The sequence below is a fragment of the Chiloscyllium punctatum genome, chromosome X (genome assembly GCF_047496795.1).
Source record: "Chiloscyllium punctatum isolate Juve2018m chromosome X, sChiPun1.3, whole genome shotgun sequence".
Taxonomy (NCBI): Eukaryota; Metazoa; Chordata; class Chondrichthyes; order Orectolobiformes; family Hemiscylliidae; genus Chiloscyllium; species Chiloscyllium punctatum.
The window spans coordinates 24,456,015-24,527,785 of record NC_092791.1 but is presented as its reverse complement, the minus strand read 5'-3'; the positions used below and the strand labels follow the sequence as shown (position 1 = coordinate 24,527,785).

Sequence of the window (71,771 nt, the reverse complement as noted above, 5' to 3'; positions counted from 1 at the left end):
GGGCGAGTGAAGGAGAGAAGGTGGGGTGGGGGAATGGAGGGGAGAAGGTGGTGCGGGGGAGTGAAGGGGAGAAGGTGGGGCAGGGGGAGTGAAGGGGAGAAGGTGGGGCAGGGGGAGTGAAGGGGAGAAGGTGGGGCAGGGGGAGTGTAGGGGAGAAGGTGGGGTGGGGGAATGGAGGGGAGAAGGTGGGGCAGGGGGAGTGAAGGGGAGAAGGTGGAGCAGGGGGAGTGAAGGGGAGAAGGTGGGGTGGGGGAATGGAGGGGAGAAGGTGGGGCGGGAGAATGGAGGGGAGAAGGTGGGGCGGGAGAATGGAGGGGAGAAGGTGGGCGGGGAAATGGAGGGGAGAAGGTGGGCGGGGAAATGGAGGGAGAAGGTGGGGCGGGGAGGAGTGAAGGGGAAAAGTGGGGCGGGGTGAGTGAAGGGGAGAAAGTGGGGCGGGAGGGGTGGAGGGGAGAAGGTGGGGCGGGAGGGGTGAAGGGGAGAAGGTGGGACAGGTGGAGTGACGGAGAGAAGGTGGGGCAGTGGGAATGAAGGGGAGAAGGTGGGGCAGGAGGAATGAAGGGGAGAAGGTGGGGCGGGGCAATGGAGGGGAGAAGGTGGGACGGGGGAATGGAGGGGAGAAAGTGGGATGGCGGGAGTGAAGGGGAGAAGGTGGGGTGGGGGGAGTGAAGGGGAGCAGGTGGGGCGGGGGGGAGTGAAGGGGAGAAGGTGGGGTGGGGGGAGTGAAGGGGAGAAGGTGGGGCGGGGGGGAGTGAAGGGGAGAAGGTGGGGTGGGGGGAGTGAAGGGGAGAAGGTGGGGCGGGGGGGAGTGAAGGGGAGAAGGTGGGGCAGGGGCAGTGAAGGGGAGAAGGTGGGGCGGGGGGCGAGTGAAGGAGAGAAGGTGGGGTGGGGGAATGGAGGGGAGAAGGTGGTGCGGGGGAGTGAAGGGGAGAAGGTGGGGCGGGGGAATGGAGGGGAGAAGGTGGGGCAGGGGAATGGAGGGGAGAAGGTGGGGCAGGGGAATGGAGGGGAGAAGGTGGGGTGTCGGGAATGAAGGTGAGAAGGTGGGGTTGGGGGAGTGAAGGGGAGATTGTGGGGAGGGGGAATGAAGGGAAGAAGGTGGGGGGGAGTGAAGGGGAGAATGGGGGGGGTGAAGGGGAGAAGGTAGGGAGGGGGGTGAAGGGGAGAAGGTAGGGAGGGGGGTGAAGGGGAGAAGGTAGGGAGGAGGGTGAAGGGGAGAAGGTGGGGCAGGGTGAGTGAAGGGGAGTAGGTGGGGAGGCGGAGTGAGGTGGAGAAGGTAGGGCGGGTGAGTGAAGAGGCGAGGCATGGCATGGGATGGGCATGGGATGAAGATGCTGGGTGATGGCAACAGTCTGGTGGCATTGTTGCTATTCAATCCTGAGTTTCTGGAGATGTTCTGGGGACCCAGGTTTAAATCCCTTCACGTCAAATGGTGGAATTTAAAATCAATCCAAATCTGGAAATTAAGAGTTTAACAATGACCATGAAACCATTGCTAAATGCCACAACAACCCATCTGGTTCATTAATGTCCTTCAGGGAAGGAAACTACCATCCTTAGCTGGTCTGGACTAGCTGTAAATCCAGACCTACAACAATGTGGTTGACTCGAAACCACCCTCTGGACAATTAGGGATGGACAATAAATGCCGGCCTCACCAGTGACACTCACATCCTGTGAATAAATTTACAAAACGGTGCTGAAATTTGGGGAGGGAAGTTGGGGAGGGAAAGGCTGCTGATGTCTCCAGGGTAGAAGTGGGACTTTGGAAGCAGTAATGGGGGAGGGGGCATACACATAAACGACCCAACTCACAATTCTGACACTACCAGCTTGCACCTCAACACCCTAAAGACTGCAAGATATATCCAAACAGAAACTTGCCGCTGTTCAGCCAATCACAGGAAGAAAGCCTGCAGGATCATAAGAAATCCTGGGACAGAACATGCCCTGAAAAGGCCCGATCTGGAATGAAAGGCCAGATTACAGGACTGTCCCATGGTCCTGCAAAGTCCAGGACTGTTGGTTACCTTGACCCCTGGGGTAGAGAATTCCAAAGATTCACAACCCTTTAATGAAGCAATTTCTCCTCTTCTCAGTCCAAAATGGCCACCCCCTTATCCTATGACTGTGCCCCTCCCCCTGTGTTCTAGATTCCCCAGCTAAGGGGAAACACCCTCTTACCATCAAACCTGTCAAAACCTTTCAGAGACTTGTCTGGTTCAATTAACTCATATCTCATTCTTCTAAATTCCACAGAATATAGCCCTAGCCTACTCAATCTTTTCCTCATAGGACAAATCCTCTTAATTCAGAAAGCAGTCATAGAGTCGAGTGCACAGTTTCACATCCATATGGCTTCTGTTCAATGAAATGCTTGGCACACATTGTGTTGATGGGAGCTTTGATTTGCAAAAAAATAGTTGACATTGGAACTCCAATACTCCAGTACCATGGGAGTTTGTGAACCTAGTCTAAATCATCTCTCGGCATGGAATGTGAAATAACTCCACAGAAGCTGATATCCTGTCACCCAGTCACTCTTCATTTACACGTAGAGAGACCTTGACACTGATCCAGCTCCCTCAGAGCAACAGAATCTCTAACCTTCCTGTCTTTCATTCCCATATTTTAAAGCATTTTTAATGTGGTGCAATGGATACATGTTGATTGAAGAGTGGGTTTGAGAAAATAAAAAATACAGTTGCATTAGCCCAGATCCTTTGGTTTCTGACTAGTTGCAAACTGAATATACCCATAATCGGATCATTCAGAGGTGCTGACTCTGTGGGAGTTACCCAGGAAGTTTAAACTTCCCCAGCTAGCTGGGATCCTTGAAAAGGTGATGGTGAGCCATATTCTTCAACCACAGCAGTCGACATGGTGTCGATACTTCCACTCTATTTATGATATATTACAAGGTTACTCCACAGTCAGACTAACTATTAGGTTTCAACTCCTAGTGTTACAGAGAACCCGCCTGTTTCTTTTTTTTCCCCCCCTCTTTTTTGTATACTGCCTAACTGCGGTAGTGCTTATTTTTTCCCCAGCGCCCATGGTGTGTGTGTGCAAGTGTGAGACACAGTGAGAGACACAAGGTGTACGAATGTTTATTCGATTTCCACCACCAGCTAGATAGGAAAACAGCCGAGTGGCCAGTGACAAGCAGTGCCCTTCACAAAAGGGCAATGCTGTGTGATCAAAACAGTGAAGGGGAGGGTAGGGAAGGGACTAAATCAAAACATAGTTGGAGAGGGAAATAATACACTCCACTCCCTGCGGCGCCCACCTCTCCCTGAACAACTCCAGGGTGTTGGTGGACACCGCGTGCTCCTTCTCCAAGGACACCCGGGCTCTGACGTAATCCCGGAAGAGGGACAGGCAGTCAGCCCTAACGACCCCCTCCACGGCCCACTGCCTGGACCTGTTGATGGCCAGTTTGGCCAGACCCAGGAGCAGACCCACGAGGAGGTCCTCGGACCTACCCTCCCTCCTCCGTACCGGGTGCCCGAAGATCAGGAGCGTGGGACTGAAGTGCAGCCAAAAGCAGAGAAGGTTTTTGAGAAAATCAAAAAGGGAGTGCAAACGCCCACACCCAATATATACATGGTCCACGGACTCCACGGCGCCACAGAACAAGCAGTTGGGCTGGGAGTCCGTGAACCACCGCAATCTGCGGTTGCAGGGGACTGCTGCGTGCAGCACCCTCCACCCCAGATCCCCGAGAGAAAGGGGGAGGACTCCCGCGTAGAGAGCCCTCCACTGGGGATCTCCACCGCCCGGTGGCAAATGGGCACGCCAAGGCGTGTCCGGACGGTGGATGAGGGAGAAGAGGTGGACGGTGTGCAGCAGCAGTCGATACAGGGCCTTCCTTTGTATATCCCTTAAGGGGACAAAATTAAAATTCCGGAGGCGGCTCAGGTTGTGGGGCACAGGCTCCCGCGGGAAGTACGGGACCTTGGGGCCAATGTGAAATTCCGTCCGGGCCGGGGTGAGCGCGGACGGGATCCCACCGCACACCTGAGCGTCCTCCAACTGGTGCACTACGTCGGGTCCGAGCACCGCCGTTTTAAGGCGTCGGATGGCGGTGGCCACGTACCGGACGTCTACCGCTGCCCTGCTAGCTATGTCCTGTGGCAGCGTCCAGCCCAGGCCCCCGGCACCCAGCACGTCCCCGACCCTGGTCGCCCTCGCCGCCACGGCCCTCCCCTCCGACAGCCACTCGAACCCGCGAGTACGGAGGTGCGGATTCCTGAGCAACGGCTCCCTGACGACAGCCGCTACTCCAGCCGGAGGGTAGGCGCGACGCGATTCGACCATGTTCCAAACAGTGATCAGGTCCTGGTAAAAGACAGGCAGCACCTTGAGGGCGACCTCCAAACCGTCGCGGTCGACGAACAGGAGCTGCGTGTCGTAGTTGAGGTTACGCACCTGGCGGAAAAAATACGTCGCCAGGGCGCACCACCTAGGAGGAGGCTCGACGTAAAGGTATCGCCGCAAGGTCTGAAGGCGGAACGTCACGACCTGGGTGCGGACGCACACCAGTGACTGACTGCCCTCCTCAATAGGGAGACTCAGAACCTGCGCGGCGACCCAGTGCATCTTTTTGTCCCAGAAGAAGTCGACCAACGTTCTCTGGATGTCAGCGACAAAGCCAGGAGGAGGGACCAAAGTGACCAGCCGGTACCACAGCATGGCGGCCACCAGCTGGTTTATGACCAGCACTCGACTCCTGTAAGATAGCACTCGGAGCAGTCCTGTCCAGCGGCCTAGGCGAGCCGAGACTTTGGCCTCCAGCTCCTGCCAGTTGGCCGGCCAGGATTCCTCAGCCGGGCTGAGGTAGACCCCCAGGTAGAGGAGATGGGTGGTACTCCAGCTGAACCCCCGTAACTCCTCCGGCAGAGAGTCCACCCGCCACGGACCGACCAGTAGTCCGGAACATTTGGCCCAGTTGATCCTGGCGGAAGACGCCGCAGAGTACACGGCCTGGCACTCGCGCATCCTCCCCAGGTCAGCCGGGTCGGTGAAAGCGAGGAGCACATCGTCGGTGTAGGCCGAGAGGACCACCCCAGTGCCCGCGCTGCGCAGAACCAGCCCCGACAACCTCCTCCGCAAGAGGCGCAGGAAAGGCTCCACGCACAGGGAATACAGCTGGCTGGACAGGGGGCAACCTTGATGCACTCCTCTCCCGAAGCGAAGGGGCGCTGTCAGGGACCCGTTAACTTTAACCAGACACTCTGCGGTGGCGTACAAAAGTCGGATCCGGGCGACGAACCGCGTCCCGAACCCGAATGCCCGCAGAGTCCCGAGCAGGTACTCGTGATCGACCCTGTCGAACGCCTTCTCCTGGTCGAGGGACAGGAAGGCGCTCGGCAGACCAGCCCGTCGACAGAAATGGATCAGGTCCCGGACCAGGTGGACGTTGTCGTGTATCCTCCGGCCCGGGACCGTGTAGGACTGGTCCGGGTGAATCATGTGGGCCAGCACGGAAGCCAGGCGAGAAGACAGCACCCTGGCGAAGATTTTGTAGTCCGTGCTGAGGAGGGAGACCGGACGCCAGTTCTTCAAAGAACGAAGGTCCCCCTTCTTTGGCAGCAGGACGATGACCGCCCTGCGCCAAGAAAGGGGCAGCTGTCCGGCATTTAGACACTCCCCCAGGACCTGTGCGTAGTCGTTCCCCAGGACGTCCCAGAACGCCCTGAAGAACTCCACAGTCAGCCCGTCCAGCCCCGGGGTTTTGCCCCTCGAGAGCGCCGGTCAGCTCCTCTAAAGTGACGGGAGCGTTGAGCCTTCCGGCGTCCTCCGGGCTGAGCTGTGGCAGGTCCTCCCACAGAACTCTGCGAGCATCCTCGCTGGATGGATCCGGAGAGAACAGAGCCTCGTAATAGTTTCGAACGTGGGCCCTGATGCCCTCCGAATCCAAGACGAGGGGCCCGTCGTCGGCCAGCAGCACAAGGAGCTGCTGACGGGTGCCATGCCTTTTTTCCAGCGAGTAGAAGAAGGGGGAGCCGCGGTCCAGGTCCTGGAGGAGCTGGATCCGCGACCTCACGTACGCGCCCCGACGAGCTGCAGGTCCCGGAGCACGGCCTTCTTCTCTTCGTACACCCCGCGCAGGGTCGGGTCCGCATCGGGCTGACCGAGGCGTGACTCCAGGTCGAGCATCTCCCTCTCCAACTCCCCGATCCTGGATTTCCGCCTCTTGGTCAACCCCCTCGCGTACTCCTGACAGAAGACGCGGACGTGAGCCATAGCCTCAGGGAGGGGAAGCTTCCCCACTTCCTTCTCCAGCCGGCCCAGAAATGACGAAACGAGTCCCGGAACTGCTCGTCCTCCAGCAGCAGGTTGTTAAAATGCCAGTACGCGGAGCCGAGCCTGGCGCCAAACGGAAGGAGTTCCGCCCACACCAGGTGATGGTCCGTACACGACACCTGCCGCGTGGAGGCCTTCGGAAAACAGGAGGCATACGCCTGCGAAACGCACAGGCGGTCGATTCTGGACGCTCCGACCCCAGGCCTCACGAAAGTGAAGGCGATGGAGTCGGGATGGAGATTCCGCCAGACGTCCACCAGGTCGAAGGACTTGACCAAGTCCCCCAACCTCTTCCCCGACGCACAGCCAGTGCGGGCACCGCCGTGGTCCCTGCCCTCAAGGACGCAGTTAAAATCTCCCCCGAGGATGACGCACTGGTTCTTGTCGATGGAACGAGATGAACAGACACTTCTTCAAAGATGCTCGCTTGCCTCGGCCCGGCCAGGGGAGCGTATACGTTCACCAAGTGAAGCACCGCGCCCCCCAGCCGAACCGTCAGGTGAAGCAAACGGCCTGGCACCGGCTCCCTGACCCCCAAGATCTCCGGCTGAAAATGCGGGGCCAACAGGATAGCCACCCCGCCAGATCTGCGGGTGAGGTGACTCATGTAGACCCCCCCCCCTCACCACTCCAGGAGCCAGGTGGCTTCGTCTCCCGGCGTAGTGTGGGTTTCTTGCAGGAAGCACACTGCATACCTCCCGTCCCGAAGGACCGAGAGGGTCTGGAATCTGCACTGTGACTCCCTGCTGCCGTTGATGTTGAGGCTGGTTATAGTCGTCTCCATGTCGGAAGCGTTGTGCTACCACCACCAGTACAGTTAAAACCCAATTACTGGGAGGATGAGGGAGGGGCACAGGAGTCCCTCACCCTCACCAGGAGTGCCCACAGGAAGTTCCTGACTCGCTTTCGCTCGTTGATGTCGAGCCCAGGTGCCTGGCGAGCAACGTGGACCGACCAATAAACTTTCTCGAAGGAGCTCCAGCGGTCGAGCGCCAGTTGGGCTCTATCCCGGCAACCTCAAGTTTCCTCGACAAATTCCCGGAGTTCCTCGAGGGGGATGAGGGGGAGATCGGCAGGGGGCACCTGGGACTCAAAAACATCGCTGCAGACAGAGTCCGCATCGTCCCCGGTGTCCGCCACCGATCCCGAACCCTCCTCCGGGAGGTCGCCCTCGGTCGCCGGCCCCTCCCCCACCGAGAGGATGGGGGCTGGTCCGGCACCACCAACCGGCCTCGAACCCCCGGCGACCCCACCCCCAGGGTCACCGGCGGTACCTTCCTCAGCGCGCCCCGTCCCGGAACACCCCGAGTTCGGGTCGTCGGGCGGCGGAGGCTCGGGGCCCCGCTCCTCTCCCGACACCGGGACGCCTGGCTCCTCGGGGAAAAGATCGTCCCCCAGGAAAAGGTCATCCCCCAGCGCCAAGGCCCCCAGAAAAAGTCTGGGAGGGAGGAGCGGGGATAACACCTTCCTCCCCTCCACCGCCCGGCGACCCAGTAAAGGGTCCTTTGTCGACGCCCGCACTGTGGCCCTCGTCGTTGTTAAAGGCCCCCCCAGGGGCCAGAGGAGTCAAGGTAGCAGGAAGCCCTGCTGTAGCCCCTGGGGGTTTGGGCAGGTCGGGATTGTTGGGGGGGAACTGTGGGCCCATTCCCTGGAGAGGGACAGCGCCACCGGCGCGCTGCAGGACTATCTCTCCCCTCCAAAGGCCAGCAACTCTTCCCCAGAGAGACAGGGGGGGATTTATGGGCCTTTCCCTCCCCGCCCGCCTTGGTGGTCATGGGTCCTGAGCCCCCCCCCCAGCCTTTCCCGGAGTACGATAGGCTGTGGGAAGACAGGGGGCGTGGCCGGGGTGGGGGGGGGGGGTCAGCGGTGTCGCTTCCTGCCCCACCCCTGGTTTATCAGGTGATGGTGATGGTGATGGTGATGGTGATGGTGATGGTGATGGTGGGCAGGGCAGGGCAGGGCAGGGCAGGGCAGGGCAGGGGCCCAGTTCCCTCTCCGGGGCCCGGAGACATGGTCGCTGCGGGAGGTTGGGTAGCGGTGGTCCTCCCGAGGTTAGTGCCAGGGCTCGGGCTCCCCTGGGCCAGGTGTTGCAGTGCCTGGGGCGGGCGTCGCAGCCCCAGGGGTTTCTCCATCAGGGTGGGGGGTAGATGTGGGGTCTGGGTCAGGGTTCCCGTGCTGGGGCGACGCTGGCACGGCCGCAGGGGCATTGTCGTGCCGGGGCGGGGCAGGTCGTGGGGTGGGTGTCGGGGAAGGGGATAGGATGGTCTCCCCGTGGGCTGGCCTGACGCGTCGCGTCTTCCTGAGCGCCTTCCGGCCGGCTGGACACTCACCCCCCTCCCTGCCGGAGGCTGGAGGATTGGAAGCCTCCGGCTTAGGCCCCGGTGCCGGGGCCTGTGGTGTTGGTTTTGGGGGAGGGGGAGTGGGTGCGGTGGCACCACCGTCAGACGTTGGCGCGGGCTGGGCAGCCTTCTGGGTGGGGCAGTTTTTTCTAATGTGCCCCACCTCGTGGCACAGGTGGCACCGCACGCCGTCCAGAAGGCGCGGTAGGCCGCACCCTCGTGGAGGAGGGTAAACGAGCCCTCGGTGACCTCCTCCCGGGCCAGGCAAATGAACACCTGGCGTCGGAAGGAGTATATGTGTCTGAGGGCAGGGTCCTTAAGACCGAGCAGGAGCGGTTGGATCCCTGACCGGATCTCCCCCAAGGTGGTGAGGTGGGGGAGAAGGAGCTCGCTGGCAATGAAGGGCGGGACGTTGGAGATCACGACCCTCTGGGCCGTAACCTCCAGAGGGTCGATGGGCAAATGTGTCCCGCCCACAGTGAGCCCCCTCTCCACGGCCAGGTGGACCGCCTGCTCGGTCTTTAGGAAAAATACGGCCTTCCTGTACATTCGCGCCGCAGCAACGATGGCCAGTGGGCCGACCACACTAGCCATGGCCTTGCTGCAGGCCTCGATGGTCATGTTGGGGTGGGGATAGCCCTTGACCCCCAGGCGTTTAGTGAGGTGCCGAAAGGGGGTTTGGTTTGCAGCCGGGGTCGGGACAGCCGAGCCTAAGGCAGCGGCTACCCCGGCGTAGGTGCGGCTGGGCCCCGCGACCTTCGGGCTCGCCATACTCTGCTGCTAGTGGTAGAGTCGGGCCTCTGGCAGCAGCAGTGGTGGAGGTTGCTGGGAGAGTCCCAAGCAGTGACGCGGAGACCTGCCTCAGGTGACAACGGCGGTGGAGGCAGGCCTCAGGCGAGTCCCAGGTAGGCCCTCGGTCGCAGTGGTGTGGGGCAGACCTGTTGGGGAGGGTCCCCAAGGCAAGTCCCAGGCAGCCCCAAAATTGAGTCCCAGGCAGCGGTGGTGGAGACAGGCCTCAGGCAACAGCAGCAGCAGTGGTGGAGGTTCTGGGGAGGGGCCCCAGGGCGGGTCCCAGGCAGCGAAGGTGGAGGCAGGCCTCGGGCAGCAGCAGCAGTGGAGGCAGGCCTCTCCTCAGGCAACAGCAGCAGCAGTGGTGGTGGAGGTCCTGGGGAGGGGCCCCAAGGCAAGTCCCAGGCAGCAGCAGTGAGGCAGGCCCCAAGCAGCAACAGGGAGAGTCCTTGCACGTATTCACACACAGAGTCACAGTCCCACACTGATCCAATTCTCCACACAATGGGGAAAAACACCCGAGTGGCCAGTGACAAGCACTGCCCTTCACATCAAAGGGCAATGCTGTGTGAACACTCCTGTTTCTTTTTTTATTATTAAGGAGCTGGTTGGGGAATGTGGGGATGGTTGAGTTGTTTGGGATCATGGGTGATTTTGTAATGAGGGGTTTGTTCCCTGTGCTAATGTTTTTTTTCTCCTGTTCATTTATTTTCTATTTTGACCCCCACACTACCGCCTAACTGCGGTAGTGCTTATTTTTTCCCCAGCACCCATGGTGTGTGTGTGTACAGCTGTGAGACACAGTGAAAGACACAAAGTGCACGAATCTTTATTCAATTTCCACCACCGGAAGATAGGAAAACACCCAAGTGGCCAGTGACAAGCACTGCCCTTCAAACCACAGGGCAATGCTATGTGATCAAAAAGGTGAAGGGGAGGGTAGGGACTAAATCAAAATAGACCCTCCTGTTTATTTTTTTTCTTTTTATTTATTCCCCACCACCCATGGTGTGTTTATTTTTTTTTTTTTTTTTTCCGGGCCAGACCCTCCTATTTATTTTTTTTTTTTTTTATTTTTAACCCCCACACTACCACCTAAGTGCGGTAGTGCTTATCTTTATCCCCAGCACCCATGGTGTGTGTGTGCAGGTGTGAGACACAGTGAAAGACACAAAGTGCACGAATCTTTATTCAGTTTCCACCACCAGGAAGATAGGAAAGACACCCAAGTGGCCAGTGACAAGCACTGCCCTTCAAACCACAGGGCAATGCTATGTGATCAAAAAGGTGAAGGGGAGGGTAGGGACTAAATCAAAATAGACCCTCCTGTTTATTTTTTTTCTTTTTATTTATTCCCCACCACCCATGGTGTGTTTATTTTTTTTTTAAAAAGTGAAGGGGGTCTCCTGATTGGACCAGATTAACAGTCCCAATCAGGGAACACATATTCCATAAGGTCCGTCTGACTGATCGTGTTACAATCACGACAGCCAGAGTTGATTGGCTCCTCATTGGAAAGGCTAGAAATCTAAAAGAGATCACATTAGAATCCTCCAGGATGGCTGTCTCACATCCCCTACAGACTAGCAACAGAATGGCATCATCAATTAGTCAATACCCCTCGTGATGACAGGTTGGTGAAACAACAGAGGAAAACAGAAGAAAATAGGAAAGGATCTTTTAACATGGTACTGGTGGAATATTATTTTACAGCTGCTTGAACTACCACATAGGTCTTCTTCCAATTCAAACTTTTGGATGATGCTTTGCTGTGAATCTTGCAAACCAGAAAATACAAGGCTGAGTCCACTGCTTTTCGTCATTTGGATGTGGGCATAAGAGGTAAGTTTGCAGTTGACACCAAAATTGGTGGTGTGGTGGACAGTGAAGAAGGTTACCTCAGATTGCTACGGGATCTTCACCAGATGGGCCAATGGGCTGAGAAGTGGCAGATGGAGTTTAATTCAGGTAAATGTGAGGTGCTGCAGTTTAGGAAAGCAAATCTTAGCAGGACTTGTAAGGTCCTAGGGAGTGTTGCTGAACAAAGAAACCTTGGAGTGCAGGTTCATAGCTCCTTGAAAGTGGAGTCGCAGGTAGATAGGATAGTGAAGAAGGCGTTTGGTATGCTTTCCTTTATTGGTCAGAGTATTGAGTACAGGAGTTGGGAGGTCATGTTGCGGCTGTACAGGACATTGGTTCGGCCACTGTTGAAATATTGCGTGCAATTCTGGTCTCCTTCCTATCGGAAGGATGTTGTGAAGCTTGAAAGGGTTCAGAAAAGATTTACAAGGATGTTGCCAGGGTTGGAGGATTTGAGCTACAGGGAGAGGCTGAACAGGCTGGGGCTGTTTTCCCTGGAGCGTCGGAGCCTGAGGGGTGACCTTATAGAGGTTTACAAAATCATGAGGGGCATGGATAGGATAAATAGACAAAGTCTCTTCCCAGAGTCCAGAACTAGAGGGCATAGGTTTAGGGCAAGAGGGGAAAAATATAAAAGAGACCTAAGGGGCAACTTTTTCACGCAGAGTGTGGTACGTGCATGGAATGAGCTGCCAGAGGAAGTGGTGGAGGCTGGTACAATTGCAACATTTAAAAGGCATTTGGATGGATATATAAATAGGAAGGGTTTGGAGGGATATGGGCCAGGTGCTGGCAAGTGGGACTATAATGTGTTGGGATATCTGGTCAGCATGGACGGGTTGGACTGAAGGGTCTGATTCTGTGCTGTCCATCTCTATGACTCTATGACAAGGGGTAAAAATTGGAGCTTATCCAAGTTCCCAGAAGCTACACATTCCACCATATTGAGTCCAGCATCATTTTCGTAATCGTCATGCTTCCCAACCAATGTAGAGCAGACAGATTTTAACCTGTTCAAAGACATCCCCCGTGATTGGTCAGAGAGTTCATTAAAACTGTGCAAGGAAAACTTGTGGCGCTATGCTATTTTTACATCTAGAATCTGCATGGAAGAAACAAAATGAGAGCTTTTGCTTCTGGGCTTGTCAAAACGTGCAAACTGCAGCTGCAGATCCAGAGTTGTGCCAGTAATTCGACCGTTTGCGATGAAACCAAAGTAAATCAAAAAGCTCCACGAACAAAAAAATCATAAGCAGAAATAGGTCATTCAGCCTTTCACACCTGCTTCACCATTCAATACGATCATAACGGAGTTGTTTGCACTTCAAATCCTACATTCCCAGCTACCCCTGATCATCTTTGATTCCCTGCCTAACAAGAATCTAACTACCTTCACCTTCAAACTATTTAATGACCCTGCCTCCACTGCCTTTTGAGGCAGAGATTTCCAAAGTTGCACAACTCTCAGAGAAAACAAAAATCCTCCTCATCTCTGTCCTAAAAGGGCAGCCCCCAATTTTAAAAGTGTCGCCCTAGTTCTGGACAACAGGAAGCATCCTTTCCAGATACACTTTGTTAAGACCATTCAGGGATCTTATTAACTTCAATCAAGTCTCCCCTCAGTCTTCTAAATTCCAGTAGAAACAAATCCAGCCTGTCAATCTTTCCTCCTAAGATCATCATTTCCCCATCATTCCAGGTATGAATCCAGTAAAACCTCTCTGAACTGCCTCCAATGCATTTCCAGGGCAAGCACTGTATCAGTGGGTCCGGTTACCATGCTTTCAGTTACCCACTGTTTACCGCAGCCCGAACATATTACATGGAACAGTCCAGGACCAGGGACCGGGGGCTGCTGGGGAGGTACATTTCCCATTGAAATGAATGGGTTCACTACTATCCATGGTTTCAGGCATCCGCTGTAGGTCTTGGAACATATCCCCTGCAGGTACAGGTGGACTACTGTACATCCTTCCTGGACTGGATCTGCTGTTTATTCACCCACTGATTGCACAAGCTTAGTTTAAACAGGATCCCTGCCTAGGCCAAAATAAACTTATTTCACCAAGCTTTCTTGAATTAACAAAAACGGTAAGTTTATTAATGACTAAACATGAGCAGAAGTAGTAATGCAATACAGGGAGAATTTTAATAAGAAGTGATAATGGGGGACTGACCAGCCCACACTCAGCAGAAAGCCCTGCCTTGCAGATGTATCTGCGTCACCTTCCAGGAATAGAGAAAAAAACAACAGTTTAAAACTGACTACAACTCTAGTCCGTGTAAGTTATTGGCTCGACACACTAGTGTGTGGACTAGAATATCATGAGGCTCCAGTTTTGAAAACAGCCATTTTAAGCACTCCTGCACTGCGAGTAAAACACGATATCTCTCACTCAATGCTGGAATTCAGTCACTATTAAAAGGAATCAGAATAACAGAATTTTAACCAACCTGCAATCCAAAATCAACTGCACTACTGCCAGCTTCAACACAATCGGTACCATCCAATAACAGCTGCAACATCTTTGTTCACGTTGAACAGTTCACAATTCGATTTTTTAAAGTTTTATCTTTTTGGACTCGACACTTGTGTGCATGTGTGTTGAATTACCATTTCTCCTCATGTTTAATAAATAATAAACTCTTTATTTTAGTTAATTTAAGAACGTCTGGCTAAATTGGCTCTTTTTAAATCAGAAAGATATCCACAAGGTAAGGGATCCTGTTTAAATGATCTTTTTTGCAACCAATCAAGGGGAATAGGTGAATAACCAAAGATGGGTCACTGCATCTCTCCTTACTTGGGAGTTTGAAAATTTGGGGTTTCCCATGTGGAACCATAGCAAATTGGCGAACCTTGATCACAGACTGGTCAGAACACAGATATTCATTGATCTGTAGGGAAGCCTATAACCTAATCTCAAAAACGGGTTCTTCAGCTCTCTTCCCCATGGGAAACTGAAACACGTGAACCTTGCATTCAGACAGAAATGCTAACGAGTTATTTTTGATCTCAACTTCCTTTCATCTTAGAAGACAAGTGGCACGGTGGCTCAGTGGTTCGCACTGCTGCCTCACAGCGCCAGGGAGCCGAGTTCGATCCCAGCCCCGGGCAACTGTGTGTGCAGTTCGCATGTTCTCCCTGTGTCTGCGTGGGTTTCCTCTGGGTGCTCTGGTTTCCTCCCACAACGTGCAGGTTAGGTGAACTGCCATGCTAAATTGCCCCATAGTGTTCAGGGATATGTAGGTTGGGGTCATTAGTTAGGGGTAAATGTAGGGAAATGGGTCTGGGTGGGTTATTCTTTGAGGGTCGGTGTGGACTTGTTGGGCCAAATGGCTTGTTTCCACACTGTAGGGATTCTAAGATAATTTAGCACTGCTGTTCATAAGCTAAGCTGGTACAATCCTGAGATTTTGGGAGACTCATATTGTACCTGTGGCAAAGTCAGGAACTACCATTACCTCCAAGCATAAACACCTTACAGTAAGTGCTGGTAACCTTTTTCATGCTCAATGTCAATTCATTTTTGAGGCCGTTCCAGTAATGTCCCTACCTCTGTGTCATGAGGCCTGGGTCCAAGTCCTACCTGCTCCAGAGGTATGTCATTACATTTCTGAACAGGATGATGAGAAAATATCTAAATATCTTGCAGTTTCTTTACAGTAAAGCAACCAAAATGTTCTCTTGATCTCTGTCAAACCATCCAGGCTTACTATCAGGCAGACTACAGAGCATGTCACATGATCCTCTGCATTTACCCTCAATTTAAAGCTACAATCCCAAAATATAAAGAAACGTATCAACCTTGTCATTGTAACATGGGCAAAATGCACTAAGCTGAGAAAATTGCATCCTCTAGGACAGCAATACCTTTTCTCTCTTGGCCCTAAGCTCTGTAATTCCTTCTCTATGCTTCTCTACCTCTCTTCCCAAGAGGGTTGGTTAGCTCAGTTGGCCAAATGGCTGATTTGCGATACAGAGTGACAACAACAGTGGGGGCAGCATGGTGGCTCAGTGGTTAGCACAGCTGTCTCACAGCACCAGGGACCCAGGTTCAATTCCGGCCTCAGGCAACTCTCTGTGTGGAGTTTGCACATTCTCCCAGTGTCTGCGTGGGTTTCCTCCGGGTGCTCCAGTTTCCTCCCACTGTCCAAAGATGTGCAGGTCAGGTGAATTGGCTGTGCTAAATTGCCCGTAGTGTTAGGTACATTAGTCAGAGGGAGATGGGTCTGGGTGGGTTACTCTTCGGTGGGTCGGTGTGGACTTGTTGGGCCAAAGGGCCTGTTTCCACACTGTAGAGAATCTAATCTAACAGCATGGGATCAATTCCTATACCAGCTGAGATCACCATGAGGGTCCTGCCTTCTTGACTGCACCACTTCCGAGGCATGGTGACCCTCAGGTTAAAATCACCGCCTGTTGTCTCTCTAATGGAACAGCAGTCCTCTGAGAGTTTGGCAACTTTACTTTACCTCTCTTTCCTCCTTCCAGACAATCTTTAAAACCTACCTATTTGATCAAGATTCTTGTCATCTGCCCTAATATGTGGCTCGGTGTCACACTTTCTTTGACAATGCTCCTGTGAAGCACTTTGGAAGGCTCTACATCAATATAATATTGTTGTTGACGTAAATAGTTATAATGTATCAAGTTTTAATACATACAAACAAGGAGCAGGAACAGGCTACTCAGCCCCTTTGAGCCTGCTCTGGCGTTCAATAAGATGAGGTTGATCTAATTGTAACTTTAAATCCACATTCCCTCCTACCTACTCCCGATAACTTCCCGACTCCATGTTTTACAAAAATCTATCTACCTTTGCTTAAAAAAAATTCAAGGACTCTGCTTCCACCACCTTTTGATGAAGAGAGTTCAAAAGACATACTACTCGATGAGAGAATAAAATTTGCCTCATCGCTGTTTTAAATGGAAAATCCTGACATTTAGATAGCAACCCCTGGTTCTAGATTCTTCCACAAGTGGAAGCATCCTCACCACAACTACCCTGTCAAGACCCCTCAGGATTTTTACAAAGTTGCCTCTTACTCTTCTAAATTCCAGCAGGTACAAGCATGTTGAGTCTTTCCTCACAAAGCAACCCATTTATTCCAAGAATTAGTATGGTAAACCTGCTCTGAAATGCTTCCAACAATTAAACATCCTTCCTTAAATAAGGTGAACAATACTGCAGACAGTATCCGAGATGTAGTCTCACCTGTGCCCTATATAATGAACCACAACCTTCATAGTTTATACACAATTCCCCTTGCAGTAAATTATAACATTGTGTTAGCATTCCTAATTACATATTGTACCTGCGTAAGTTTTTCTTTTGTGATTCATGTACTGAGAAAGGCAGATCCCTCTGCATCGCAGAACTTGGCAATCTCTCACTATTTAGATAATATGCTTTTTGTCTTAATTCTCTTTACAACATAAATATATTAGCCAGGTTTCTTTAATGAACTTTAATTCAACGGTCTAGTACAATTAGAAAATGCAAAAATGAATTGGGTGAGATTCCATGTGGATGAGTTTATCTTTTACAGCCAGTCACCCATGCCAGTCACGAATGAGAAGCCTTGAATTTAAGGCCCCAATCTTGTTTACTTCAAACGAGGGCAAATCAGAGTGTCAAATTGCCCTATCTAGCAACAAGATGGATGTTCTGGGAGAGTATGATCTTCCAAATTACAGTATATGATTATGGGGTGGTGATGGGGTCCTAAGGTGACAGAGGAAACGATTATTTTTGAGGTCATCTTAGGTGATAATGTCCTGATATCATGAAAGGCACTATACAAATCTAATGTTTTTTTAAAATTATTATGAAAACAAATGAGAGTAAATCCCAGTTGGAGGTTTTGATGGCAGAATAAAAAGAAGCAAAGAAAATATCTACTGGTAATAGAAATGGAAGGGTTGTTGGGAGTGGGGGTGGAGGTTGTTGGGGGGCAGGGGGGAGCAAGAAAGAGATTCAATTTAAGAATCTCCCATAGTGGGACTGCTGAGAGTTAGCGTACTACAGTACTAGTAATCCAGAGGCCCAGGGAATGCCACCATGGCAGCTAGTGGAATCTGAATTCAATTGATAAGTCTGGAACATTTTACAAATTAAAATTAAAAGCTTCCACTGACTGGGAAACTATTGAAGTTGCTGTACAAACCCACCTGGTTCACTAATGTGCTTTACGGAAGGAATCTGTCATCCTTACTTGTCCTGGCCTACATGTGACTCCAGACCCACGGCAACGTAGTTGACTCTCAACTGCCCTCTGAAATAGCCGAGTGAGACATTTGCCTATACCAAATAGTGACAAGAGTTGAAAAGGAATGTAACCAATTAGAATAGCAGGCTTTGACCTTGGCACTGGAATTGTCAAGGCACACTATGCCCAGTGCACAGTGCCAAATCATCTTTCATAAGGGAAAGTGTTGGTTTAGATTAGATCACAGTGTGGAAACAGGCCCCTCGACCCAACAAGTCCACACCAACCCTCTGAAAAGTAACCCACCCAGACCCATTTCCCAACACTTACACCTGTAATACTATGGGGCAATTTAGCACGGTCAATTCACCTAACCTGCACATCTTTGGACTGTGGGAGGAAACCGGAGGAAACCCACGCAGACACGGGGAGTATGTGAAAACTCCACACAGTCAGTCACCAGAGGCTGGAATCGAACCTGGGACCTGGTCAGCAGCGCTAACCACTGAGCCACCGTGCTGCCCATAATGTCACCGTACAAGTAATCGAGGACTCCAGGCTATTGTTCTGAGGACATGGCTTCGAATCCCACCAGATGGTGAAATATGAATTCAATAAAAATGTCGAATAAAAAGACAGCCAATGGCAATCCTGTAACCACTATCGAATAAAAACCCATCTGCTTCACTAATGTTTACCTGGTCTGGCCCAATAGTGACCGTAGCAGTGTAGCTGACAATTAGGTTTGGGCAATAAATGCTGGCGCTGCCAGTAATGCCCACACTCTACCAGTGAGTGGGTGGGTGGGATAGAGCTGCCAACTCTGAATGACGGAGAGGCAGAAGTCGCGCCTACGTGTGACGGTTTAAATAGCTGCTCTCGCGGGGTTTGGAGCTTGTCAGAGTGACGTGTTTTGCAGCGAGGAGTAGGCGGTGAGTGAATTTGTTGGAGTTAAGGGAAGAGGAAAATAAAAGTATTCCTGTAAATCGTCTTTTAGCCTGAGCCGAGTTAGACGATGGTGTAGAGGGGCTCAGCCTTCTTGCTAATCCTCTTCCCTCACACAGTTGCTCGGATTCGAGGCTGTCGAATGAACAGGTTGCCAGCGGCCTGATCTGAAAGGCTCTTCCCCGGAAGAGAGTTGTTCCTGTTCCCGTCTTTGCGACGCTCGTTCCCTACATCTCTCTTAATCCATTCACGGCTCCATCTTGTGATCCGTTTCTGGACGCACTCGGGCTTGCTTTTTTTTTAAAAAGTCGTCTCTCACTTAGTGATGAGTTACCAGTCTTTGCAAGGCTTAAAATATATAAAAGTTCTTAAAATTAAGAAATGCCTGTTTTCTCTCAGACAGACAGGAGGCTGGGAGAACACAGCAAGTCAGGTAGCATTAGGAGGTGGAGAAGTCGATGTCTCGGGACTGGGGATGGGTGTGGGGGGGAGCTGCAGGTAAAGTTGGGGGAGGGGTAGAGAAGTGATAGATGAACGCAAGTAGAGAGTATAGCCTGGAGACAAAAGAAAACTATAGATGCTGGGTTCTAAAGTAGATAACCAGGAGGCTGGAAGAAGGCAGCATCAGGTGGTGGGGAAATTGAGGTCTCGGGTATAACCCCTCTCTGCTCGCAACTGCTATCCGTCTCAGTGCTTCTTGCACGAAAGTTTTAATGACCGTCCTGGTTAAGAGGTGCAATAAGAACGCCTATTGAACAGTGTTTGCACTTTCATTTTGCACTGGGATTTTAAGATGAGGTAAAAGTTGTTTTTGTGTAAGTTATTTTGTGCCATTGCTGCTTGTTACTGGGCATTGGCTGGTACTGTACCTTGTCCTTGTATGCAAAGTGATATTGTAGTTTTTGTGAACACTCTGCAAGTTGGGATGCTCCCATTTCTTTTTGCATGTGAGCAACTTTAAGCTCCTTCCCACAGAGTTGATAGTGACGGATGATTTTCTTTTTAAGCCTCTCAGCACCAGGGTCCTAGGTTCAATTCCATTCTCTGGTGACTGTCTGTGTGGAGTTTGCACATTCTCCCCGTGTCTGTGTGGGTTTCCTCTGGGTGCTCAGGTTTCCTTGCACAATCCAAAGATTTGCAGGCCAGGTGAATTCGCCATGTTAAATTGCCCATAGTGTTAGGTGCGTTAGTCAGACGGGAGTGGGTTGTTCTTTGGAGGGTCGGTGTGGACTGGTTGGGCTGAAGGGCCTGTTTCCACACTGTAGGGAATCTAATCTAATCTTTAAAGTTCAAACTGAGGCCACTAGGTCAGTGATGGCCCTTGACATCAAGGCTGCATTTGACGGAGTGTGGCATTGAGGGCTCTAGCAAAACTGGAATTAGTGAGTATGGTATTAGGGAGCAGGTCTGTGCTGGTTGGAGTAATACCTGGCAGATAGGAAGATAGTTAGTTGTTGTTTATTTCCAGGATGTCCTCAGCAGGAGTTCCTCAGGATAGTATCCTTTGTCCAACCATCTTCAGCTGTTTCATCAATTCTTCCCTTCATGGGTCAGAAGTAGGGATGTTTGCCAATGATGGTACAAAATTCAGCACCGTTTGTCAATCCTCTGCTACTGAAGCAGTCAATGTTCAAATGCAACAAGGTCTGGACAATATCCAGACTTGGGCTGAGAAGTGGCAAGTAAGAGTCATGCCACAAATGCCAGGCAATGACCATCTCCAATAAGAGAGACAATCTAATCACTGTCCCTTGACATTCAATGCTGGGGAGGTGATAGCCTAGTGTATTAGGCCATGGGAGTATTAATCCAGAGACTTTGGTAATGTTCTGGGGGCACTGGTGCAAATCCTGTCATTGCAGATGGTGGAAATTAAGTCCAGTAAAAGTTTTTAGAATTAATCAATGATTTCATGATATTTGAAAAACCCATTGCTATCCTCACATGCTCTGGCTTGCATGTAGTTGTCTCTTGACTGCCCTTAGGGCAATTAAGGATGGTAAGAAATGCTGGCCTAGCCAGTGATCAAAACTCAACTGGGCTCTCCGCATAAACAGTGGCGACAAGAACAGGTCAGAGGCTAGGAATACTGTAGAACTCACCAACTGACTCACTTGCCTGGATGAGTGCAGCTCTAAATCAGAGTTGTGTGGAAAAGCACAGCAGGTCAGGCAGCATCCGAGGAGCAGGAAAATCAACGTTTCAGGCTAGAACCCTTTGTCAGGAATGAGGCTGGGAGCCTCGGGGGTGGAGAGATAAATGGGGGCTGTGGAGAAGGTAGCTTAGAGTGCAATAGGGGGATGGAGGTAGAGGTAAAGGTGATAGGTTGGAGAGGACTTGAGGGGGACTCTGAGATCTTTGTAGAGAGAGGAGGAGAACTTGGAGAGAGCCTACCTTGAAGTTCTTCTCTACAAAGATCTGAGTTCCCCCTCACTGTACTCCCCAAGTCCTGTCCTCTGCTGCTCCACCCTCCTCGCTGACCTATCACCTTTATCCCCACCTCTATCCACCTATTGCACTCTTAGCTAACTTCTCCCCAGCCCCACCTCCCACCCTCCCACCCTCTCACTTATCTCTTCACCTCTGAGGTTCTCAGCCTCATGCCTGATGAAAGGCTTTGGCCTGAAACATAGATTCTCCTACTCCTTGGATGCTGACTGACCTGCTGTGCTTTTCTAGCAACGCATTCTACTCTGATCTGCAGACCTCACCTTTCTCCTTGTAGCTCTAACATCACTCAAAGCTGGACAAAGCAGCCTGTTTGATTGGCACCATGTCCACTGCGGCTGTATATGCTGCAGCTACTCAATCTACAAATGCAGAAATTCACCAAAGATCCTTCAACAGCACCTTCCAATGCATAACCACTTCCATCTAGAAGGACATGGGCAGCTGACGTATGGGAGTGCCTCCAAGCCACTCAACATCCTGACTTGGAAATATGTCTCCTTCCTTTACTGTCAGAATTTATATTCTAGAATTCCCTCCAGGATATTTTGGCTCACCCATAGCATGTGGACTGCAGTGGTTAGGATAAGCAGCTTAGCACTAATTTCTCAGGGGTGGCTCAAGTTGGGTAATAAAGTGTTGGCGAGCCAATGACCCCCACACTTCGAATGAAAGAAGAAAAGATTTACAAGGGTGTTGGCAGGGTTGGAGGATTTGAGCTATTGGAAGAGGTTGAATAGGCTCTGGCTGTTTTGCCTGGGGCCTCAGAGGCTGAGGGGTGAGCTTATAGAAGTTTTTAAAATCATGAGTGGCATGGATAGGATAAATAGACAGTCTTTTCCCTGGCATAGGGAGTCCAGGACTAGAGGGCAGAGGTTTAGGGTGAGGGGGAAAGATATAAAAGAGACCTAAGAGGCAACTTTTTCACAGAGGGTGGCTTGTGTATGGAATGAACTGCCAGAGGAAGTGGTGGAGGCTGGTACAATTGCAACATTTAAAAGGCATCTGGATGGGTATATGAATAGGAAGGGTTTGGAGGGATATGGGCCAGGTGCTGCCAGGTGCGACTAGATTGTGTTGAGATATCTGGTTGGCATAGATGAGTTGGACTGAGGGGTCTGTTTCTATGCTGTAAATCTCTGTAACTGAGTTTATTTAATGTAGCTGCTCCTTGGCGATTTAAGTTGATAAGAAATTGAATTTAAGTATTCCACAGTGAAACTGTTTGAAGCAGTTAGGTCGTATTGCTTCAGAGGAGAATTTGCTGCTTTGAGGCCACTAGTTTGAAAGCTGTTCTTTGTATTGGAGTTGGAAATTTTAATTGTTTCACTTGGAAGGGTTGTTTAGATTTTTAAAGGCTATGGTGAATTGCTTCATGAAAGGTCCTTTGATTGTACTTCTGCCTTCTAATTGCAGACTACCGTTCGGTGTGACAAACTTAAATGTCTGATCACTGACCATGAATATTTAGTGATATTTCATTTTTACTGTCTGCAAACTCTTACATTTCAGTTGGAACATCACTGGCTGATTGTAAACTGGAGATGGTTATCTTACTGCAATGTTTGCTCTATCATGAGTTATGATTTTAAGTGGGTGCTGAATGTCATGACCAGACAGTGACTCCAATGTAGTGTTTGTGAGATCCTGTTATGTTCTAATGTAAGCTGGGTGTGGCATTCAAATGTCTAATGGGCATTTAGTACAAATCTGTGTACAAACACTGTATTCCTCAGGTACGGAGGTGTTGAGGGTAATGCTAACCTATTAAGCTGCAACAGAGCAGCATGGTTCCACTTGGTTAACATGCCTTGTGATCTAATAAGTAGATTGAGTTGTTTGTACCCTTCTGTTCACATGTTATGATGGTGATATTATGAGTGTGTCTCTTAAATGTATACTGAACATGGTGAAAGTCAGCCCAATTGACTGGAAAGAAGTGCAAACCAGCTATTGTGGCATGTTTTTACATATAGAATTAAATTCTTTGCCTGATACTTCCCAAAGCACAGTGCAGTATATTCTAGACTGGGTGCAGTTGCCTATGTGATTAGATGGAAAATTGCAGTGATCTGCTGAATGAAGTTTTATGGAATGCATGTCCAAACTGTTCGATCAATAAACATTAGATACCATGGTTTGTGCTCCTGTTACTTGAATTTTTCACTTGTGTTCTCTCTGCTTTTATTTTTCAGATTGTTTGTTTGATCATTATTCAAGAGCAGGAGTGTAGGGTTGTACACATCTGCCAAAGATTATTGTAAGGAGCACTAAATACACATGGGAAGTGTTTTGTAAATAATGCAAATCGTCTGGGGAGCAGTGAAATCTCAAGTGAATGTTGTAGCACCTGTTCAAGGCATGGCAAGCTTTTGAAATGAAGTGATCGTTGGATGCAGAACTGGCTCAAAGGTAGAAGATAGAGGGTGGTGGTGGAGGGCTGTTTTTCAGACTGGAGGCCTGTGACCAGTGGAGTGCCACAAGGATCGGTGCTGGGTCCTTGCTTTTGTCATTTACATAAATGATTTGGATGTGAGCATAAGAGGTACAGTTAGTAAGTTTGCAGATGTCACCAAAATTGGAGGTGTAGTGGACAGCGAAGAGGGTTACCTCAGATTACAACGGGATCTTGACCAGCTGGGCCAGTGGGCTGAGAAGTGGCAGATGGAGTTTAATTCAGATAAATGTGAGGTGCTGCATTTTGGGAAAGCAAATCTTAGCAGGACTTGTACACCTAATGGTAAGGTCCCTGGGAGTGTTGCTGAACAAAGAGACTTTGGAGTGCAGGTTCATAGCTGCTTGAAAATGGAGTCGCGGGTAGATAGGATAGTGAAGAAGGCTTTCCTTTATTGGTCAGAGGTGGTGGTGGTGGAGTACAGGAGTTGGGTGGTCATGTTGTGGCTGTACAAGACATTGGTGAGGCCACTGGAATATTGCGTGCAATTCTGGTCATCTTCCTTTTGGAAAGATGTTGTGAAACTTGAAAGGGTTCAGAAAAGATTTACAAGAATGTTGCCAGGGTTGGAGAATTTGAGCTACAGGGAGAGGCTGAACAGGCTGGGGCTGTTTTCCCTGGAGCATCGGAGGCTGAGGTTATAAACCTTAGAGGTTTATAAAATCATGATGGGCATGGATAGGATAAATAGACAAAGTCACTTCCCTGGTGTCAGGGAGTCCAGAACTAGAGGGCATAGGTTTAGGGTGAGAGGGGAAAGATATATAAGAGACCTAAGGGGCAACATTTTCATGCAGAGGGTGGTACGTGTATGGAATGAGCTGCCAGAGGAAGTTGTGGAGGCTGGTACAATTGCAACATTTAAGAGTCATTTGGATGGGTAGGAAAGATTTGGAGGGATATGGGCCGGGTGCTGGCAGGTGGGACTAGATTGGGTTCCGATATCTGGACGGGTGGACCGAAGGGTCTGTTTTCATGCTGTACATATCTGACTCTGACTAGATGGAAAGACTGTTGTAGCAAACTTGATGAGAAACTGTTTTGGGGTGGGGCAGGGGGAGTGGTTGCAATTGTCGCTTCCCTTAACTGGTCCTGGAATCGAGGAAACAGAATGTGGTGAAGTACAATGTCACGGCATGGTCGAACCATAGAAATGATAAAGCTGAGAAGGGGTTATTTGGCCTATATCATCCATGCTGGCCCAAATGCTCTTTCTAATCCTATCTTCCTGCACATGATCTATAGTCGTGCAGATCTAACTTCTTTTAAGGAGTTTTAAGGGTCTCTGCCTCCACCAATACAAGCAGTGAATTCAAGAAACCTCACCAGCCTTTTTTTCAAAACTTTCCTCACATCTCCTCTAATCTTTCTGCTACTTAGCTTGAACCTATGAAGTCTGATTCTGAACTCGTGTTATCCCTCTGTCGTCTTTGTTCAAAGGAAAGCAATGCCAACCCCCTCCGATCTTTCCTCATAGCTGTAATTCTCCAGCCCTGGTGGCATTCTAGTAAATCTTCTCTGCACGCTCTCCAGAGCCATTATGTCCTTCCTATAATATTACCTGAACTGCGCACAATACTCCAGTTGTGGCCTCACCAGGCTCTTAGTTTTATTACATCCCTACTGTTTGACAATTTTTTTTTTGACTTTGCTTATTTTCTTTACAGTGGGTGATATCTCCAATTTACTAAAATTGGACTTGGCTGAGCCTGTGCAGTGTGCATCTGTGTTTTTGTAAGTATTTTTGACTCTTTCCCTCAAACTTGCATTTAGTGTCATTTTTAAGACCTTTGAAAAATATGCATGCATAATGTTGGTTTTTGAAATTCAGAGCTACATCCTACCAAAGGTTTTACTGTATTAAGATTGAGCCAGAGGCTAGCAGACTTTACACTAGTAGGTAAGTGCAAATACATTAAGCAAGCTCGCCCACTGTGTCTGATTTAATGTAAGCTTTTGCATAATTGAATTCTTAATTAGAGCTTTGGAGTCAGCATCTTGACATCTTGGGGCTGTCATATTTGTAGATAGAATCCAGTTGGATGACTTTTTCCAATTTTGAGCTGTCGTCTCTTTTTATTCGGGAACCAGGTAGAGCTGCTGATCTGATTGAAGCAGCAGGTAATGTGTATTTAAAGTTTAGTGCATAGTGCCTACACCTCAGAATAATCTAGGTTTATTGTTTAAACTCTGCAAATGATGTGTGTATTTGGGGATTTGATCCTTCTATGTTCTTTCTTTCAGATAGCTTGCAGTGCTAATGCATAGATTCTGATCTGTTAGAAAATTAACTCCTGGACATTCAGGAAAGCTTAATGTAGAGTTGATAAAGGGGAACTTGTAGCTATGTATTAGGGTCTCCAGAAGGCATTTGCTAAGGTGTGACATAAGCTGCTTGGACAAGATAAATGTTCAGAGTATGGAGGTAATGTATTCAAATAGATTGTGCATTGGCTAAGGCACAGCAAATAGTCAGGATTAATGGATCTTCAGGTTAGTGACATAGCTAGTGGGGTGCCACATGGATCCGTCTTAAGGCATCAGTTATTTGTTAGCTTGTGGACAGTTAAGGTTATAAGATTACAAAAGTTTTGGATGTAGGTTTGCTCGCTGAGCTGGAAGGTTCATTTTCAACTTCGTCCGGTGGCTCACTGAAGATATTACCTAATAGGGTGACCATGTCTGCAAATGAACCTTTCAGCTCAGCGAACAAACATACACCCAGAACCTCAACCTGAGTTGCAAATCTTCTCCAAACTTGGGGTGGGGGGTGGAGAGAAAACTGTCTAGTGTAGATGGCAGAGATCCCGAGGAGAGTATAAAGGCAATAGAGTATACTTAAGTGGGAAATTGGGTGTGGTAAAAAGGAGACATGAGAACTTCAGCAAATTGAGTTAAGCAGAATCCAAAGGTATTCTACCTTACGTTTTAAGGACAAAAGGGTAACTAGGGAAAGAATAGAACCTCTTAAAGATCAGCAAGGGTGCCTACATGTGTAAATGCAGGAGATGGTGATACTAAATGAGTATTTTGTATCAGTGTTTTACTGTAGAGAAGGATACAGAAGATCGGGAATGTGGAGAAATAGTGACATCTTGAAAAACTTCCACATGACAGGAGGTGGTGCTGGATGTCTTAATGCGTAAGGTAGAACTCCTAGGACTTGATTAGATGTACCCTAGCAGTCTGTGGGAAGCTAGAACTGATTGTTGGGCCCATTGCTGAGGTATTTGGATCACTGGTAGTCATGTGTTGGAACACCAGAGGTTGGCTTATGTGGTGCAACTCCTTAGGAAAGCTGGTAAGGAAAAGCTAGGGAACTATAGACCAGTGAGTCTATCAGTGGTGGGCAAGTTGTTGGAGAGAATCCTGAAGGACAAAATTTACATGTATTTGGAAAGGCAAGGACTGATCTGGGGTGATCAATGTGGCCTTGTGCATGGGAAATTGTCTGGCAAACCTAAAGATTGAATTTTTTTCTCTTTTTTTTTTGAAGAAGTAACTGGTTTGAGGGCAGAGTAGCAAATGTGATCCACATGGACTTCAGTAAGGCGTTCGTCATGGTAGACTGGTTAGATCACAGAATATAGGGAGAACTAGCCATTTGGATACAGAACTGGCTCCAAGGTAGACCGGGAAGTGGGAAGATTGCTTTTTGGATACGAGTGTAGGAGGTATGGTTAGTAAATTTTGTAGATGATGCCAAAATTGATGTAGTGGACAGCAAAGACTTTTACCTCAGAACAATGGGATCTTGATCAGATGGGCCAATAGACTGAGGAGTGGTAGATGGAGTTTAATTTGGATAAGTGTAAAGTGCTGCATTTTGGAAAGGTAAATCTGGGCAGGACTTCAACATTTTAATGGTTAGGTCTTGGAGTGTTGCTGAACAAAGACGAAAGTAGAGTTGCAGGTAGATAAGATAGTGAAGGTGGTGTTTGGTATGCTTTCCTTTATTGGTCAGTGCATGGAGTATAGGAGTTGGGAGGTCATGTTGTGGCTGTACAGGACATTGGTTAGGCCACTTTTGGAATATTGTGTGCAATTCTGGTCTCCCTACTATAGGAAGGATGTTGTGAAACTTGAAAGGGTTCTGAAAAGATTTACAAGGATGTTGCCGGGTTGGAGGGTTTGAGCTATAGGGAGAGGTTAAATAGTCTGGGGCTGTTTTCCCTGGTGATTTGGAGATTGAGAGATGACTTCATAGAAGTTTTATAAAATCACAAGGAGTATGAATAGGATGAATAGTTGGTCTTTTCTCCTCTAGGGTTGGGGAGCCCAAACCAAGAGGGCATAGGTTTAAGGTGAGAGGGGAAAGATTTTAAAAGGGATCTAAAGGGCAACACTTTCATGCAAAGGATGGTATGTTTATAGATTGAGCTGCCAGAGGAAGTGGTGGAGGCTGGTACAATTGCAACATTTAAAAGGCATCTGGATGGGTATATGAATTGGAAGGGTTTAGAGGGATATGGGCCGGGTGCTGGCAAATAGGACTAGGTTAACTTAAGATATCTGGTTGGCAATCTAATCCCATTGGCCAGCATTTGGCCCATCTCCCTCCAAACATTCCTTAATCAGCTGTACAGCATGGAAACAGACCCTTCAGTCCAACTTATCAATGCCAACCAGATATCCTGAATCATTGACAAATGACACTGAAGGGTCTGTTCCATGCTGTACAGCTGATTTTTTTTTAAGCAATGTTTGGAGGGATATGGGACTAGTTCAGTTTGTTCTGGTCAGCATGGGCTGGTTGGACTGAAGAGGCTGTTTGTTTCTGTGCTGTATGACTCTTTTGTCTATATTAATGACTTGGCAAAAAATAACTCATATAAATTGATACTTTAAGTGGGAGGGTCTGTGGGGTTGAGGATGTGGAACTCGAAGGGGATGGAGATATATTGTGGGCAAAAAAGGGCAGATGGCTTTTTTTTTAAGGGAAGTGTAGTGGGATGCACTTGAGGAAGAATCAAATGGTATGCTGTTGTTGAAATAGATTCAAAGTGCAGCACAAAGGGACCTGGGTGTCCTTGTGCATGGAAACAAAGTTAGCATGCACATGCTGCACTGTTAGTGTGCTGTTTTTAAAGTAGGGCAGCCTTGCTAAATTGTACAGGGTGTTGAGGCTGCACCCTGGAGTAGTGAGTAAACTTTGATCCCCTATATTGATAGGTTATACTGGCAGTGGGGGCTGTTCAAAAGTGATTCACGAAGCTGTTTCCTGGGATGAAGGTATTGACTTCTTGGGAATGACTGGACAAATTAAGCCTTCCCTCATGAGTTTGGAAGAATGAGAGGTGATCTTAACGTAACACAAGATTCTGAGGGAGCTTGGCAGGATAGGTGTAAAAATGTTCTTACCAGTGAGGAAATCTTGAATTAGGGGACACAATTGGCAAATACGGGAATATTTAAAACCCAGATGTAAAGGAATTGTTTTGTGAATTGTAGAGAATTTCAGACTGTTGTGGAGGCTAGATCGCAAGTAGTTGAGGCAGTGGATAGTTTTTAGTGTGAACTGAAGGCTGGCTTGCGCAAGAGTTGAGACCTGGGGCATATCAGCCATGACCTTGTTGAATGACAAGTCAGGCTTGAGTGGCTGAATGGCCTGCTCCTGTCTGTTAGTATGTAAAGTGGTGCTTAAGAGTTAGTGGGTGTTCTTTTCACAATGAATTCTGGTGACCTGTTTTTTTTCTCTCTGGTGTTTGGATTCTAGCTTGGAGACTTCAGTGATCCTATCATGCTTTTTTTTTTCCTCCCTCCCTATAGGTGGTGATAGACCTCTATAATCAAGTAGAAACTTCCTGAAAGCAGTGGAGGAAAACAAGTGATTGACCATGGGAATCCTTATGTCTCTTAAACAATACTTTTCAATGAAAGAAATGAGAATTCTCATGGTTGGTCTGGATGCTGCTGGAAAAACTACCATTCTGTACAAATTGAAGCTTGGTGAAATTGTTACCACCATTCCCACAATTGGTATGTTAAGATCCTCTTCCCTTCTGGAATAATAATTGAAGAGTTAGTACCACATCAAGCTATCTGATTTGTATGGGTTTCACTTTTTAGGTTAAATTACTAACTCCTTTATTTTAGGTAGTATAGCTATGGGCTGAAAGATAATTCTTATATCAAGTCTACAGAAAAAAAACTTGAGTGTACTCATTAAAAACCAGTGCAAGACTATTCTCATTGCACTTTCCAGCACTTAGCCTGTAATTTTTTTAATGCCTTGGCATCACAAGTGTGCATGGCATTACATAGTATTTGAGAGCTTCTGCCTCTCCCACCCTTGCAGGCAGTGAGTTCCAGATTTCCATGTGTGGAACCAGTCTGCAGTTAGTGCGTTTTTTAAAATTGCACATAAAAATATTCTTTGTCTTGACACTAGTTACATATTAGTAGTAGTTTTCTTTGCTTGTTCTTTATTATTTCCATGAGAGCATAGCTGTTTGTTTGGATAACTGGACTCAGCCAAATCTCCAACAATGAGAGCAAGTGGAAATAATTCAGTGCTGCCTTGAAGCAGCAAAAGCCTAATTAAATCAAGGTCCTGAAATACTGAAGTAAAGATCCTTGCTGGAAGGCAGCTGCTTTAAACCCAAAAGAAGCAAATGTTTTTTTTTCCCCCAATACTATACCTGATGGTTTGAAAATGCAGCACTAACAAATGCACAGTTTATCTTTCTATGCCTAGTTCTGTCTAATTGGGCTCTGGAGGGACTGCAGTAGTGCTGACCAGCTCTCCTAGCTAATAGACTTAAGCATTCTAGGAGGAAAAAGGAAAATGTGAATAAAGCTGGTAAGAGTAACCTGTTTTATTTTTCTCTCTCAGGTTTTAATGTTGAGACGGTAGAATACAAAAACATCAGTTTCACTGTGTGGGATGTTGGTGGCCAGGACAAAATTCGATCACTGTGGCGTCATTACTTTCAGAACACACAAGGTATAAGAAGTGATTCTGCTTTTAATTTTCCTTCAGTTAAATAAATTGGCCCTATTTAGCATCTCTTCAAGAGAAAGGAAGAGACACTTGTCCTGAGGTTTGCCTCTGGGTTCTGTATATGATTCAATGTTTCTTTAATGGTTTGTAGAAATGTAAACCAAGTTGTCTGCTTTTAATCTTTTTCCATCGCAGAAGATATTGGGTTAGATATTGGTCATTGCTTGGTTCCTAATTTTTTTCACTTGCTCACTTGGAATCATCAGATTGATACCAGGGTTTTAAAAGGGTTAAAATGACATGTGCATGATTATACAGTGACTTTTTTTTTCATTAATCTAACACTAGGAAATCTCATTTCCTGCTGCGAATCCAGAATGGGAGTAGCAGTTTATAGCTGGAGCTAGACCATTCAGGAATGAAACTACTTTTTGCAAGTAGTGATTCTATCTCAAAGATGCTTAAACTGATTTAAACTCCAGTTTTTGCTTCATAAGATTATTAAAGGGTTTGCAACAAAAGTTGGTGAATAGATGAGTCACAGATCAGCAATGATCTGGTTGAATAGCTGAACATGCTCAAGGAGCTGAATGGCTAACTTGTTTGTGTTCTTTCAGATGTAAGGTTCCTATTATGTGAATTAACAGCCCATCTCAAAAGGGCCTACAACAATGAACCATAATATACTGTGTCATTAAACCTTGGATGTTGATAGACTTCCTGCCTGCCCTTGGTCATCAAGTTGGTGATTAAGGACTTGAAGGAGAGGCTAAGCGAAAGAAATATTAACCATTTGAGATGAGCTTTCTTTTTAATCCTCTAGGGTTGATATTTGTGGTTGATAGTAATGATAAAGAGCGTGTGTCTGAGGCACGTGAGGAACTGATGCAGGTGCTTGCAGAGGATGAGTTGCGCAATGCTGTTCTTCTTGTCTTTGCCAACAAACAGGTAAATGAACTGTTGGAGTCCAAGGTAGTTGCACTGGATGAGTAGTAAAACAGCCAGTACAGAGTCTTTGTTTTGCATCAAGCAGTTAATTGCTGGTTTGTGTGGATTGCCACAGATTTGATGTGCATCCCATTCTGAAGTGAGCTTTGAACATTAGTGGCACAAATGCATTAATTTTCCATCCTGGCCTGATGTTTTGTTCCAGATGCAGTGACTACTCATGAGTCAATGAGCCAGACTCTCTCTCCCTGCCCTCCCTCTTGACAGGGAAATAATCTTTTGGTTTTTCGTATGGATCTTTCTAACTTATGGCTGCACTGCAGAATAAGGCACTTGCAAGTGGCGCAGTTATCACCACTAAATGACAATCTGCATATCAACTTGTTTGTGCTTGTTATGATAAAGCCAACAAGCTAATTTTGGCCTTAACAAATAGTATTGCAATTGCTCGATGTTGTGTTTTACTATCATTTGCCTAGTTTGGGAGAATTACCTTTCAGTATTGATCCATTCTTTTTATTGGAGTTAGATTCTGCTTCCAACTCCTCTTTTCCAGGCAGTAAGTCCTAGTTCATAACTCTGAGTAATTCTCCTTGTCCCACGTGTGCTTGCCATTTTTCTCCCTTTTTTTTTGCTTCCTCCCTTGTTTGAATATTCAACCAGTTCATCAACCCTGCCCTTGCTCAACTGTCAACCTCTTCAAACAATTACCAGGAATAAACTATCCCCTCCCCAACCATCTCCTGTAGCCCTCTGATCTGATGCAATGAATCCAATGTTTTACTCCATCCCATTTGTTGACTCTGTTCTTTAAGCTTAAAAGGATTTTTATCTCTTCAACTCTGTCATGTGCCTCTTAAGATTTTCCTTTCTAAGACCATCACTTTTTTTTTAAACCAAGTTTTTGGTTAGCTGCCTTAACTTGAAACCAAGTAACAAAATATTTTTGATTTCATGTGAAGTACCTTGGCCTGTTTAACTATGTGAAGGCAGTAAATTGAAATAAAAGTTGATGGTACACTCTCCAGCCTAGATAAACTTAGCATGATGCCTACAGTTGGCTACATGCCTTCACCTAACTCCGTGGGTTGCAGCAGAAGTTCCTTGCATTTCACACTTTTTTTTTAAAATCAAGCCTTGTGTGCTCTTTAACCAGCCTTGTCAACTTGTTCTGTTAACTGCATGTGTTTCTGTATCTACCTCCCCAGAATCTTATTTAGTATTGTACCCTATTTTAATCTTTTTCTATTGTCTTGCAAAATCCATCACTTAATGATACTGCATTAAATGCCTTCTACTGGTCTCTGTCCCTTTGCATTCTGCTGCTATCCCCACTGTTTACTATTGTGCCAAGGGATTAGTGGGGGGTGGTGCTTGTTTTTAATTATGTGGGCTTTGGGAGTAGGAACAGTTTCACAGGCTTCCTGTAAAGCACTGTAATCCTGAGGTATAAATGTTGCCCCTTCTTCCTAGGATCTGCCGAATGCAATGAGTACAGCTCAAATCTCAGACAAGCTGGGCCTGAATTCTCTGCGCAACCGCGTCTGGTATATTCAGGCCACGTGTGCCACCACTGGTGATGGTCTCTTCAGCGGTCTGGACTGGTTAGCTGGTCAGTTGAAACACAAGTGAGGACTGCTTTCTCACGATTGTTTGGAAATGTTGACTCACTCGATGAGGTGAATTTAGCCATGCTAACTTTTTTACTTTCATCATTTCCTTGGGGTGTGGCGTTTGCTGTTTACTGTCTTGAATCAATGATACACTCAATAGTGTCTTTGATTTTGCTGTAGTCTCTCTTCCAAGACTTGTTCAAGCAGCTCCTGCTAGCTTAATGTGAGAAATTCAAATTTGAACTGGACCTTGCGGAAAGATTTAATGAACCAACAATGCATTAAGATTTTATTCAATCAACAGTGCACTTACTGCATACCAATAAGATATTTTGCTCCTGTTTTTTAAAATGCACTTTTGACCACTGCTCTAAACTTAACAAGCATTTTGTTCAGTTCTTTTGTACTGCATTGCAATCACTGGATTAGTAACTTGTTCTGGATATTTTATATTTTTGCTTAATGCCTAACCAGTAACAGAATAGGTACTACAAAACTAACCTTATTAAATATTTTATCTGTTCACCTCTGCAAAATAGTCTGGTTTTGATGTCTTTGCATGGTTGAAAATATGAATTTTGACTTCATTTTAGTGAATGCACCCAAATGTTTTCTGGAGACTTGCAAAATGTTCTTTTTAAATCTGTTCACTGACAGCTGAGGGGTGGTGGGGAAATCTAGATTTGTAGAGTGAATCAAAATGCTGGAATACTTGGAGCTACATGGCCACCGATTTATATAGAGTACAGCTGCCAATTAGAATTAGAGCAACCTTGCCCCCACATTTAGTGCACTCTGATCTATACCTGGAAGTCTCTTTACAATCATTTGATAATCTTCATGTATGTTTGGAAGATAAAGTAGGGAAGGACTTTTTTTTTTCCACCCTGGATGATTAAGGTTTCCACTGTAGCTAGATGTTGCTGCATGCTGTCAAAAAAATGACTGGATGTAACTGTCCAACCAAAAGTAGTTCAGGATGACAGAAGAAAATGAAAGCCTTTGATACCACCCTTTTTCACAGTTTCTGTTACTGTAACCAAATACACTTTAATCAGTGACCGGGTAGGTTCACTGCATCCTTTCTTGGATCTAGATTTAGAGCAACATAGAAAAATTATTTAACAGTTCTAAACCTGAAATCTGACTGTGGTGTTTTAAAATGCATGTTTAAAATTGAAGGGTAGTAACAGATGGAAAATGACTTTTGAGCTGCAAGAGGGCTGAGGCAGTAGAATGGGTTACTAGAATTTGATTGAATCATGATTCAATCTTTCCTTTAAGAACAAGATAAGCTGTTGAGGAGATTGGGAACAGAGGACATTTTGAAGTTGAAACAAAGGTTAGATTAAGGCAGTGGATTTTTGGTGTGTATTAAAATTGCAACACAAATTTTAATTCCTGGCCTTGTTGCATTGAATATGAACTGCTTAACCCATCTAACACTGCAATCTATTTACCTGTTTTGTATTACTTGCCTTGAAGTGGAAGGTTTTTGATCAGAGGTATTTCCAAATTAAAATTCCACCCCCTCCCTCCCCTCCAAGCTGGGTTTTTGTCTGCATTGCTAGTGTTATACAAATGACAATGAATAGCCTATTTTCATTTTGGGCAGTTTATAGGTAGTAGTTCCCTTGCATGCAAATTTTGTTTTTATATAATTGTCTTTCTCTCTCCCTTTTTTTGACTTTAAGTAAAAAAAAAAATCAAAAATTTATCCATGAACCTCCCATGGCTCCACCAACTATAGAATCCCTAGAGTGTGGAAATGGGCCATTCTGCCCAACAAGTCCACATCCACCCTGACCCATCCACTTACCCTATTAGTCTACATATACTCCTGACTAATGCACCTAACCTACACTTCCCTGAACACTACGGGCAACTTAGCATAGCCAATTCACCTAACCTCCACATCTTTAAATTGTGGGAGGAAACCAGAGCACCTGGAGGAAACTCACACAGACACAGGGAGAATGTGCAAACTCCACACAGATGTCAAGGCTGGATTTTGCTTGCATTTTGTCATAAGGCAGTCTTAAAATATTAAGGCCTTCTGAGCCCAGATGCTGCTTGTGTTCATGTGTCCTGCTACAAACCAAGCAGGACCTTTGCCTTACTCTGAACACTTTTAACCTGTTCCCATCCCATATTGCAAGTGTTGACCTAGGTTGTAATCACTAAATGGCAAGGTTTCAGCTATTCACTCTTTGAACTGACTGTGGTATGTAAGTGCAGAGTGGTGAAGCACCACCTCTTAAATGAGGAAGTACACTGAAGATTGACCTAGAACAGCCCTTGGGAGGGGGTGGGGGGAAGAGAATTTCAGATTCCTCTTGTTACCATTTAAAGCGGTGCTTTCCAACATCAAAACAAAAATACAAATTGTTGGCAGAGCTCTGCAGGTCTGGCAGCAACTGAAGAGAGAAATCAGTTAATGTTTCAGACCAAGTGACCCTTCCTTGAACCTCTAAGGAAGGGTCACTTGACCCAAAACTTTTAACTCTGATTTCTGTTCTCTGATGCTACCAGACCTGCTGAGCTCCTCCAGCAATTTCTACTTTGTCTCTAATTTGCAGCATCCGTAGTTTGTTTTTTTTCCCCCCAACATCACTGACTTCCAAGACACTTCCAGTAAGTGCTGGGTGATGCTGAATGTCTCTTTTTATTTTATTTGACCTAGGGTTCGCTTCTCATTTCTGCAGAAGTGATTTGAGGCTTTACACTAATGAAGTATTGTTGCAGTGAGCTTGGAATGTAGCTTCAATCTTGTGTGTGTCTCTCTCTCTCCTTATAATATCATCATTCCATTGGGGAGGATTCACATTTTTGAGTTGTATCTGCGATTGTGTAGACCAAGAATAGTCCATCACTATATGATCTCTGAACAAGCACTTGTGAGCTGAAAGATGCCCCTTGTCTTGAGTATTGCATTGGGCACCTTCCTCCATTTATGCTTTGGAAATCTTAAGATTTAAGCATACAGCCTGTATGGAGGAAGATTGGAATAAAGCAGTTTAAAATACCTGTCAAAATAAACTCCATAACAATGTTTGCTTTTAAAAAAAGCAACCAGAGAATCATTGTCCCTGTTTACCTAAGCTCTATCTTCAACCCATCTAGTTTAGGTTCATGTCTTGCTGTTCTTAGTGACTACAGATCATGCTTGCATTAATGTTCCCATACTCCTTGTCCACATGCGCACACCATTTGTAGTGGCTTACAAATTACAACTGCCTTTGTTTGTTTGTTTTGATTTTGTAATAAAGACTCCTGGAAAGAAATATTTTAATTATTTTCAATCTTCCCACTTGCATTTGTCCGACAATACTGTTGTGGGATTATAGAGTCATTGTCATAAGAGTAATACAGCATGGAAACAGGCCCTTCAGCCCAAACTGGTCCATGGTGCCCACTCAGCTAGTTCAAATTGTCTGCATTTGGTCCATGTCCCTCAACCCTTCCCATCCATGTACCTATCAAAATGTGTTTTTAAATGTCGCCACTGTACCTGCCTCAACCACTTTCTCTGGCACCCCACTCCATATACACACACCACTCCTGAAGATGGTGCCCTGCAGGTCCTCCCTAAATTTCCCCTCCCCACCCACTCCTATGTCTTCAAGCTTTCAATTCCTTATCCGTGCAGAAAAAATTATCTGCATCCATCCTGTCAATGCCTGTTGTGATTTTTATACATGCCAATATGGTCACCTCCATCTCCTACATTCCATTGAATAAAATATCCTGGCCAACCTTTCCCTGTAACTTGGACCTACTAGTCCTGGCAGCATTCTTGTAAATTCTCTTTGCACTTTTGTTTCTAGTTTAATATGCCTTTCCTATAACAGGGTGACCAAAACTGTACACAATGCTCCTAGTGCACCCTCCCCAACTACTTCGACAACTGTAACATAACATCCCAACTCCTATACTCAGTGCCTCGACCAATGAAGGCCCATATGCTAAATGCCTTTTTCACCACCCTGTCTACTTGTGACACTGCTTTCAACAAACAATATACTTTATATTGCTAGGTCCCTCTGTTCCACAACAATCCTCCTGACCTTACCACTTACTGTTAGTCCTACCTTTGTTTGACTTTCCAAAGTGCATCACCTCTCTCTGTGTATTGAATTCCATTTGCTAATCCTCAACCTGTTCAGCGCAAATTATCCTGGCTGAAATAGACATGTGACTGCAATGCAAAAATCCTTTGGCTCCCTTTCCCCTGCTCCTCTGACTACAAAGTGTCTACTCTAGATTAAGCAGGGAGTTGCTTGCTCCAACTTTTTTCAAACCCTATTCAAGTTCTCCATTACTTTTTTTCAGAAATAAATGGAATTGGAGTAAATGAAAATTTGCTTTAAATCTGCTTGTGAAGCACATACTTAGTTTTAGATTTTTATTTTTAGCTGTAAATGTATCCAGTTCATGACCTTCATTCCTGAATAATGTGCACAAATACTGAATTTGGTAAAGGTGGGAAAGCCCTTATGCAATTAATACATTCAGACTTTACTGGATTATGAATGTCTCTGTCTGTCTCTTGCTGTTGTAATTAAAGTTTGCAGGGTATCGAAATAGCATGTGAAGGTTCACACACCAAGTACATCACAGAAGCACAGTCTCCACTGCTGTTTCAGCTTGTTAAAGCAATGAGGAACAGCACTATCGAGCTCTGGCTCATTGTCCAGTCAATTTGGTGGACCTCTGCTAGAGTAGTAATATGGAGACTGCCTGTCCATATGTATCCATATGTATCCATATGTGTCCATATATCCATATATGTGTCCTATGTATCCAGCACAATTGGTTTAACTGTTCATTTCCACATGTAGATGGAGTATTTTTAAGCTGGGACAAAAGCAGAATAGCTATCTACTCTTGTACTCCTGAGCTCTTACTGTCAGACCAACTTGTTACTCTTGACCCTTTTTCTTCAGATTCCATCTGCTGACCAGTTGCCTTTCCTTCTATTCACGAGAAGTAAATATACATTTCCATAATCTGTATTCCCTGCATGCACCATTTCATAGGGAAGAGCCCTATGAAATGTTGGGTAAACTTTTGTACTCTTGCCTGCTTGCAATTTTTAATACTTTCTGAGCCTTTGAATACAAACTAACTAATTGTAATAATGATCTGTCATCTTCTGTTTTGAAATGCACAGTCTAAGTATACTTGAAACACAATTGTCAATGTACAAGTGTCTATGTTGGAAAATGTCTCTGCAAATAGTTCATGTTTTCATCCTTCCGAGATGGCTAGTCACCTCACTGAGCTATTAGCATTTATCACTATGCTTTTCAGGTGGATTTAATCATTTCTTTTTAAGTGTCTAGAAGAGACTTTCCATGGTGCTAACATCTGACTTTCTTCAACATGTTGCATTTTGCACTTTGTGTTTAAGTTGTTTAGAAGTGGAGTTTGATCAGAATAGAGCACAATCTTTTTACGGACATTTCATCCAGGATCTTAAAACATCTTAGCCCTACAGTGTGAAAGCAAGCAGGCCGTTTGGCCCATCGAGTCTATGCCCACTCTCTGAGCATCCCACCCAGACCCACATCTCTGCATTTCTTCCCATGAAGAATCTACCTCGTCTGCATCTCTTTGGACTATGGGCGGAAACTGGACCATCCGGAGGAAACCCATGCAGACTGAATGTGTAAGCTCCACACAGACTCCAGAGGGCAGAATTGAACCCAGGTAGCTGGTGCTGTGAGACAGCTGTGCTAACCACTGAGCTGCTATGCTGCCCCCATCTTGGGATTTTCAAATGCCATTCTTTCCTTCGCGTGTTGGGTCCAGGAGAATCCTCTAAACTGATTTGATTTTAAAAGGAGGAGTTGAATGGTGTGTAGCCATAAACTAGTCATAATTGACTTGAGCTGGATGGCATTATTAACCTCCCCTTTCCAGGGGTCCAGTCTTTCTAAGAGTTTTTCACTGCAGTGAGTTATTAATCTTTCATGATTTTCAGTCTCCTAGTTTTGCTGACCTTTAAATCTATCCATAGTCACAGCCATGCTTACCATTACAATTTGGCCTTTTCTTTCCAGCTTGTGTCCCTCTCCACTTTGGATTGACTCCCTTTCTCCCCAGTAACCTGTAGCTTTGACTTCAAGCTCCTACCTTGCTTGTCTTAAATCCCTTGTTCACAACTTACTGAGCTTTTGATCTACTATATAATCACTTTGCCGTTGCCTGTCTGCATTCTCAGTGTCTATGTATCCAGCACAATTGGTTTAACTGTTCATTTCCACATGTAGATGGAGTATTTTTAAGCTGGGACAAAAGCAGAATAGCTATCTACTCTTGTACTCCTGAGCTCTTACTGTCAGACCAACTTGTTACTCTTCACCCTTTTTCTTCAGATTCCATCTGCTGACCAGTTGCCTTTCCTTCTATTCACTAAATAGTCTCTCTCTCTCTCTCTCTCTCTCTCTCTCTCTCTCTCTCTCTCTCTCTCTCTCTCTCTCTCTCTCTCTCTCTCTCTCTCTCTCTCTCTCTCTCTCTCTCTGACCATTTCCTGCACTTCTTCCCATCAGCCATCTTCTCTCAATCTCTTGATTTTTCTATTCTTGAACTGCTAACTTGTCCAAATCTTTCTTGGTCTTCAACCTTTCAAGAATGAAGATCAATCTAGTTAAGAACTCGTAAGTTACTTTTTTTTTCTTTTTGTTTTAAAAACTGTCAATCTGCCACGTTCCATTCAGTGAAACTCATTCACAACTATTACCCATATCCTAACTTGTTTTTTGCCTTATGTTGGTGCTTTAGTCTGGTTCAGCCTTATAAAAGTGGCCATGAAACAGCTTGAATACAAGAACTGTGTGATTTTTTTTTTCATCTTCCAGCCTCTTGCACATTCTCCTTCCTCCTTGCACCTTACTGTTTTTGATCATATTGTAGGTTAAATACTGGATTACCCCATCTGTTTGTGAAGCACTTTTGTTCTATTTTCCTTCACTATGCAATGGTATTGGCAAACTACTGTAAAAGAGGGGTTAGAGGTTTTCTGATTTTTTTTTCTTGCAAATTGTATTAGACTGCTTTGCAGTATCTATTGACTGACTTTTTATTAGATGAATAAACTAATCAAAATCTGAAATGAGTTTTGTGTTTGTATGAAGTGCATGTTTCACCAAATACATCACCACTGCTCAATCTCTAAAGTGAAGTAGGAAGCATTTCCATAAATCTGCATGGTGAGCAGCCTCACTTAAACCAAACCCTAATATGCAGCTGGAGTGCATTCCCGCCACCAATGCAGTAATTCGCAAATGTTCAGCAAAGCAGCATGCTGATGGCAAATAAAAGCGCAAAGCTGGTGTTCTTAGCAAAAAGGAGCAAGTTTTTAATCGTTTTAAAATATCCAGCATGTTCTAATAGTGGCGTTTTTTTTGAAGACCTAAAATTGCATTAGTTACAGCATTGACTCTTGAGTCACAAAAAACAAAAGCATAGAGAAGGTATTTTTGACCAGTTCTAGCAAGTAGATTTCTGGATAATTCACTTATGAGCAAGAATTTGCAGGGAATTGTAAGTGCTTTTTGTCTTCTCAACAACTTGAAGTTCCTTTTTTTTTAAAAAAAGAACACTTTTTTGTGTGTGTGTGTGTGAAGTAACTTGTAGATTTTTGCATGTGCCAGAGTGACCAATTACTTTTGCATTTTGGTATACAAATCAGTATTGTGTAACCAAAGACAATATTTCCTGGATCTAAATTTTTAAATTGATTGTGAATCATAGTTCCGAATATCCTCATGATCTCTTCAAAGGTTAATGTATCACTATGGCAGGACCTGCAAGAATTTGCATATCACAATGAGTTGGTGGCACCAGATGGTTGCAGACTCAAAGCTGTAGAAACTGAAGGTGGTAGCTGGTAAGTGTGTACTTCTGGTTTATTAACTTATTGTGCCTCATGGAATTTTGTGCAAAGTTTATCTTCAGAACAATCCACTCCCTGAAGAGTTGTGAATTGCTGAAATCCAGAAGCAGTCCCAGGACAAACTTGTCAACAGTTACTGGAGGGATTCATGCTTTGGCTGTTGATGTACCTAGCCGGAGGTGGGTGTGTACAAAATGGTTTTTGCCCCTGCTCAAACATTTTAACTGAGTTAAAACATAGCTGTTTCCATCTTGACACTTTATTGTTCATAACACATTGGTTCCTTATCCTTTTTCACCACCATTACATTTTGGGTTAATCAGCTTCCCCCTACCTTCAGCCAAGGCCATGGTCTTTCACATCTGCTTTATTCACTGACTTGGTCTTTCACCTTGAATTGAAATATGGAATCATAGCATCCCTACAGTGTAGATAGAGGCCATTCAGCCCATTTCAGTTTACACCCACACTTGGAGCATCCCACCTAGATCCTGCCTCCTCACTATCCAAGGCCCTAGACATACCTTCCAGGTGAGTCTGTGTAATTTACCTGCACTTCGCACCATCTAGTCTACTGTATTTTCTGCTCAATGTGGTCTAAGTGCAATTGAGGTGACCACTTTACAGAAGGCCTACATTCTGTCTGTAAACACTTGACCCTGAACTTCTGATTGCCTGGTATTTCAACAGTGTTCCCTGGCTAACATCCCTCTCTCAGGCTTGCTAGAGTGCTGCAGCTAAGTTCAGTGCCAACTGGAAGAACCACTCATTTTCCACTTGGGAGCCCTGCAACCTCTTGAACTCTATAAAGTTCAATAATTTTAGAGCTTGAGCATCTTTTCCCATGTCTTTGCCCCAGACCTTGCTATTACATGGATTGCTACCACAAGCAGCCTGTTATCAGTCATTAACATCAGCCCCCATTAGCAGCTCCTCATTCTCTCAGGCTTACAGTTACCCATTCCTTTTATCTGCCCAACTGTTTGTTGTTTGTTTTTTTTTCCCCTCTCCTGGACTCCATCTCCACCTATTATTTACTCCCTTTCTCCCTCCCCACTCCAGTGTACATACCAATCTTTTTTCCTAGCTACAACTTCTTCTGAAGGGTCACTAGACCTGAAATGTTAACTCTACTATCTCCACAGATGTTGCTGGACCTGAGTTTTATTTCCACAGTTCTTTGGGTTTTTTGCCTGGTTACTGGAAAAGTTTTGAATTGTCACCAATAGAAAATTTGTGGGTTACCATTTTAGCTTGTCTGTCTGTCTCTAGTCTGGTTTTAGTTTTCCTGTGTAATGAATCATGCAATACTAGACAGCAGAGTCCCTTCAGCCAATCCAGTCTGCATGAACAAAACTACTCTATCTACTTCCAATTTCCAGCACTTTGCCCATAGTCTTGAATGTTATGACATTTTAAGTGCTCATCCATGTACTAATAGTTGCAAGGCTTCCTGGCTCCACTAACTTTCCAGGCAGTTCATTCTGGATTCCCACTGGGTGAAGCTTTTTTTTTCTTGTCCTCTCTACACAATCTCCTGCTTTTTTATCATCTTTAAATCATGTCCCTTTTGCGATTGATCCTTCAACTAAGGTTTCAAGAAGTATTGATTCCAGGTTATAATACCTGTGGGACGGTATTGCTCCAAATGTATCTGGACAACATGCAATTGTAATAAATTGCCATTTAAAACTGTTGGTCATTGCCAAATTCAAAAACAATGTGCTTTGACCCTGAAGATGTGGGCCTGGATATCCTATTCCAGTGTGCTGTTTGCTTTTCCCTGTGCAATTCATCCAGGGACTGACACAATTGCAATGATTTGGTATACTGTATTTTAAGTCATTGCAATCCTTTTTAAAATTAACTTAATTGAAGAGGCTGAATTTACACTTTTTTGAGAAACCAATTTTTAGCTGTATTCATGTGTGCAAATGATCACTTTTTTTTTCTAGTTTTAAAGCACTGCCAAATTGTGCTGATTCATCGTTGATTTTGTTTTTGAGAGTTTGGGGCAGGGCGAAGCACTTCTACAGCTGGGTATGATTTAATTGCAGATCGTTTATTGATTGTGTACTCTGAAAAATCTAACCTATGATTTGAGATCTAAAAGCTCATTAGTCTATTTTCAGACTGCAGTCATTTGTCTCCACTTTTCAGAAGTGGACATAATTGCTGCTTACAAAGTCACCGTTTTGAAAGCCGATCCAAGGTGGAATTCTTTCTGAAGTGCTACTGTTGAAAGATTTGTGGGTTTCAGTGTTTTGTAATAAATGTTGCTATTTTGAAGGTAATTCTGATTTCTGTTGGTTTATTATTTTGATGTCCTGTGTAGTTTTTGCACACTGTATCATTCTGATATGTTCATTGACCATGAATATTTGATAACCATCCCTCTTGTTATCTCCAAATTCATTACTACTATGACAGTCAGCCAAAGTCGTGATACTCAACTGGAGGTAATGTCTTTCTGAACAAGAATTGTAATGTTGAATTATACTTCGTAGCATTGCTGTACTGTTTTAAATTGAGAGCGGGTTATTTTTATCTCTATCATTTATTGACTGTCCCGAGTTGAAGGTGGTGAGCTGCCATCTTGAACCACCGTAGTCCATATGTTGTAGGTAGACTCGGTGCTGCGAGGGAGGGAATTCCAGGATTTTGACCCAGTGACAGGAATGGTTGCTATATTTCCAAGTCAGGACAGTGAGTGGCTTAGAGGTGAACTTGCAAGTGGTAGTGTTCCCATGTATCTGCTGCCCTTGTTCTTCTTGTTTGTGCCTTGTGAATGGTGGTGGACAAACTTTAAACCTGTTTGCTGAGGTGGTAGGTTTCTTGGCAGATATGTTGTGCCCTTGCTAAGTGGCATCAGTGCTATTGTGCCTCCTGTGAAGTGCTGTATTTTTCCCCTTTTTGAATTTGTGGTTCTGTTTTGAGCTGTTTCCAGCTGTGCTGGTTCCAGTTTTCCATTGACCTGGACCCAATATACAAACCACTGCAATGTTTGTTAATGGAGTCAGGGCACATACCATGCTTCCGGGAATTGTCCTGCTGTTCTTGCCTGACCCAGTATAGTTATGTTGCCTGTGTAGGGATACCAAGGAGTCCTATACAAGACAGGCTAAAAGAACAGCAAGAGAATTCCTGGAAGCATGGTACTCTTCCTCCAATTTCATTAACAAACCTATTGACCTGAACCCAATGTACAAACCACTGCAATAGCAAACTGGTGCCAGCACCCCTCCAATTCAAAGGTGATTGTGCAGCAGTGCTTCACAGGAGGTACCACAGCACTGGTGTCATTAGATTAGATAAGATTAGATTAGATTAGCTTACTTACAGTGTGGAAACAGGCCCTTCGGCCCAACAAGTCCACACCGCCCCGCCGAAGCGCAACCCACCCATACCCCTACATCTACATCTACCCCTTATCTAACACTATGGGCAATTTAGCATGGCCAATTCACCTAACCTGCACATCTTTGGAGTGTGGGAGGAAACCGGAGCACCCGGAGGAAACCCACGCAGACACGGGGAAAATGTGCAAACTCCACACAGTCAGTCGCCTGAGGCGGGAATTGAACCCGGGTCTCTGGCGCTGTGAGGCAGCAGTGCTAACCACTGTGCCACCGTGCCGCCCGTCATATAGAAAGGGGACAAAATGTCTGCCCACAGACCAACAAATCCAATGAGCTTCCGAGCTACAGATCTTCACAAACTTGAAACAAATTAAACCATTCACAACTGGATGTGGCAGGACTGCAGCGATTAGACCTGATCCATTAGATGAGGGATCATTGGCTTTGTCTATCACTTGGGGCTCATGCATCTTAGCATGTAAGTAGTCCTGTTTTAGTACCTTCAGGTTGACATCTCATTTTTAGGTATGCCTTGTGCCGCTCATGGCATGTTGGTTGATCTATGGCTTGATGTCAATGGTTGAGTCGGAAATATGCCAGGCCAAGAGATTGCCGATAGTGTTGGAATACTAATCTGCTGTTGGTGGTCCACAGTGCCTCATTGCTGTGCTTTTTTCCAGCAGCACACTCTTTGACTCTGATCTCCAGCATCTGCAGTCCTCACCTTTTCTCCTCGTGGATGGTTAGTCTTTGTTGCTAGATCTATTTGATGTCTCACCCATTTCGCATGGTGATAATACCACAACACTATATGGTATTCGCCATGTAAAGGCAGGTCTTTGTCTCCACTGGCTATAAAGTGGTCTTTGCCAATACAATCATGGACACATGCATCTGCATTTGGCAGATTGGTATGGGTGAAGTCAGGGATGTTTTTTCCATTGTTGGTTCTTTCATCACTTGCTGTAGATCCAGTCTGACCAGCTCAATCAGTAGTGCTGCTGTTGAGTCATACTTTGGACATTGTATTCTGGGAAATTTCATTTTGCATCCTTGCCACCCAAGTTTTCAGTGTTTCATCAGCAGAGAGACAAGGAAACCTCCTGATGACCATCTTTAACCTGAACCCACGAGACTTCATGGTGTCCAGAGTCTATATTGAGGACCTCCAGGGCAACTCACTCTTGACTCTATACTATTGTGCTGCCATCTTTGTGGCAACTGTTCTGCATTTGAGTCAGGGAATATCTAGGGATGGTGGTAGTCATCCTGGAATGTAGTCCTCTCTCGGAATCTTAGCTTACAGACGTTAACAAGCAACAGCCTGACACACAACTCTCCTGATTTTGGCTTTAGCTGCCAGATGTATTGAGGATTCTGCAGGAACAACAGGGCTGGGTGTTTGGTGTTTTTTTTTGTCTTTTTACCAATGCCTAGGTCCATGCCAGTAGTCTGCCTAGCTTCATTTATCCAAGACTTCGATACCATTGTTACGAATGAGTGAGTGGCTTGCAAGGCCACTTCAGAAAGAAGTTGAGTTGACCACATTGCTGTGGGTCTAGAGTCACATGTAGGCCAGATCAGGTGAGGATGGCAGATTTCCTTCCCTGAACCAGATGGGTTTTTTCAGCAATTGTTTCAGTCATCACTAGATTCTTGATTCCAGATTTTAAATCCAAGTCCCCAGGGAATTTAGAGTTTCTGGATTAACAGGTGATCAATACAATCAGGCAGCCATTCTCTCCTCCACTTGGAGAGAATGCAGTTAAGAATATTTTCATAATTGAACGATCTTCTGCAAAAATGCTTCAATGACAAGACACTTGTAATGTAAAATTAGGAATGAGCACAATTTGTGGTTATCACTAAGAACTGAATGAACCCCAATAAATAGTTCTTTTTAACTATCATCACAACTTACCCATGTGCACTCGAACACTGTTAGACAGCTTTTTCAAAGAGCTAGCATAAGCACGTTGGGCCAAACAGCTGCATTTTGACTATTTATAGAAGCATAGGATGGTAGAAGACAAGGAAGAGCGTATGGTCATAAAACCTTTCTGAAAATAGGCTACATATTGTAACTCCAGTGCCTCTGGTATCTGTGCTACTCAAACTGTCACTTGAGTCAAAATGATCTCATCTCTAACTTCCTGAAAATATAACTCCGCTTGTTTGTATTCTTTGCTTTGGGGCTAATACTTGTCATTTGTAATGCACTGTGGCTCAATGTCACATGCATAGGTCTGTGCTGCAGCATCAGCAGCTTTGACACATATAGTGCATCAAAGGTCAACATTTTTTTTTAAAAAGTGAACCAATAAAGAGGTTAGAATTAACAGAAAGCCTGGTCAGAGATGGGTTTTAATCTCTTTAGCGTTGTGGCGAGATTGAGGATTCCAGAGAAGAGTCAAAGTTGAATGTTCTGCCACTGTGGATAATGGAAAAGGTTTCGAGTATTAAATTGGAAAAAGTACTGAGAAACCGGTCTGGTAGCATCTATGGAGTGAATCAAATGAGTTGGGTTTGTAAAAGATGAGACAGGATTGGAGTAATTGGAATGTGGGTTAGAATCATAAATGTACAGCATCAAAACCGACCCTTCTGGTTGGCATGGACAAGGTGAACTGATATCCTAAATTTAATCTTGTCCCATTTGCCAGCTGTTGGCCTATATCCCTCCTAAACCCTTCCTATTCATGTACCCATCCAGATGCCTTTTAAATGTCTTAATTGTACCAGCCTCCTCCACTTCCTCTGGTAGCTCATTCCAAACATGCATCACCCTTTTGTGTGAAGAAGTTCCCCTTTTTAGGCCCATGTTTTAAACCAATCCTCTGTCACTTTAAATCTATGCCCTCTAGTTCTGGACACCTCCACCCCAAGGAAAAGACCTTTTTTGTCTGTTTACCCTGTCCAAGTCCCTCATGGTTTTATAAACCTCAAAGGTCACTCCTTAGCCTCTGATGCCCCAGAGAAACAGTCTTTTCAGCCTCTCCTATAGCTCCAACCCCAGCAAAATCCTTAATCGTTTTGGAACCCTTTTCAAGTTTCACAACATTTTCTCCTACAGCAGGGAGACCAGAATTGCACGCACTATTCCAATAATGGCCTAACCCACCCAATGTCCTGTATGACCGCAACATAACCTCCTAAATCCTATACTTCATGCTCTGACCAATAAGGGAAAACATACTAAACACTGCCTTCACTATCCTATCTACCTGAGACTCCACTTTCAAGGAGCTATGAACCTGCACTCCAAGGTCTCTTTGTTCAGCAACACTCCCTAGGACCTTGCCATTTAAGTGTACAAGCCTGCCCTGAATGTAGCACCTCCCATTTATCTAAATTAAAATCCACATCTGCCACTCCTTGGTCCATCTGATCAAATTCTGTTGTGCTGAGGTAACCACCTTTGCTGTTCTCTATACCTCCAATTTTGGTGTCGTCTGCAAGCTTGCTTATCACTCCTCCTATGTTCACATCCAACTCACTTGTATAAATAACGAGAAGCAGTGGACCCAGCACCAATCATTGTGGCACACCGCTGGTCACAGGCCTCCAGTCTGAAAAGCAACCCCCCACCACCACCTTTTTACCTTTTTGTTTTGAGCCCGTTCTGTATCCAAATGGCTAATTCTCCCTGTATTCTGATCTAACCTTGCTAACCAATCTACCCTGAGGAACCTTGTCAAATGCCTTGCTGATCTCCATCGATCACATTCACTGCTCTGTCCTCATCAATCCTTTTTGTTGCTACTTCAAAAAACTCAATTAAGTTAGGGTTTTGATGGGTTTGGGAAGGTAGTTCCCTACATAAAAGAATGAGAAACTCGTCTTGGGAGTTGAATTTTAAAAAAGACTTTTCTAACTAATGGCCTCCTCGTGGCTCATGACTGATGTATAATTTGAGAAGACTTGAAGGAAATTTAGTTCCTGTACTTGGCAAAGAACTTGGTGAGGATGTGAGGAGACACATTTACCATGCCTTGCTTTTTTAAAAATGTCTTTGGCATTGATCTTTGTCACTGACAATGCCAGGGCATGTATATGAGGTACTTATAGAACATTACAGCACAGCACAGTACAGGCCCTTCGGCCCTTGATGTTGCACCAACCGATGAAAATAATCTGAAGCCCATCTAACCTACACTACTCCATTCTGGTCCCAATGACCATTTAAATGCCCTTAAAATTAGCAAGTCTACTCCAGTTGCAGGCAGTATATTTCACACCCCTACTGCTCAGAGGAAAGAAACTACCTCTGATATCTATGTCCCCTTCATGCTAGCCATCGTCATCTGAGGAAAAAGACTCTCACTGTCCAACCTATCTAACCCTCAGATTATCTTAGTCTCAATTAAGTCACCTCTCCACCTTCTGTCTCCCAAAAAAACAGCCTCCAGTCCATCAGCCTTTCCTCATAAGACCTTCCCTCCATACCAAGAAACATCCTAGTAAATCTCTGAATCCTTGCCAAAGCTTCCACATCCTTCCTATAATGCAGTAACCAGAACTGTATGCACTACTCCAAGTGTGGCTGCAGGAGAGTTTTCTACAGCTGCAGCATGCTTTCATGGTTCTGAAACTCGATCCTTCTACCAATAAAAGTGAACACAGCATAGGGTTGTTAAGAAAGCATATCGGCCTGGGTGCCAACTTTCAGGGATCTATGTACATGGACAGAGATCACTCTGCTCATCTACACTACCAAGAATAGCCCATACTCTGCATTCCTGTTACTCCTTCCAAAGTGAACCGCCTCACACTTTTCCCCACTAAACTCCAGTTGGCACCTCTGCAGCTTATCTATGTCCCTCTGTGACCTATAACATCCTTCGTCACTGTCCACAACTCTACAGATCTTAGTGTCATCTGTAAATTTACTAACCCCTCCTCATCCAGGTCATTGTCTATAAATGACAAACAACAGTGGACCCAAAACACATCCTTGCAGTACTCCACTAGTAACTGAACTCCAGATGAATATTTCCCATCAACTACCGCCCTCTGTCTTTCAGCTAGCCAATTTCTGATCCAAACCGTTAAATCACCCTCAATCCCATGCTTCTTTATTTTGTACAATAGCCTACTGTGGGGAACCTTATCAAATGCCTTACTGAAATCCATACATACCACATCAACCACTTTAACCCTCATCCACCTGTTTGGTCACCTCAAAGAACTCTGTGAGGCACAACCGACCCTTCACAAAACCGTGTTGACTATCCCTAATCAACTTATTCTTCTCTAGATGATTATAAATTCTATCTCTTATAACCTTTTCCAACACTTTACCTGCAACCGAAGTAAGGCTCACTGGCCTACAATTACCAGGGTTGTCTCTACTCCCCTTCTTGAACAAGGGAACAACATTTGCAATCCTCTAGTCTTCTGGCATTATTCCTGTAGACCATGACATCGTACAGATCAAAGCCAAAGGCTCAGCAATCTCCTCCCTGGCTTCCCAGAGAATCCTAGGATAAATCCCATCCAGCCCTTATCTATTTTTACACTTTCCAGAATTGCTAACACCACCTCCTTATGCACCTTAATCCCATCTGGTCCAGTAGCCTGTGTCTCCGTATTCTCCTCAACCACATTGCCTTTTTCTAGTGTGTGAATACTGACAAAAAATATTGATGTAGTGTTTTCCCCTATCTCCTTTTGACTCCATGCACAACTTCCCACTACTATGCTTGATTGGCCCTAATCTTAGGGCCTGATGAAGAGTTCCTGATAAAGGGCTCCAGCCTGAAATGTCAATTTTTTTTTTCCCTGCTCCTCGGATGCTGCCTAACCTGCTGTGCTTTTCCAGCAACACACTCTCTACTCTGGCCCTAATCTTACTCTAGTCATTCTTTTATTCCTGCTATAGAAAGCCTTAGGGTTTTCCTTGATCTCATGTCCCCTCCTGGCTCCTCTTGGCTCTCTCCTTTTGGTCTTTCCTAGCTAACTTGACTCAAGTGCCCTAACTGAGCCATCACACCTCATCCTAACATAAGCTGCCTTCCTCTTGACGAGATTCAACTTCATTGTAAACCATGGCCCCTGTGCTCGACAACTTCTTCCCTGCCTGACAGGTACGTACTTATCAAGGACCCGCAGTCGCTGTTCCTTAAATAAGCTCCATGTTTCAATTGTGCCCATCCCTTGCAGTTTCCTTCCCTCATCCTATGTATCCTAAATCTTGCCTAATTGCATCGTATTTGCCTTTTCTACCAGCTATAACTCTTGCCTGCACTCTAGTGATGGAAAGAGCTATGTGTAAAGTGCTCACCTACTTGAGGAATTGTAAGATTCTGTTCTTGTCTTTGCCAACTTGCAGGTAACTGAGCCACTGGGAGTGGGAAGTAGCCTAACTGGGGTTATTTTACTACTGTCCCTGCCTTCCCAGAAATATCCTCACTCGTGACTATCTTTTACTTTGGTACCTGGGATGACGTACTTCCAGTCACACTTGGCTAAAAAAAGATTTTTATTTGCACTCTGCTTAAAGTTTCGCACTACTATACTTCTCTTCTGGCCCATGTCTTTCCCATCTTGGCTAACACTGTTGTGGTGCTGGTATTGGACTGGAATGGACAATGTCAGAAGTCACATGACACCAGGTTTATAATCCAACAGGTTTATTCGGCATCGCGAGCTTTCGGAGAGCTGCTCCTTCAATCAGGTGAAGTCCACCTGGTGTCATGTGACTTCTGACGTTGTGCAAGTGGTAAGGGCCACGCTCCTTTTCAATGACTCAGTACCCATTTCACAGTTGCCCATCGCTCTCTGTCATTGAGCATTTTGCTGCATTTGCCATTCCTCCAATTTCTGTCAACCGCTGCTACCCATACAGCTGATCACTCTTCTCTCTCCAGATTATTTGTGTTCTTGAGCTGATTCTAACACGAGGCTTCCCTGCATAACTCATTCCACAGCTACCCACTTGAGTGTTAATGGCCTGGACTTCAATGCAGGTCCTGGGCCTCATACATTACCACTCCCTTACCACCTGATGCCTGGACGAAGAACACCTCGCCATCTGCCTCTGGACCCTCCAACCCCACAGCATCAACATGGATTTCACTAGTTTCCTCATTTCCCCTGCCTCCCCTTACCCTAGTTCCAACCTTCCAGTTCAGCAGTGTCCTCATAACCTGTCCCATCTGTCAATCTTCCTTCTCACCTATCCGCACCACCCTCCCCTCTGACTTATCACTATTGCACTCTGAGCTACCTTCCCCACACCCTCCCATTTATCTCTCCATCCCCTATGCTCCTAGTCTCATCCCTGATGAAGGGCTTTTGCCTGAAACGTCGATATTCCTGCTCCTCGGATGCTGCCTGACCTGTGCTTTTCCAGCACCACACACTTGACTCTAATCTCTAGCACCTGCAGTACTCCCTTTCGCCTACTGGGCTTCAATGGGTCTGGGTCATTTTATCTAAGTCTGACTTCACTCTAAGGTGAGGGGGATTACTACTTAACTGGTTCTCACTATACAGAGTCGTGACGAGGGGCCAATTGCTGAAGCTATCCTTTAGAATCGGGGCTGAATAAACCAGAAAGTACTCTCTTTGGGCTCTCCTCACCACTAATCTCATTCTCTGCTAATCCAGCAGATGACTGACAGGAAAAAGTTCCCTGCCGTACTGGTGCTCTGTTTGATCAGCTGCTGGATCCTGATGCTGCTCGTGTCCATCTCTCCCTGGTACAAGCAGAGACCGAGCAGGGGTTTCGGAGCCATTCCCGTCTCTGCCTTATTCAGACCAGTCATCGCTCATCTGTCTGTCTCTCACTTTCAACCTGTTTACATTGTTCCAGTACAACCTCTCCACATCACATGTCACAACAGTGTTGACCCAGGCAGTAATCACATTAAATCACAAGAGGTTTCAGCCATTCTGTCTTTTTGAATGCACAGCAACTGACAGTGGTATGTAAGCAGGGAGAGTGGGGAAACACTGCATTTTTTTTTTGTGAGGAGGAAGTGCACAAAAGGCTGAAGACTGGCATAATAGCAGCAGCCCCTGTGAAGAATTATTCAGATTCCTCTTGTTGCCATAGAAGTAGGGCTCACCAACACCACTCTTGACTTTCTCAAGATATTTCTAGTAAGTATACTCTGCTGAAATGTCCTTCTTTATTGATTAAAATAGAGTTTGCTTCTCATTTTGTAAAAATGACTGTGTCTTTTATTTCGAGGTCTCTCTAGTGGAAGTTTTTTTTTAAAAAGCAGAGGCGGGTGCTTTTATATTTGTTTTGTAAACTAGCTACCACCACATTACTTATAGAGGAAGAAAAGGGAAGCACTTGTATAAGACCTTCACTGCCCCACCCAGTGACGATAAACACTTTATGTCGTGAGGTAAATTGGAATGAAGCCACGATTGTGTAAGCAAGTATGGCATCCATTTTGCCAGTAGATACTGCTCGCAGATACCACTGAAGTGAATTGCTCGTGGTTCAGGGAAGAATATGTCAGCCAAGAGACCACTCCCTGCCTTCCCTTTGAAACATGCCAACTGATTTTTAATATCAAATACAAGGTTGGGTGCTTGGGACTATTGTTAGTCAGTATTGCACTCTGGAGTCACAAGTAAAACTTCAAAAGTTATGGAGAATATGAAATTGGCTTTGTGCTATGTTGGTGGTACTACATAAATGCCAGTTATCGGAGTTGCTGGTCTTGTTGCAGTTTCTCTTTTTAAAAAGTTTCTAAACCTGCAGAACGCACGTGCCCAATAGTATATGGATTTCTACGTAGAAAAGTGAGAGGTAATGGATCCAGAAGGAAGAACTAAGCAGGCCATGTTCTTGGCAAATATGTTTTTTTTTTGAAATGGGGTAGGGAAGTAAACTGGTCTAGGGGTACAGATTCACAAGTTGTTAAAAGTGAATTAATGAAGAGTTCTCTCTCAATGTCCACTTCTCTGTGCATCTCCACCAATTGTTGGTAGAGACTTGGGCTCTCAAGTAATATTGGGAGCTCCTTTCTTGTGATAGGGTCAACTAGGAGAAAGTGAGAACTACAGATGCTGGAGATCAGAGCTGAAAAATGTGTTGCTGGGAAAGCACAGCAGGTCGGGCAGCATCCTAGGAGCAGGAGAATCGACGTTTCGGGCATAAGCCCATAAGAAGGGCTTATGCCCGAAACATTGATTCCCCTATGATAGGGTCACCCATAGTAATAAAGTTAGGGAAGGAACTGGACAAAGTGCAGTCCAAAAAGCTGTCAATTGCTGAGGACAGCAATTAAGAACAGGGAACAGAATCTACCTCTGGCTGCGAAGGCTTCTAGTCGTCATAATTTGATGTGACCAAATTCCAATCCCAACCTGTGACAACTAGACAATGATGGGGACCTTCGAGCACCTAGTTTCTATCAGGAAAATTTCATAAACAATCCCTCTGCCCTGTCCTCTGGGTTCACTGATAGGTCTACTGAACAAATGAGGTTTTGGTCAAGAGAAAGAAGGAAGCATATGTCAGATATAGAAAGGAGAGATCAAATGAATCCTTAGAGTAGAAAGGCAGTAGGAGTATACTTGAGGGAAATCATGAGGGCAAAAAGGGGACATGAGATAGCTTTGGCAAATAGAATTAAGGAGAATCTAAAGAGATCCTACAAATGCACTTAATAGTAAGGTCCTAGGGAGTGTTGCTGAACAAAGAGACCTTGGAGTGCAGGTTCATAGCTCCTTGAAAGTGGAGTCGCAGGTAGATAGGATAGTGAAGAATGCAGTTGGTATGCTTTCCTTTTGTGGTCAGAGTATTGAGTATAAGAGTTGGGAGGTCATGTTGCGGCTGTACAGGATATTGGTGAGGCAATTGTGCACAATTCTGGTTTCCCTCCTATTGAAAGGATGTTGTGAAACTTAAAAGGGTTCAGAAAAGGTTTTCAAGGATGCTGCCAGGGTTGGAGGATCTAAGCTACAGGGAGAGGCTGAACAGGCTGGGGCTGTTTTCCCTGGAGTGTCAGAGGCTGAGGGGTGACCTTATAGAGTTTTATAAAACCATGAGGGGCATGGATAGGGTAAATAGACAAAGCCTTTCCCTGGGGTGGGGGAGTCCAGAACTAGAGGGCATAGGTTTAGGGTGAGCGGGGAAAGATATAAAAGGGACCTAAGAGGCAACTTTTTCACACAGGGTGGTGCGTGTATGGAATGAGCTGTCGGAGGAAGTGGCAGAGGCTGGTACAATTACAACATTTAAAAGGCATCTGGATGGGTATATGAATATTTCAAGATGTCACTGTATTTCCCTACATTCTATATCTTGCATGTCCTTTTTTCCACAGTAAATACTGATGCAAAATACTCATTTAGTATCTTCCCCCTCATTTCCTGCGGCTCCACACGAAGGCCGCCTTGCTGATCTTTTGAGGGGCCCTATTCTCTCCCTGGTTACCCTTTTTGTCCTTAATGTATTTGTAAAAACCCTTTGGCAAATAGAATGAAGGAGAATCCAAAGCTACCTCATGTCCCCCTTTTGCCCTCCTGATTTCCCTCTTAAGTATACTCCTACTGCCTTGTACTCTTCTTCTAAGGATTCACTCAATCGATCCTGTCTATATCTGACATATGCTTCCTTTTTCTGAACCAAACCCTCAATTTCTTTAGTCATCCAGCATTCCCTATACCTACCAGCCTCTCCTTTCTCTGACTCCACGCACAACTTCCCACTACTATCCTTGATTGGCCCAAATCTTACCCTCGTGATTGACTTTTGGAGAAGAGGAAGCATAAAAGTAAATCACCTCTCCGATTCATGCTGTTTAAAAGGCTTTTGCGATCACTATGACTAGAATGGAAGATTTTAGTTTGAGGTCTGATAACTCTCTTCAAGCAATACAGATGAACCCTGCTCTAATTGGATTGTCAAAGGAGGTACAGTATGGCAGAGCTGAATACTGGATGGATTGAATTGATTCATTTTCTGGTATTGTTTTTGTAAATTATTCATTTTTACAGATTATCACCTGATTTTGGAGATGGTAGATTGTATTGCCATCCGTGTGGTAGAATGTTGCTATCTCCTGACATGTTACTGCTGTTCACTTCATCAGACATAATTAAGAAGATGGACATCACAAAGCCTCCCGCTTAACTGGCTACCTATTGAAACACAGTGCTGTAAACTGACAAGTGCCCTTGTATAGTGACTTAAAACTCTATAATTTTGATAATTTGCAGGAAATTTTATGAAACCAGTGATGTACATGTGGAAGAAAGTACTAGAAAGATATTATTATACTTCCCACAACCTACCTTCCATTTTGCATCTCGTGCTGGAAACACACATTTTGGGCTGAATGTGTTCTTTCTCTGTAATTTCCCTTACTTGGAATCTCCAATTATTGAATAATACAGGTGGATTCCAGTTAGTTATGTTTATGGCAAGTAATATTCAAGGGAGATTTGTTGTATTGCTATGCCTTCAAAGGAGGCTAGCAGGAAGGATTAAATTTGGCCAATTATTGATTTTTTTTTTTCAAAAAATGTTTCCTCCTGATTCCATAGAGAAATTCCAATGAGGTTTGACACCATTCCAAATGGAGATTGGAATATCTCTGTCCATCAATTAATTTTTTTGGTATCTGCAACAAAGCCACTCCCCACGCTGTAAATTCCTTTGCCTGCTTGTATGATCATGTTCTGTTATTGGATAGTGCTAATGTTCCAGCAAGTTTACACTCTGCACAATTGTTACTGAAGTGGTTGAAATTCCAGTCAGAGCAGACTGTCAGTAAAAGCGACTCTAAATATCTTTAACGTTTGATCTCTCATTAACTATTGTGCTCATTTGGAATCACACTGAGCTTGTTTTCCCTTTTTGAGGTTGTAAATGAACTGTTTGACTGCTCTATAGTTCACAGGAACTTCCGCAATCATTGAAATTATTTGGTGAATGTCCAACAAATATATACAATAGACTCTTAAGATTGATCAGACTGCAGTGCAGAGAAGCCAACAGTGTTTTACCTTTATCAGCACAGGATGAGGTACAGAGACATTAAAATTACACAACTTTTATTTTAATAGAAGGGGAAACTTGATAAAACATTAGAAAAGTAAATGAGAAGATGTGCCCACTGAAACCCATCTATCTGCTACATTAACTTCCCATCAAGCTATTGGGACAGGAGAATGTTTTGTTTTCCCTTTGTTTGTTTGTCCTCCAAAAAGAATGTACACTTCTAATTGAATTTTTAAAGTAGTTCTTTTGACCATCTTAAATTAGCTTTGAGCACCCCAAATCCTCCTGGGATATTTCCTCTCTCTGTACCTCTGACATTAATCCTGGATTAGTTTCTGCTTTTCACTCTGCAAATGTTAATGGCTCTGTCTTGCACTGCTGCCCTTGCATCAAGTGAGGAAGAAACTGCTGCCAGGCACAGCACTTTATTCCTTTAAGTATTTTTCTAAAATTATTAAACTGGAGGCAGAATTCTAGTTTCATATACTTAAGTCTGGTTTTCAATTAGGTTTACCAAGAGAGAGGAGAAGAATCTGATTTTATATTTTTAATAGAATTGGACTTTAGTCCAATTACTTTCGTCTTTTCATTTTGTTTTTTTACAATCTCTTTCCATTTATTATTATTTTGATAAAACTTGACTTTACTCTATCTGGTTTCTTTAAACCAGCACACTTAAGAGGAAGCTAGATGTAGCTTCTGAATTCTTCTGCTACCATCAGATGTGTTCCCTTTTACAGAATCATTTCTTCCATCCTAAATTTCAAAGGGAAAATTTGAGTGAAATTCTGTGGATTTATAATTTAGTAAATTTTTGAGATCTAGCCTCAAATTTTATTGTTTTCAATTTACTTAAATCAAACCTCTGCAGCAGATTTGAATTTCAATTAGATCAGAGATTTGAATGACTACTTGCTTTATAATACTGTCATTTTTAACCTGGGTATCAATCTCTAGTTTCATCTCTTCAGACTGGAGTAAATCAAAGACTAAGTGATGGCCATCAAACTCACAAGTTAATTATGCAACCACTCTTTATCCACACTCTCCTCTAACTCCTGCCCAAAGAAAAAAATCTAGGCCCAGTTCAACAAACGTTTTGCGTTGTGTAGAACAAGGTTCTGGAGATCACAATAGCCTTGGATTCATTGCAACAAATCAATTAAAGAGCAACTTTAACATAAGACATTTTACTAAGATGCTTAAACAATATGGTGTGCTTTATTTGAAAGTTTAAGTTCTCTTCTAAGGTGTTGTAATAACTTGTTATCTAATAGAGGGTAACAACTCTGGAAAGAAATAATCCCCCAGCATCTAATCATTTGCCTTCTGATTTTCTATTGCTGATTATCCCCCTCCATTTCAGCTAATCTGACTGCATCTAATCCAAATAGTCATTTGGTAGTACAGAACATGTATATTGCTGAAAAAAGGAGACACTTTGTTGAAGAGTATCATTTACAAGAATACAGAGCTGAAGAAGACCTGACTCATTATTAACTCTGCTTTTTCTCCGTGGATGCTGCCTGACCTGCTGAGTTTCCATAGCGATCTGTTTATGTTTTACTGAGACGGAGATGAAAGCCTAGCCTGTTGAGCACTTTGCTGCCATATCTCTACAGCTGGCAGAGGAAGAAAAGCCCGAGGTTGCTGGAGATCACACAGCTGCTAGGGCGATCAGGGACTTCGATCAAATGAATGGCCAGACACCAGAGCAGCATGTAGGTTTGTTGGGGACACTAGGCCACCTGACACAAAGGATGCAGGACTGAAGCATTACAATCAGGATGTTGCCTCCAGACATGTCATTGTCTGTCTGGCTGCTGCTATGGACAGTTTGACAATTGCTATAGAGGGCCAGCTTCAACAGTCTCAGAATCTGCTAGATACGCAAACAGACCTGCAGTTTGTTGCTCTAGCCATTAGCAACAAAAGAATGGTACATGGACAAGGAAGCTAAATTTCACTCTAGGTACCCCTTCTTCACACAGAGACAAAAGTGGTGCCAATAAATATCCAGCAGGAGCACATACAGGTTCTCCAGAATCTCCTCCACAGCACATTTCAGGGATGGCTGAGCTATTCTCCTCCAGCCTACCTGCCATCCTGGCCATTCAAACCAAGAAGGGTGCACAATCTCGCCAGTACCCTTCCACTGCCACACTCATTCGTTTGGCTGAACTGGACTTCGCCCTCAACAATTTATCTTTCGAATCCTCCCACTTCCTCCAGCTGAAAGGGGTAGCCATCGGCACCCGCATGGGCCCCAGCTATGCCTGTCTCGTTGTCAGCTACGTAAAACAATCCATCTTCTGCAGTTAGACCTGCACCACTCCCCACCTCTTCCTCTGCAGCATTGATGACTGCATCGGCACCACCTCGTGCTCCCACGAGGAGGTTGAGCAGTTCATCAACTTCACCAACACATTCCACCCCAACCTTAAATTTATCTGGACCATCTCTGACACCTCCCTCCCCTTCCTGGACCTCTCCATCTCCATCAACGACAACCGACTCAACAACGACATTTTTTACAAACTCACCGACTCCCACAGCTGCCTCTATTACAGGAGGTAGGGTGGGAGGAGGTGTAAAAATGCTATCCCATATTCCTTTCTCTATCTCTGCTGTATCTGCTGCCAGGAGGACCAGTTCCACCACAGAACACACCAGATGGCCTCCTTTTTTAAAGACTGTAAGTTCCCCTCCCACATGGTTGAAGATGCCCTCCAACACATCTCTTCCACGTCCCGCACCTCCGCCCTCAAACCCCACCCCTCCAACCGTGCCACCCCCCCCAGTCCTCACCTTCCACTCCACCAACCTCCGCATAAACCACATCATCCGCTGACATTTCTGCCACCTCCAAATGGACCCCACCACCAGGGGTATATTTCCCTCCCCACCCCTATCCGCTTTCTGCAAAGACTGTGCCCTCTGTGATCTACCTGGTCAGGTCCACATCCCCCAACAACCCACTCTCCCCTCCTGGCACCTTCCCCTGCCACTGCAGGAATTGCAAAACCTGCACCCACACCTCCCCCCCCCCCCCCCCCCTCCCTCACCTCCATCCAAGGCCTCAAAAGAGCCTTCCACAAGCATCAGAGTTTCACCTGCACATCACAAATGTCATTCATTGCATCCATTGCTCCTGATGTGGTCTCCTTTACAATGGGGAGACTGGACACCTCACCGAGCGCTTCAGGGAACATCTCCGTGACCCGCACCAATCAATCCCACCGCCCCATGGCCAAATATTTCAACTCCCCATCCCACTCTGCTGAGAACATGCAGGTCCTGGGCCTCCTCCACCGTCACTCTCTCACCACCCGACGCCTGGAGGACAAACGCCTCATCTTCCACCTCAGAACTCTTCAACCCCACAGCATCAATGTGGACTTCCCCAGTTTCCTTATTTCCCCTCTTTTCCCTCTTTTTTTTCCCCCCCTCCCCCAACCTTACCCCAGTTCCAAACTTCCAGCTGAGCACCATCCTTATGACCTGTCCCACCTGTCAATCTTCCCATCTATCTGCTCCACCCTCCTCTCCGACCTATCTCCTTTACCCCTTCCTCCATCCACCCATTGCACTCCCAGCTATCCTCTCCCCAATCCCACCCCCACCCATTTATCTCTCCACCACCGAGGCTTCTAACCTCATTCCTGATGAAGGGCTCCTGCCTGAAATGTCGATTTTCCTGCTGCTCAGATGCTGCCTGACCTGCTGTGCTTTTCCAGCACCTACTCTAAGCTTGACTCTAATCTCCAGCATCTGCAGTCCTCCCTTTTGCCCTGCACATTCAGCATGTCTGCGTCTTCTGTATGTTTGACTGGCCTTGGAGGTTTAAAGTGTCAAAAGTTCAGCTATTTGCCTGTGTGGACAATTGGGTACTCGTCAGACAGAATTCCAGGCTCCACCCTTTCTGTGTCTGAACACCAAAACATCGACATCTCCTACCTGATAGGGAGGACTGTCAACTCCCTTCAGCTTTTCAATCTGCCCACTTAACAAACCTCACACCCTTGGTAAAATCTGTCAATATTCCAGTGTGTCAGTGCACTGTTCCCAGAAGCCTACTCAGCTGTGTGGGCCTATTTCCTCCTGTATTCTATCATCTCTCCCTGTGCCTTACAAATATTTTTAATCAGCTACGTTATTACCTACTTCTAGAGTAGACAGTCTTTGAACCCAGGCCTCCTACCCAGAGGTAGGGAACACTGTTACTGTGCCACAAAAGTCCTGCTTACCCCATCTTACTTATCCCACTCACTATTGTTATGATCTCTGTATCCAAATTGGGTTCACAGGTTCCACGTGTCCCTCCTGAAGCATCAGTTCCCCCTGAATATTTTAGTAGGTACATTCCCATGACTGACTAGGGCCCAACCCCCTTAGCGATTTTGTTGGAGAGCCGTGAATGAGGCATGGCCAGACCCCTGACAGCTCCTCAACTGTCTTTTTGTAATCCCTGGACTGATGGCTGTAAACCCACAGGACTGCCCACTCCCCGAACTGTAGAGGTGTGAGCCTCTTAACCCTGAGCCCTAATTGGATGCTTGACCGTGCCCAAGTGTTTGGATTGATACCAGACGACAGCCTTGACTACTATGCTGGGATACTCTCACTGATGGCTACTTCCCTGGACTTGAGTGAGGACTGCTCCCATTCCCTCAGACATGGTTGTTTCCTTGCAGCACATATAGTGAGTTTGCCACCTAAGCTGCTGACATGTGGTACAGGCATGAGAATGATGTAGCAATGAGCTGTATGGCACAATGGCCACTCCCTTAAATATGACTTCTGTCAAGCTTCCTGGCTTTGTTTCTGCCTAAAAGCCAGATCGTACAGCAGTACTATGAGCCTTTAGGCTCTGGCCAAGGTGTGGCAAGGCAAGGATGGTGCGTGTGTTGAGGAAAGTGCTAAGTAAGCAAGCAAGCAGCCTGGTTCAATCTGTGAACTTGATGCCGATTTCTATACACCATGTCCTTGCAGCTACATTCCATTGATAGTTGCTGAGACACTCGAGCGCAGAATTAAATTGCAAGTGGATCAGAGATGTGCCATGATGTACAGAGACTGGCATATGTTGGATGTCAGTGTCCATAGATGGCGGATGCATTTGAGCATTTTGACTGGACAATTTGGTTGGTTTGTCATGCAAAGTGATGCCAACAGCATAGGTTCAATTTCTGCACTGGCTTACGTTACTATGAAGATGAGTTGATAAAGCTTGGTGCTGGAAAAGATGCAGGCCTCCAGAAGGGTCCTGCCCAAAACGCTGACTCTCTTGCTCCGTGGATGCTGCCTGACTTGCTGTGCTTTTTCCAGTGCCACATTTTCTTAACTCTGATTTCTCCAGCATCTGCAGTCCTCACTGTCTCCTAATTACCATGAAGATGGCAGTGGAGTGGGGCTTCTGAGCCCAGGGCTCATCTACTCTATCCATATTTTTGTTTGTTTTTTTTTCAATCTTCTCCGTTTTTTACCCTTTTTGTTTTACTTACCTCTTGGTGAAGAGCTTGGTTACAATCCAGTAGCACGGATTGTGGTAGCTTCTGCATTGACAAGTTGCTCCTAGTGCTGACTCATGGCTGCTGTAGTGGAGACGAGTTTGGCTTCCTAGCAGCATCTGCATCCAGCACAAATTCACAGGGGTGAGTTTGAGCCCAGTACAAGACCTGGCGCCATCAGCAGCTACATCAGTGAGCTGCGCCTGAGGCAGACTTGCAATCGAGGAGTCAAATTTGGGTCACCAGTGTCAGTAGTGGTGTCTGCAGTGGTAAGGTCCATTTGAGGACTCACAGTGGCATGACAATCACATCAAGGTGTGGTGTGGTGGCCCTCAGCTTAAACCACCACCAGTTCTTTCTGCCCAACAGAGACATGCATGAGAATCAGAGGACCTGTATGCTTTGCCATCATCTTAGAAAGAGAGCACCGCTGCTACATTTCCATCTGCCTAGAGTACGAAAAAGTGTGGATTTTAGAATAAAACATTAATTCAGCTGGAACACCCCTTGCTGAGCCACAAAAGTCAACTGAAAATTTTAAAAAACTTGGAGGCAAACCTAGCACTATTTTAATACAATTTTGTTATCGAAGGTGATGGTCTAAAGGCCTCCCAGTGGACACTATGTGCTTCCCCTCAATGCACAATGAAGCGTGGACATAGCCATGGAAGAGGGGCGAACGGGTACTACAAGCGCCTCCATAGACCTACAAGCCTCGAGACCTGTTGATGGCTACTTTGACCAAGACCAAGAGGAGGTTCTCCTATCTGATCCTACCCTCAGCCCCACCCCACCCCCGCCAACCCCATCCACAAACACACAATCTCATGGAGCGGGAGGCTCGGGGTGAAGTGGCGCCAACGTTTTAAACGGAGCCCCTTTTAAGACATTAAACAGTGGCTGCAAATGAAAACCTATTCCCCCCAGGCGACTAAAACTACATGTGGCTGGGTACCCAGTGGAACCTAAATTGCCATTCTATGGGACTGCTGCGTGTAACACTCTCCACCCCAAAGTCCCAATGGAAAAGGGAAGGAGCCCTTTTACAGTCGTCCCTCCAGTGGGGCTCTCCACTGTTGGAACGTAGGGCACGTCCAAGCGGCTGACTAGGTGAAGAAGTGAAGGCTGTGCAGCAGCAGCCCAGAATGGAAGGAAATTAGTTGAAACCCTGACATTCACCAGTGGAGTTAGGCGGTGCTTGCTGGTAAGAGACTGCCGGGATAGTGGAGGACCGCAATTTGCCTCCCAAAGCCGTGGAAAGACTGGGCTGTGATCCAGGTGTACATCTGTGTGTGTGTTAACTGGGTTCGCTCACTCACTTTCTCTCTGGGCAGAAATGAGCAGAGCTGCGCTCCTATCTCTGATCCTTGCCTTACTTATCGGAACCTCCAGCCAAGATGAAAAAGGGCAAGAACTGAAAGTGGAAGTCTTGGTGAGCAGATTTCTTTTAAAGCCCATCTGCTGTGGAAACGTTTACTTTCAGTGTAGCATTTGAAATTTGACAACCGGTAAAGAAGCAGAACGCCTGCCTGTATTTCTTCTGATCTCCAAATGTTTTTCTTTTTTTTTGAAAAAAAGCTGAAACCCGAAGGCTGTCCTGAGGTGTCGGCATTTGGAGACACTCTTCACATCCACTACACTGTAAGAAAATACCGCACGTTTCCTTTCGAGCAAATGCTCGCGTAAGCGAAAATGTTTTTGATACTTTTTGATATTTGACATAAGAAACCTGAGAAGCTTTGCATATCTGGAGGCCATTGGCTGATGGGGTGGAGGTTTCTGATTATAATAACACGTCAGCAAGAATATTCCTTAATCCTTTTAAAATATCCCCTTTCCCACCGGTAAAGTACAGGCAAAGAAGTAGAAAAGTATTACTTATAAAGTGTTATCGCAAGGTTTTATTCCATTTCGAAACTAACGGTCACTCAGTTAGGTTTAGAGCATATTTGTAGGAAAAGTTTATAATCCAGTGATCAGAAACTCAGAGCAAGTGACAAATGGACACGTCAGTCCTAACATGTAGCGTCCATATCGCTTCTAGCTCTGCATCTTAAATGGATTCAGTTGTAGCCAGCACTGAGTGCAATATTCCATCCACGTTTAGTGGAAGCCGGTTCATATTTAGGTTTGGGAAAGTCGTGAGTTCCACTTTCTTTTTGCCCTCTATCCGGGATGACAGGAATGACCCGGGTTCAGAAAACTCGCCAGTTCTGAGGAAGGGACGCTGGACCCGAAACGTTAACTCTGATTTTTCTCCTCAAATGGTCCCAGACCTGCTGAGCTTTGACAGCAATTTCTGTTTTTGTTCACCAAATGGATACTGGGTCCTATGCTTTTCGTCATTTATATAAACAATTTGGACATGAATAAAGGAGCTATGCAGATGACACCGAAACAGGTGGTGTAGTGGACAGGGAAGAAGATTATCTCAAGAGTACAGTGGGACCATGATCAGATGGGCCGAGGAGTGGCAGATGGAGTTTAAAATAGAAAATCCTTTATTTAGAAATAGAAAATCCAGTGCAAGGAGTACAGTGAAAAATTAGATAAATATAAGATGTTGCATTTATGTAAGGCAAATCAGGGCAGGACCTTTACGGTTAATGGTAGGGCCTTGGGGAGTGTTGCTGAACAAAGAGACCTTGGAGTGCAGGTGCACATTTTCTTGAAAGTAGAATTGCAGGTAGACAGGGGTAAAGAAGACATTTGGTACACTTACCTTTATTGGTCAGTGCATTGAGTAAAGGAGTTGGAGCATCATATTGTGGGTGTACAGGATATTGGTGAGGCCAGTTTCAGAATACTGTGTTCGATTCTGGCCTCCCTGCTTTAGGAAAGATAGAGTCATAGTCATAGAGATGTACAACATGGAAACAGACCCTTTGATCCAACCCATCCATGCCGACCAGATATCCCAACTCAATCTAGTCCCATTTGCCAGCACTTGGCCGATATCCCTCCAAACCCTTCCTATTCACATACCCATCCAAATGCGTCTTAAATGTTGCAATTGTACCAGCCTCCACCACTTCCTCTGGCAGCTCATTCCATACATGTACCACCCTCTGTGTGAAAAAGTTGCCCCTTAGATCTCTTTTATAGCTTTTCCCTCTCACCCTATGTTGTGAAACTTGAAAGGGTTCAGAAAAGATTTACAAGAATGTTGCCAGGATTGCATGATTTGAGCTATGGGGAGAGGCTGAATAGGCTGGGGCTATTTTCCCTGGAGCATCAGAGGCTGAGGGGTGACCTTTTAGAGGTTTATAAAATCATGAGGGGCATGGATAAGGTGAATAAGTAAGATCTTTTTCCCAGGGTAGGGGAGTCCAAAACTAGGGAGCACAGGTTTAAAGTGAAAAAGGAAAGATTTAGAAGGCGCCTAAGGGGTAACTTTTCATGCAGAGGGTGGTGCATGTATGGAATGAGCCGCCAGAGGACATTTAAAAGTCATCTGGATGGGTACATGAATAGAAAGGGTTTAGAGGGACATGGGCCAAATGCTGGCAAATGGGACTAGATTGATTTAGGATATCTGGTTGGCATCAATGATTTGAACCAAAGAGCCTGTTTCCTTGTATAACTCTGACTGTATGGAGCAATAGACCTGACGAGACAGCTCAGAAATAAGTATGTGGGCAGCTTCATTTAATTACAGACAAGTGCAAAGCATTGCATGAAGGATGGGAAAATGAGTGATGTGTGTTCTCAGAAAATTGGTCAAAATAGCAAAGCTTCAATTTTGAGTCTGAGGAACTTTGGATTCGATGCTCAAAGCACTGAACCACTGCAGAGTTCTTGTTGTTTTCCTGCATTTTGGAAAGGATCAGGGCAGTACTTATACACTTAAGGGTAAGGTCCTGGGGAGTGTTGCTGAACAAAGAGACCTTGGAGTGCAGGTTCATAGTTCCTTGAAAGTGGAGTCGCAGGTAGATAGGATAATGAAGAAGGCGTTTGGTATGCTTTCTTTTATTGGTTAGAGTATTGAGTACAGGAGTTGGGAGGTCATGTTGTGGCTGTACCTGACGTTGGTTAGGCCACTGTTGGAATATTGTGTGCAATTCTGGTTACCCTCCTATAGGAAGGTTGCGAAACTTGAAATGATTTAGAAAAGATTTACAAGGATGTTGCCAGGGTGGAGGATTTGAGCTATAGGGAGAGACTAGGGCTATTTTCCTTGGAGTGTTGGAGGCTGAGGGATGACCTTACAGAGGTTTATAAAATCATGAGGGGCATGGATAGAGTGAATAGCCAAGGTCTATTCTCCGGGGAGGGGGAGTCCAGAACTAGAGGGCATAAGTTTAAGGTGAGAGGGGAAGGATTAAAAAGGGGATCTAAGAGGTGACTTTTTCACACAGAGGGTGATGCGTGTATGGAACGGGTTGCCAGAGGAAGTGGTAGAGGCTGGTACGATTACAACATTTAAAGGGATCTGAATGGGTATATGAATAGGAAGGGTTTAGAGGGATATGTACCAAATGCTGGCACATGGGTCTAGATTAATTCAGGATATCTGATCAGCATAGATGAGTTGGACCAAAGGGTCTTTTTCCATGCTGGAGTCAGGTCTTCTTCCGTCTATGACTCTGTGGGTCTCACTGGCAGGGCTAACATTTGTTACTTGTCCCTACATTCCCATGAGAAGGTTGTGATGAACTGCCTTCTTGACTGGTGCCCACAATGCTGTTAGGGAGGGAGTTTCAGGATTTTGACCCATTGGCACTGAAGGAATTGCAATATTTTACCAAGTCAGGGTGATGAATAGCTTGGAGGGAAATGTCCTAATTGTGGCATTCCAATGTATCTGCCCTGATTGTTTCTAAATTGAAGTGGTCATGGGTTTGCAATCCAATGAGCCTGGGTGAGTTACTGTAGTGAATCTTGTAGATGGTACACACTGCTGTCACCAGGGTTGAAGGGTAGTAATCAAAAGCATTTTAAACTATATTACAATAATGCCCACACTTAAAAGCCTTTCATTAGTTATAAAATGCTTCGGGACATCCTGAGGCTGTGAACAGGCAGAAGCTAATCTTAAATGCTCTCCTGAACCTGGAATTCCTGCACATAATAACCTCAGTTGTACCACACCTGACTGCTGATGTAAATCACATGCCTGTGCAATGGCATTGAGAATTGTTGACAGTATGTGGGTCACAAGAAAAGGGCACAGAATTTGCATATATGTCAGTCATTTTCTTATCTGTTCATCTTATTTTCTGGATATTTATTATCACTCTAAATATCATCCATCATTTCCACTATTATTGACCATGGTACAAATTCCATGGTAAACCCTGGTAATATTCTAGATATGGTGAGTATGAGTTATTGGAAATACTGCTATTGGTTTCATTTGGGTTATTGTGAGTTAACTTGAGGTTATTAGTGATGTTGGAGATCTTTTTGCATTGGGTTATTTCAAATATTGGGAGGATACCCAATGTGATAGCGAGAGATAACTGTGGGATATTGTTGGACACTAGAGATTACTACTTATAATTATGTTGAATAGTGGATCTAACTCTGTGCATTGTTATGGCTGTAAGAGAATTGATGCACTGTCTTCTCCTACTCTGTTTCTCAGGGGAAGCTGGAAGATGGAACCTTGTTTGATAATTCTTTAATCCGGGATCCTCTGGTGGTTGAACTTGGCAAAAAGCAAGTTATTCCAGGTAAAATGTGACAATCTGCTGCTGCAATGAGACTGTGCTGAAGAAATGCATCCTACATACTATTACAAAGATTGACCCAAGAATAAGTCAATTGCTTGCCCTCATTTGGTACTATAAATGTTGACTCTCGCTAAAGTCTCTCGCTTGACTCTCACTTGACTCTCGCTTCAATCCATACATAAAAACCTTCACTGAGATCAAGAACCACATTTTGATTTCAGGTATTTCAATATTACTGTTCCAATTCTGAAACTATAAGTGCAAATGTGTTTGAAGAGAATTTAAATCTGACTGCATTTCTATCGATAGGTTTGGAACAGGGTCTCCTTGATATGTGTGTTGGGTAAGTCAATGTGATTTGTAATGTTAATTTATTATTACAGTTTGAGGCAAATGTAGGAATATTGCAATATGAATTAATTGGTTTTAAATTCAGAGATGTTAGTAATATTGTGTCTGTCTGGTTGAGTTTTGTTCACCCCTGCTGTCCTCTCAAGTGCTTTTGCTGGGCTATAGTCCCATTGGTACCACCAACCCTCCAGTTGTTCACTTAAGTACCCTTTCTTTATGCAATCCTGAATAGTTAGTGTCTGTTTATCTTCGACCTGTGCATCTGAATGATTACAATCAAGCTTAATTCCTAGTCTGAAACTGTTGACTCCCTGGTGGAGTTCAATTTCACTGGAATTAGCTTTTCTCCAGTGTCTCATCCAAGAGTCTATTCTTTGTGTTGAATCTCAACAGTGAGAAACAGCAGGCATGCTAGCTGAGCTCCATCCTCATCCTGCATTTCTGATTGCATTTTTGAAGACTAAATAAGAGAAAGGAACCATGGCAAGTTTTTCCCTTTACACCTTCAGCATGCTGTGAGTGGCAGTCAGCACAGAGCAGGAATTGAACCAGGGACCTTTGCACATTGATTAATGATAAGCTACTTTATAAACTGAACCACAGTGTTCTAACTGTTTATAAGAAGAGTCTATTAATCTCAGACCCATTAGTAATCTATATACTGTGAATCACAGTAACTAACTCAGTCTGTCATATAACATGACCCTTGGTTTTGGACACCAAAATCCATGTTGAGGACTATAATCAGCATGTAAATTGATCCCCCTCCCATTTTTCAGCTAATAAATGTATATTTAGGACAGAAGTCAGTAGGAGTTGAAATCCATTTCTCAGCTCAAAGTTTCTTTCAAGTTGTACGCATCTTACATGCCAGCACATGGAATCAAGCAGGCAACAGGGATTGAGTTGCCAGACGACACACCCATGCAGAGCAAGACCATGCATGGCTGACAAACAAACATTTTTTCATCTTTCAAGAGGATGGCTACCTACTCAGCATATAAATTAACCCCCTGTTTTGGAAGCATTTTGTTTGAACCTTCAAAGGTTGACTCTGACGCCATGATCTACATACTAGCTGTGGCATGATTTGAAGATCACTTTTCCCCCCTCTGTCTTTGGAAAGTGATGAGGAGTCTTTTTCTTTATAGAGAGAAGAGGAAGTTAACAATTCCATCTAACCTTGCGTATGGGAAACGAGGCTTTCCACCCTCCATTCCAGGCATGTATCTGGTTCCACCTCCTGGCTACACACGTTAAGTTCTGATTTAAGAAGCATTTTATTTAAATAGCAGTACTTCAGGACTCTACAGCAATCCTAATCAATAATTTTATATTGACGTAGTGCCTTTGACATAAATGATTACCAATTATAGAAGTTCTTTTATAACACAATGGTTGCATTCTTATACAACCCTGTATTATAGAAAAATTGCACCTCAGAAACAGCGTTTAAAGTGTTGGCGATGTATTCACATTACAACCAATGCACATTTTAAAAGTCCGCACTTTAGAAACAGTCCCCCCAATTCATCAATCGCGTTACAGTGAATTCACTTTGATGAAACGCATGCTATAGCAGAACAACCTGTATCTTTGGAATAAATACTGCTCCTGCTATTTCACGTTTTTCATAATTATGTCATCAGTATATCTTTAGCTCAAGAAAACTGAATATTGTTTTCAACTACTTTGAGAAACCATTGCTGAAAAGACTAAATGGTTGGATGACAGTAAAGAGTTGAGAAAAGTTAAATGTTGGCTAGGATAAAGGAAGAACATGTAATTAGAGTCATAGAGATGTACAGCATGGAAACAGACCCTTCAGTCCAACTCATCTATGCCGACCAGATATCCCAACCTAATCTAGTCCCATTTGCCAGTACTTGGCCTATATCCCTCCAAACCCTTCCTATTCATTTACCCATCCAGATGCCTTTTAAATGTTGCAATTGTACCATCCTCCACCACTTCCTCTGGCAGCTCATTCCATACACTTGCCACCCTCTGCGTGAAAAAGTTGCCCCTTAGTTCTCTTTTATATCTTTCCTCTCTCACCCTAAACCTATGCCCTCTAGTTCTGGACTCCCCCACCCCAGGGAAAAGACCTTGTCTATTTATCCTATCCATGCCCCTTATGATTTGAAAAACCTCTACCTGGTCACCCCTTCGCGTTTGATGCTCCAGGGAAAACAGCCCCAGCCTATTCAGCCTCTCCCTATAGCACCAACCCTGGCAACATCCTTGTAAACCTTTTCTGAACCCTTTCAAGTTTCACAACATTCTTCAGATAGGAAGGAGACCAGAATTGCACGCATTATTCCAAAAGTAGCCTAACCAATGTCCTGTACAGTCGCAATATGACCTCCCAACTCCTATACTCCACATTCTGACCAATAAAGCATACCAAATGCCTTCTTCACTATCCTATCTGTCTGCAACTCTACTTTCAAGGAGCTATGAAGCTGCACTCCAAGGTCTCTTTGTTCAGCAACACTCCCTAGGACCTTACCATTAAGTGTATAAGTCCTGCTAAGATTTGCTTTCCCAAAATGCAGCACTTCGCATTTATCTAAATTAAACTCCATCTGCCACTCCACGGCCCATTGGCCCATCTGATCAAGATTCCACTGTAATCTGAGGTAACCTTCTTTACTGCCCACTACACCTCCAATTAAATGCTAATAAGGCAAGGTTTTAAAAACCTGCAGGCTGAGAGTAAAGTGTTCCTGGAAAGGGTAGGAGAATATAATAGTTTTGCTTTCAATATAGTGAGGGTCTGGGAAGAAACAACAATGGTATAGAATGCCATATTTTGCAACATAGCAGAAGTGTTCCTCGAAGCAAACAGAACTATAGGACAGAAGCAATTGAGAGAGAGCTTGGAAACTACATTTTGGACTGAGAACATCTAGAAAACTGCAAGATATTTCTGGTGCCCTGCCCAAGATTATGGGATGGGTGCTGGAAGAACCTCCCAGGGACAGGTCAGGCTTATGCCTTAAACAGTTAAACATTGCTGACAGGGCAAGTAGTGTTTGGCTCAAAAGAGAGCTAAGTTTCTCAGAGACCATGGAAATGTCAGAGTTCTACTTGAGCTTAAAGGAAGACCGGTTGAATACAACAACCCAAAGTCAAAATAATGAATGGAACAGCACACATTTCACTCTCATTGACAGTGGAATTACTTTGTATTCCTCTTCCGAAGTCGACTGGTATTTTGTTGCTAAGTGCTGCAATGTCCTCAATGTAACTGGACATTGAGTTTTGAACGTTACTTTTTTGTATTTCAGGAGATTCTGTATTGTTGTTTGAGACAGAGTTGATTAGTTTGGTGAAGTCAACCTACTGGAAGAAAATGATGGACAATGTAATTCCAATCGCCTGCGTGCTGCTGGTCCCTGGACTTTTGTGTCTAATAGGCTATTATCTCTATCTAAAAGCAAATGCGCCAAAAATCTCCAAAAGGAAACTTAAAGAGGAGAAAAAGAGCAAAGCAAAAAATAAATAATTTTTCTGCAAAATTGTTCAGGTGTGTATGGTTTTATTTTTTAAACTGGGAAGAGTTGGTTCGATATCATATGCATCATGAGAGTTTGTTCTAGTTCGACCAGTGGCACCTGTGAATAATCTCTTGGTTACAGATAGTAGATCATTACTGTCTTCAAGTTATTCTGCATAGGTTCAGCTTTAGGTCAAACTCACTTAATTGCTGTAATTGATTGTTACATGTTTGGCCAAGGGAGCAAGGGTTAAAGCAAAGCAATATTAGCATTAGGCAGAGGTGATAATCAGCATTATAGCACTTCTACCATTATTGAAGGTGTTTTCCTCACTCACGTGCTGGTCCTGCCGATGTAACAATTACATAAGATTATCATTAGTAAAAATGCCTTATAAACAATCTACTGTTAATTTTGGGGAAGAAAGAAAGTTGCAGCGTTCAAGTGTGAAGATACATGTTGATCAGTTCTCGGATATAACTAAAATTGAGCTGAGGAGAAATTGTTCAAGAACTGTGGAGTATGAAGATTGCATGACCCGAATACTATTTTAGTCTGCAGCAATGCATAATTCAAGACTGCGCAGAAATGCAAAAGTGTGTTAAGATTCTAAACATGGGCAGGTGATGTTCTCGTACAA

The 71,771-nt window shown here is 45.1% G+C and overlaps 1 protein-coding gene across 9 annotated transcripts; it reads left to right on the top strand.

Moving 5' to 3' along the window:
• The first annotated feature begins 18,328 nt into the window (after positions 1-18,328).
• Positions 18,329-71,152, top strand: LOC140471196 (ADP-ribosylation factor 3-like). 9 transcript variants are annotated; one of them, XM_072567094.1, is made up of 10 exons: positions 18,329-18,442; positions 25,026-25,092; positions 29,128-29,337; positions 30,194-30,304; positions 31,125-31,249; positions 63,181-63,243; positions 67,190-67,277; positions 67,587-67,620; positions 68,780-68,850; positions 70,922-71,152. In XM_072567094.1, the coding sequence occupies exons 3-10, from the start codon at positions 29,196-29,198 to the stop codon at positions 71,137-71,139; spliced, it is 852 nt and encodes a 283-aa protein (XP_072423195.1). In that variant the 5' UTR covers positions 18,329-18,442; positions 25,026-25,092; positions 29,128-29,195; the 3' UTR covers positions 71,140-71,152. The 9 variants fall into 9 exon arrangements, with proteins under 9 accessions (XP_072423195.1, XP_072423198.1, XP_072423199.1 ...); XM_072567095.1 differs by lacking the exon at positions 18,329-18,442 and adding an exon at positions 23,102-23,163; XM_072567096.1 differs by lacking the exon at positions 18,329-18,442 and adding an exon at positions 23,174-23,315.
• Positions 71,153-71,771: the final 619 nt, after the last annotated feature.

What these genes read in the sequence shown, in the direction of transcription:
- LOC140471196 (XM_072567094.1), top strand. Translation starts at nt 29,196, where the DNA reads ATGGGAATCCTTATGTCTCTTAAACAATACTTTTCAATGAAAGAAATG. An exon ending in CTCTTCACATCCACTACACT is followed by an intron (nt 63,244 to 67,189) that starts GTAAGAAAATAC and finishes TCTGTTTCTCAG; the next exon opens with GGGAAGCTGGAAGATGGAAC. An exon ending in CAAAAAGCAAGTTATTCCAG is followed by an intron (nt 67,278 to 67,586) that starts GTAAAATGTGAC and finishes TTCTATCGATAG; the next exon opens with GTTTGGAACAGGGTCTCCTT.